The 72,089-nt window shown below is 37.7% G+C and overlaps 2 protein-coding genes and 4 pseudogenes across 2 annotated transcripts; 4 read left to right on the top strand and 2 right to left on the bottom strand.

Annotated features, from left to right (window-relative positions):
* Positions 1-6,832: 6,832 nt before the first annotated feature.
* Positions 6,833-7,437, top strand: LOC119517322 (annotated as a pseudogene).
* Positions 7,438-8,069: 632 nt separating this feature from the next.
* On the top strand, positions 8,070-9,041 carry LOC119517321 (olfactory receptor 9G4). Its single transcript, XM_037813836.1, has one exon. The coding sequence runs from the start codon at positions 8,103-8,105 to the stop codon at positions 9,039-9,041; it is 939 nt and encodes a 312-aa protein (XP_037669764.1). The 5' UTR covers positions 8,070-8,102.
* A 1,527-nt stretch (positions 9,042-10,568) lies between these two features.
* On the bottom strand, positions 10,569-11,504 carry LOC119517982 (olfactory receptor 1013-like). Its single transcript, XM_037815087.1, has one exon. It carries the CDS (start codon positions 11,502-11,504, stop codon positions 10,569-10,571), a length of 936 nt encoding a protein of 311 aa, XP_037671015.1.
* Positions 11,505-34,510: 23,006 nt separating this feature from the next.
* LOC119518260 lies at positions 34,511-35,446 on the top strand (annotated as a pseudogene).
* Positions 35,447-48,218: 12,772 nt separating this feature from the next.
* Positions 48,219-69,097, top strand: LOC119517320 (annotated as a pseudogene).
* Positions 69,098-70,259: 1,162 nt separating this feature from the next.
* LOC119517319 lies at positions 70,260-71,167 on the bottom strand (annotated as a pseudogene).
* Between the last annotated feature and the right edge of the window lie 922 nt (positions 71,168-72,089).

Genomic DNA, 72,089 nt, shown 5'->3' with positions numbered 1-72,089 from the left:
CTTGGGAAAGAGACAAAGGGAAAGATATCAGAGTACCTTTCAAATTATCTTTTTTTAGTAACATTTACAAGGTCCGCAATCAACCTAAGTGCAAGCAGATGAGAAGAGAAACAACTCACACTCCCCAGGAAATGAGGAAAAATTGCATAAAAAATATAAGGTGAGACACACTGTATAGTGGGCATCATAACTGAGAACTTAAAAGAGCAGAAAAGAAGTGGTTACCCAGTTATCCAAAAAGGAGTAACACCCAGTCCAGTATGGACACAACTCATATGGATTAATGCAGGTGTGTCACTTGGAATTTTTAATGAACTTAAATGGCAAGGATGGGGAGAGGGAGATGGTGGTATCTTAAGTCATGACATAGTTATTGGTCTTTTCCCAGAATGGGACTTTAGAAATTCAAAGTCAATGGAAGAGAAAAAGTTCAACAAAGTGAATGACTTCATTCTTTTAGGGCTCACAGGTGACTTGCAGTTACAGAAAGTACTCTTGTTGATCTTCCTCATCATTTACGTCTTCAGTCTCTTGTGAAATATCAACCTGATTCCTCTGATTTGTGCTGATTTCTGATTCCACACACCCATGTGTTTCTTCCCTGAGAACCTGTCATTTCTGGACATCTGGTATGCTTCTGTCTGTGCCCTGCAAATCCCCATCACCTGCATCTCTGAAGACAGAAGTACCTCCTTCTTGGCTTCTTAGCTCTGTTTTTCTTCTCTGCTGTGCTGGCTTTTAGTGAGAGTTATTTGTTGGTGGCCGTGGCTTATGGCCATTATGAGGCAATCACCAACCCCCTGCTTTATTCCCAGGCAATGTCTCTGAGGTTATGTGCCAGTCTTGTTGCAGCTTCATACTTGTTGGCCTTCTTAACTCAACCATCATCAAGAGGAAAACATTTACACTGAGCTTCTGTGGCAATAATTTCATTGATGATTTCTTCTGTGATCCACCCCCTCTTATGAAGCTCACACACAATATGAAGGAGAACCACCAGGCTGTGCTCTATTTCACCCTTGCCTCCAACATCGTTACTCCCACCCATACTTGTTCTTACCTTGCATTTCTTCATCATTGCTGCCATTTTGAATATCCGCTCTATCCAAGGCTGTCTGAAGGCCTTTTCCAATTCTGGTTCTCAACTGACAGCTGTCACCTCTTACTATTTTTCAGTTCTCTTCATTTACTCTAGACCAAGCACTAGCTATACCTTGCAATGGGATAAAGTGGTTTTCGGGTTCCACAGTGTGGTGATTCCAATATTGAACCCTTTGTTCTTTAGCTTAAGAAATAAAGATGTGAAAGATGCCCTGAAGAAAATGTTGACTAGAACCAAGATAATCTTAAATGAAAACACTTGGTAAACAACAATGCTATATTCTTAAAAATTACCTCCATATTATGGTAATCAACTGGAACTCTTAGAACTAAATAGAACAAGAAAACATGAAATCATTAGATACTATAGAAACATCTGTTTGCCTTTGTGTTTTTAAGCTGCTTCCAAATGTATTTGAGTGTGTTTTAAAAATATTGGTGGATAAATACGGCCTTGTCTTTTGGAAAAACTTCTGTCTGTTTGCTTTGAACATAGTCTAAAAAACTGCTCATGTTTTAAATTATTTAAAAGAAAAGCTGATTTATTTTTACTTTCATTTAACAGTTCATAAGTTGCCTATAGGTCTATTTCAATCTATAAACATGAAACGAGGGATATACCACTGGTTATGGAATAATTCTTTGAATTAGATGTTTTAAATGAATTGCTTTGAATCATGTCACTCAAAAGAGTGAATTAAGGAGGGAAAACTGAGAACTTTTGATTCCAAAGGTACTACATGAGTCATTGGGAAAGAATATGAGGTAGGAAGTTATAAGAAAATGATCCACTGTAAAGAGGAGCTAGAAACAATTTTATTATTTTTATTTCTGATTCTTGTTTCCTGGTTTGCTATTAAATAAAGATAACAGAGTTCCCTAGGTTCATGACAGAACAAACACCTTTAATTGGGTTCGCTCTGAGCTTCTAGCAATGTAATTTTCCCCCAAAATTAAAGAATCAAGGGCAAAAATGTAGCAGCTGTGTGAGACAGAAACAGATGATAGATTAGGTAGGTAGATAGATAGATTTCAAAAAGCTTTAAATCTTGTGGGCATAATCCAGAATAACAAACTGTATTCTGTGAAAAACTGATTTATAACAAGCAAGTTGTATGAATGTCTGTATTTCTTTGTTCAGTTTTATATATGATAAATTCATAAATAAAATAAAGAATAATTCAAAGTGATGCAAAATATTTCCTTAATGTATCAGCATTTTTAAATATAAAACAAAAGTTTGTGCCAACATAAAAGTTCCTGTTATTAGATAGATAGGAGTTTGCTGAAGAAAAGACTTAGAAGATAGTGTGGACAGAGTGAAAAGCATATGGCCAAGTACAATGTTATGGACCACCTGTTACATTCTAGAAAATCTAATTAGCACACTGGTCTAAATTTCTTTGGAACATTTAATATTTATATTCTGATACACAAATAATGGGTCAATTTTTATTAAAACACATCTTATTTCACCATACGCTAAATAATGTCTCATCCCCAAACTACTCATGAATTATAATTGAGTCTTTGGAGACTGAGGTAAAGTTTTCTGGGTTGTTGCATGGAAGGAGTCCCAAAGGCCTGTGCAAGAAATACATATATGCCTCGAGCAAAGGCAATCCAAAACATCAGAGTAGAGGGAAAAGTGTGACTTTTCCATGAAACTGCCTTTCTGACCAAGGGTAAGTACCTGGAATCAGGGGCAACAAAGCATTTTGGCCTCTCTGTACCCTTAGCTGACGTTAGGAATGGGGATGCACGAGTCTGGCCTGGCTCTCATGGATCACTGGTGTGCCAAACACCACCACCCCCCACACACAAAAACACAAGAACATACATATCCATGCTCATACACTCTCACATTCAAACTCTCATATGTCCCCTTCTAAAATAGGGTGCCATCCAATGTGGTATTTGGCCATCATCTCAAATTGGAAATACAGTCTTGTAGTTGCACAGGGTCCATCATACATTCCCTTCCATAGCAGAGAAATCTAAGGGACAAAAAATGTGGCATGCTTTTTGACTCTTAATTGTGTTTTCCAGGCTATCAGGATTGATATTTTCATTTGTTGATACCCATTTTCATGTCCCAGAGAGAAACAGTTTTTACACAGAATTTTGAGTGTCCCCAGTCAAGGAACCAGAGACAGGGCTGTTACAGGGGATGGAACATTTTGAGAAGCCATACAGGTCTGAATGTTTCTGTGCCTCTTATTTCACATTCAGATGTTATATAAATTTATTTCAAATTGAAGATGCTTTTGAGGTCTTGGGATGGGGACCCTTCTTTATTTCCTCTTCCTATTTGTCTTATGGTACATGGAGCTTTGAAAGGCCACTTCTGGGTAGAATTTTTTTTTTTTGAATATAAATGTAACAATCTACTTATTCTTTCCAGAAATATTTGTAGAGTTCCAATTATTTACTAGGAACTGTTTAATGTGCTGAAGATACAACACTAAAAGAAAATCAAACAACAAATAAATTGTTCTGCCCTTGTGGATGTTGAATTCTGGTGTGAGGAAAAGATAACAAACTTAATAAGCTGGAGTTATAAGAATACAATAAGTATGGGGAATATAAAGTTGAATCTGAGCATTGTAACAGGATAAAGTGTCTTGGTGGAAGTGTGCATGGAATTTTAAACAGAGTGATTAAGATGGGCCTGAGTGATAAAATTATATTTGAAAGGGACTGATAGGATGTGTGGGTGAGCCATGCAATTATCTGAGAAAAGAGTGTTCCAGGCAGAAGGAAAAGACAGTTCAAAATCTCTGATGCTGATGCATGGTTGGAATTTCTGAGGCACAGTGAGAAAGCCTGCAAGGATGGAACAGAGTGGTTACTGGGAAAATATTAGGAGATGAAAATACTTATTAATGGAGGGTCAGCTTATAGAGGACCCTGGGTGCATTGTATGGAATTTGACTATCGAGTAAAATGGGAGCATTTAAAGGGTAAATTTTAACAGCTATTAATTATTTGCACATAAAGTGGTCAATGGATCCAAAGTACAGAGAAAATACACAAGCTCACATGATAGACTTTTAGGTAAACAACCATAAGAATCTTAAAATTAAAGAATACTGTCTTTAAGTTCATTGTGTCCCTCCCTTCAAAAAAAAATCTTGAGAACTTCCCATATAGTCAAGGATATTAGCACATGAAAGACTGCCAATCTTTCTCCCACACTGTATTTTCACATTCGAGGTTATCTATTTTTTACTTTATAATGGATACACAGGAGATGTTACAACAAATTGGAATCATAGAAAATTTGTTTCTGTGATCAAGAAAATTTTTCAAATGGGTGCATTGTGTTCTAGAGAGGAAAGGTAAGTCTCTTAAAATAACACGGGATAAGTTTGAGATCACAGGCTGAGTGTTAATCTGAGAACTTCTCAATCCTAGGCCAATGAACTTCATTCTTCCTTGCCTGCCACTCCCTTTTCAAATCATGCAGAGTAGCTGACAAAAATATTAAACTAAAGTACTTTAGGGAGACTCTGACTGACAAGCCATTTGAGCTTATATTGTTGTTAGTAGAAACTTGCTCTTATTTTAACAACCTCAAGCTCAGTTATCATAACTAGGTGAGATATTTTTCCTCTCATTCAGATTAAAAATATCTCCCATTTGTTAAGTATAATTTTATATCACACTATGACCTATACATTTCACATATACTTTCTTTAATCCTCAGTGTATCTTACAGCATAAACATTTTTCTTACTTTTTTAAAGGTGAAGACACTTAGCTTGGGCTGTGTTTAGAGACTCTCATAAGATTACAGTTTCCAAGTGGTGGAATCAGGATTTGATGAGGTGTCATTTCAATTATGCATTCTGCCTGAGCCAGCCTTGTCTGCTCTCACCTGGGCTTGTTCAGTTGTCTGTGTGCAGCTTGTCACTCAGTTGGGATGGATGATCTAGAATGGCCCCACTTACATATCTGGGGGCCAGCTTTCTGTCACTTAGGGAAACTGAGAGAACATGGCCAGATGTCTAGAAAGTTGATACAGTTGTTTTTACATGGCAGTGGCAGGAATCAAAAATTGAAGAAGAGAAGCAACCCAAGCCTCTGAGACCCAGGCTGGCTGGGAATTCAATGACACAGAATATGACACAAATTATTGGCCAAAGGAAACCAAAAGTCCATCCCAGGATCAAGGGATGGAAAAAACAGACTCTGCTGTTAACATCAGAGCCTATAATGAAATGTAGCCATTTTTTTTTCACTATAACAAAATATTATTGGTTTGTGGTTTATCTATTTTAAACACAGCTTTGGTACTGAAATATAATGTGATGAATTTGCAGTAAAATTGTATTGCACAAAGAAGTAAAAATGATGACTATAATATTGGGTCTTCTAATGGAGCATCAAAACTTTCATCCAAATTGTTTAGCTATGACTGTTAATAATTTGTAATATCTTGTGTTAAAAACAGAGGCAGGAAGCTTTTGAGACTTTAAAAGTACTTTGTCTGAGGGACTTCCCCATTACCCTGAGGATAAATTGCTATGTAATTATAAATTCCTGCTTGGCAGAATGGTTGAGTCTGACTCTTTTGGGTCCTGTGTGCTAGGATGACTCAGTTTATAAAACAAGAGTCATTCTTTCTAAAACTTCATATTGCCTCCTTTTCCTGTCTTTATGAATGGATTGGTCTTATGTGACAGCAGAATGAGGGTTTCAGAGACTTTCTAGTTGGAATGGAAGCCTTGCTCCCCTTCAGCTCATTCCCTAGCCTGTAGCCAGAAGGAAAATTGAATGTACAAATCTGATCCAGTGACTTCCTCGTAATGACCATGGCTTCCATTTGTGATAGTTTAAAGACCAACATACTTAATAGAGCTCCAAACAGCTTGTGATCTGATGACCTTCCAGCTCCTCTGCTGGTGCCTGGCTCCACTCCACCTTTATGTACTTTTTCTTAGTTCCTGCACTCACTGGCTCTCTCCCATGTGAGGACTGTGATACTTACCCTTTCTGCTGATGGGGGTACTGTCCTTCTCTCCATAACCCTGCCCATAACCCTGCAGTCTGTTGCCATCTGGATCAATGCATCTCAGTTCCTGAGGTCTCATTTGAATATTTCTTCCTCTGGGAAAAATTATGGGGAAACAGATAAGAAAATTCATTTTATCAGTTGTTTGCTTCTTCAGAGGCAAAACAAGAATTATAGCAATTGTCTTTGTCCATATGTTCCCATGATTGCCCAAATTATATTATATTGAAATGGATGTCAATTGGATACTGAGATAATCAGCTCTAATTTGATAAAAATATTGTTTTACATAGAAGACTCCTCTTAGTCTTTCTCAAAAGCTTTGGAGCTACAGTGCACAAACTTTGAAGGTTTCATGGTTTTGGAATGACGTGACACCAAAAAGTGGGTTCTACCTAAGATTCCACATCCACAGCATCAAAAAATGTCCCAAGTACACTTTTAAATCTCAAATCAATACAGGACAGTGGGAAACAAAGTATTCTTAAGAAAATTATTTTTTGAGCAGTTTTTAGTTGAAAAGAAATTCAGATTGTCAGAAGGTAATGAGTATTGCTTTTGCCAGGAGAAAAAGAGAGGAAAACATTCTATTGGGAGAACCAAAGTGTAAAACAAAAGAGGAAAATGGCTTACCTGCTAAGAGCATGGACACTAGGTTAACAAATTCTCTGTTGACACATCAGCTCTTTGTTTATTAACTTCATAACATCGGACATGTCCCTCAAGGAGGAGATTTTGATAATCACATCTGTACAACAGCAGACCCATCCTGGCCAGCGGACCAGGTTCAAGGTCCTTGTGGCCATTGGGCAGTTCAGTGACCTGCCTTGCCAGCCTGGGAGTTGAGTGCTCCAAGGAGGTAGCCACCACCGTCCATGGGGCCATCATTCTGGCCAAGTGCTCCATCATCACTGTATGCCGGGACTAATGTGGGAACAAGGTCCGCAAGTCCCACACCTTCCCATGCAAGGTAACTAGAGATTGGGACTCCATGCTGGTGTGTCTCATGCGTGTCCCCAGGGACACTAGCATTGTCTTGACCTCCAAGGCCAAGAAACTGCTGCTGATGATGGTATTGACCACTGTTACATCTGGCCAGAACTGCACAACACCTTGGGCAAATTACCCAAGGCCACCTTGATGCCATCTCCAAGACCAGCAGCTATCTTTCCCCCAACCTCTGCAAAGAGACCTCGTTGCCCAAGTCTCCCTCTCAGGAGTTCACTGCCCATCTTGTAAAGACCCACACCAGAGTCTCCGTGCAGGTGACCCAGACCCCCTGTGGGCTCTACATACAATTTTACAGAAGAAAAAAGTGAATTACTTACATCAAAAATAACAAATAAATAAATAAAACAAAACACTCTCTGTGCTCCTTTTTAATCTAGTATAGCAAGAGAATCATTATCAAACCTAAAGTGGTTGTTGTGAGGATTAAATGGGTTAGGTGTAGGGCAGAATAATAACTGGTCCATAGTGATCAATAAATAATTTTTTTCTCGTTTTACTAACAAAATCAGAAGCATTAGCATTGTATTGGTATTTTATCAATATCAGCAAAATACATGGTACATAAAGAGTTCACCATAATATGTGGAAGGATACTGACACTTTGTGAGTGCCAACTATGTGCCAGTTAGTGAGCTGGTGCTTTCATCTATGTCTATTTCACTCAATAGGATGAACCAACAGGGAGCTATGAGTAAACATTTATGAGCTTCATTTTCCTCAATTGTCTGTTGAAAATAATGGATTGGACATGCATTTAACAGTTAATAAGTTAAAAGCCCTAATTTTAAATCTAGATTCTGACTCCAATTCTAGTGGTTCCCTTAAATCACAGACTTAAATTCTATAATTGTAGATACTACAGAATATAAACCTCTTGGTAATTGCTGACATAAAACCCTTGTTTACTTCATACAATAGAAGGATCACTGACTTTTTTCCTCATAATCTTAATCAGGTTTTCTGCTCCGTGGAAATGGAAGTGGGAAATCACACCATCCTGACTGAGTTCATCTTGGTGGGCTTCTCAGCAGACCCCAAGTTGCAGCTGATTCTATTTGGAATATTTCTGACTCTCTACTTAGTGACTTTATCAGGGAATATGACCCTGGTTATCTTAATCCGGATCGATTCCCGGCTGCACACACCCATGTACTTTTTCATTGGCAATCTGTCTTTCCTGGATTTCTGGTACACATCTGTGTATACCCCCAAGATCTTGGCCAATTGTGTCTCAACAGATAAACGTATGTCCTTGGCTGGATGTGGAACCCAGTTGTTTTTTTCCTGTGTTGTAGCCTACACCGAGTGCTATCTCCTAGCAGCCATGGCTTATGACCGCTACGTGGCAATCTGTAGCCCATTACTCTATTCAGGTACCATGACCAGGTCTCTCTGTACTGGCCTCGTTGCTGGGGCCTACATAGGAGGTTTCTTGAATGCTGTAGCCCACACTGCCAACACTTTCCGTCTGAAGTTCTGCGGTAAAAATATCATTGACCACTTCTTCTGTGATGCACCACCCCTGGTAAAAATGTCCTGCACAGACACCCGGGTCTATGAAAAAGTCCTCCTGGGTGTGGTGGGCTTCACAGTCCTCTCCAGCACACTTGCCATCCTCATTTCCTACTTCAACATCCTCCTGGCCATCCTGAGGATCCGCTCTGCCTCTGGGAGGCGCAAGGCCTTCTCCACCTGTGCTTCCCACCTGGTCTCAGTCACCCTCTTCTATGGGTCCTTGCTCTTCATGTATTCAAGGCCGAGCTCCACCTATTCGCTTGAGAGAGACAAAGTGGCTGCCCTGTTCTACACCGTGGTGAACCCATTACTCAACCCTCTCATCTATAGCGTGAGGAACAAAGATGTTAAAGCAGCTTTCAGGAAAGCAACACAGACTATAGGACTACAGAGATGAAAAAGCATCATGGTTCCTTTTGATGAATGAGCTAATTATTGATTTATATGTGGTTTTATACGTTGCTATATTTCAGTTAAATTCAGCAAATTATACACAAGACAATAGAATATCGAATAAATCACTCTTTGGTTTTTAATATTTTATTGTGATGTAAAATATTTTAAACCTATACCATTAGGCTGTTAATATTCTGCAGGCTGATATTTTGCCAATTTGCAGTGTTAGGTTTTCCTCCAAATTTATCCTCTTGTTTGCCTTTGAGAGTTCTCAGAAAGAGAAAAATGGATTTGGAAGTTTTTTTTCTGAATGTAGTTTTACTTTTTAGCTTGTGAAGGAAATTGTGTTGGATAGGGAGAATATATGGAATGGTTAGACTGTTGGAAGTTTGCTCATGATTTTACAGATTTTACTCTAAGTAAGGTGTCCTCTCAAAATTCCTTCCTACAGCATGAATTACATATACAGAATATTTCTCTCTGAACTTTCTGCCATCTAAATTAACATTATATTAGAGAAAATGTCTAAGACTCTAAAAATTTTGTTCTCAACCACAGAATGATGTCTTGCTTAGGATTGTGTATCAACCTAAAGAGTGATTTCTCCCTCATAGAAGGGGCACTGCACAGTACTCTCCCTTATGGCATGACACCATAACACCTACTAGGGGAAAATAAGAATAAGAGTTATAAAATGAAACAATCAAAGACCCAGTGTATCCTTGACCCAGTGATTGTTTTCTTCCACCAGAAGACAGTATGAAGAAAGCTAGCAGGTTAATATCTGGCTCCTAGAAGATTTTTATTAGTATTTTATTCAATACTCTCTACAACACTACAAGTAAAGGATTATTGGCTACATTTTACTATGAGAAGCTTGAAATTCAGAAGTTATAACTTCAATATTGAAGGATTATAGATCTTTATGAAATGAGCATGTTGACAAAATCAACCTAAATTGAAATTTTAGGACACATTTCAGGTATTTCAGCATTTGTATTAGCTCTGACATTTCTGATCTTTCCTATCAGCCTGCTTTATTTCTTAATTTCTCACTGCATTCCCATTTTTAATCACAAAATTCTTAAGATTCTTTCTTTTTCCATCCTCACTTGAGTAGAAGGATATGGGGTACATTCCCCACATGGCAAAAATCTATCAATTTTTCTTCACATTCACTTATTATCCTATCCATAGGTGGAAAAATAGTTGACTAATTTTAGAGGAGAGAGTTACTAACAAATTTAATTCTTTAAGATCCTAGATGTATTACATCCTATAATGTATTAAATCAAGATATTGCTTTTTAGAAATATATTGTTATATTAAACTTGACCCATTTTCTACAGTATATATTAGAGTCAGATCCCTGAAACAAAATATAGGCACTAAATCAAAGAAGCAAAATTGTTCCAGTGAAATTCCTTTAATAGACAAAAAGTCATGTTTTTTTCTAACCTATATCCTCCAACATTCTACAGAGTGTTGTCCATTATCTCTTAGCATTGACTAAAAATTTTATGGCAATTTAAACTTCAGATAGTGTTAACCTGAAGAGTTTTTTCAGAGCCTCTTTCACATCCTTATTCCTCAGACTGTAGATCATGGGGTTCAACATGGGGAAGACCACAGTGTAAAAGTTAGAAACCAATTTGTCCCTCTCAAGGGAATAGCTAGAACTTGGGCGAGAGTAGATGTAGAGAATTGAGCCATAGTACAAGGTGACAGAAATCAAGTGGGAGGAGCAGGTGGAGAAGGCTTTGAGGCGGCCCTGTGTGGAGTGGATCCTCAAGATGGCGGCAATGATGAAGAGGTAGGAGGCCAGTATGAGCACAGTGGGGGTGATGACATTAGAGGCCAGGAGGAAGAAGAGCACAGCCTGGTAGCTCTCTTTTACATTGCATGCCAACTTCACCAGGGGAGGGACATCACAGAAAAAGTCATCAATGACATGGTCACCACAAAAATCTAATGTTAATGTATTGATTGTCAGTATTATTGCATTGACAAAGCCTCCAGTATAGGAATATATAACTAAAGAAATGCACAATTTCCTTGACATGACTTGAGCATAAAGCAGCGAGTTGGAAATGGCAACAAAGTGGTCATAAGCCATTGCAGCCAACAGATAACACTCAGTATAGGCCAGTCCAGCAGAGAAGAAGAACTGAGCTACACAGCCAGCAAAGGAGATGCTCTTGTCTTTGGAGATGCAGGTCACTAGGATCTTTGGGGTGTAGACAGAGGAATACCAGAGATCCAGGAAAGAAAGATTCCCAATGAAAAAATACATGGGGGTGTGGAGTCGGGAGTCATTACAGATCAGTATAATGAGAGTGGTATTTCCCAGTATGGTCACTGAGTACACACACAGGAACACCCCAAATAATACCAATTGCAACAGGGGATCTGCGGTGAAGCCCAGCAGGATGAACTCATTCACAGTGTGATTGCCTCTCTTCATGGCTAAAGGAGACATCGCCTACAAATGGAGTAGAGTAGAGTTAATTTCTTCACTAGGTATCAAATGAAAGCTTTCTGTGAGCGGAACCATGAGTTATGGTCAAGACTACAGGTTTTAGAAGCAGGGAAATATGAGCAGGAATCCTTCCTATCTTGGACTGGTGAAGGGAGCTCTTTGAACCTCACTATATTCCTTTCTGTAAAATTATTTTAAAACAAGAATGTGGGCCCCTACTTTTATGGAGCTTTTAGTCTAAGAAGGGAGAGATGCTTAGTCAACAACTAAACAAAAATGGAAAGATTCAGACAATGTGAAATGTTTTAAGAAAAATATCTAGTTTCTTGGAGAAAACAAATTGGAACAATAAATTAAATTTAGACACAGGAAAAAGCCTTCCCCAATTCCTCTGCTCAAAATGTATAATTCATAAAGATCCCCTAAGACTTAGGAAGTCCCCTGTGGTTCATCAAGTTATGACATTTTCCCCTTCTGCATCAACATTGGCATTTCTCCTATCTGTTTTTCTAGAGTGGTTTTGGCACAGTCACCATAAATCCCAGAGTTGAGAACCAGATTGAAAATCAGGGTGAAATTGCAGAGTAGAAACAAATGACTGAACCCATCCCATTACCTGAAGTATACCCGAATGTGAGTCTTTTGAGGTATAATAGCCTGGAATATAGCATTATTCTACAGTCTGTCTTATTAGTCATGTACATAACTCCCATGTATGTAACAAAAATTACATATCCCAATTTACTATTTTTTGTAGCAACAATTTTCAGACCTAACACATTCAAATATACCCTTTATATTACAGACCTTTTTATTGCCTCCTTATACTTCTCAAACAAAATTTTTCAACTATGTAAACTACCTAACAATATAAAAAATATATACATCCATACATCCATACACCTATGTGAGTATACCATCTGTAAAAAAAGGTGATACAAAAGGAAATCCATTCATAACACAGTCATGTGATAACAAATATAAAATAGAATTCTAATAAAATAAGGGGTGTTCTAGACTCTAAATGCTAGAAATTTTAGTGAAATACACAGATACATATATGTAGAATCATAACTCAAATATCAGGAAGGGCATTTACATTGGTGATAAGATTTTCCTGGTAACTTGAACAGTTTTTCATTAAGTTCCAAATAAAACCTATGCAAGGTAGTATACATGAAAGCCTTCCAAAAATATACTTTGTGCATATTCAATTTTTTTCCTACAGTAGTGAGCAATTCTGGGTAAAATTTCAAACAAGTAAAATCTTTTAATTTTCATACTAGTTGCACTCCTAGAAAAAATGGGTATATATTAAAATACTTCAAAATGTACTTTCTGTTTATTTGTGAAGTGAATAGATTTCAAATTCATAATTATAAAAGACTTTTTCACAAGATTTTGGAGGTTGGGTTTGGGGAAGTTTTCTTTGAATGGGACTATCTATCCCAAGCATGTAGGACAACTATTATCCTTGTGTTCTACATATTCAATGTCCGGGATAGCCCCCAATCACTGTGATGATCAAATATCAAAACACTTATTTCAAAAATGTGCCTTTAGAGGTGAGCCATGGTGTAAACCATATGATGGAAAATTGTGGGATATAGGAATATTGTGGAATATAGGAAGGAATGACGTGATGCACACAATGACATGAATGAACATTAAGGATATTATGTTGAATGAAATAAGCCAAACACAAAAGGACAAATGTGAACTAACTATAATAAGCAAACTCAGAGAGTTAATTTTGAGAGCATTAGTTATCAGAAGAGGGAAAGAGGGCAATTGATGCTTAAGGAGTACAGAGTGTTTAATAAGGTTGATTGTAAAGTTTCAGAAATGGATTGCACGATACAGTGTGATGTTAACACAATATTGATAGTGTAGCTAACAAAGCTGAGTGTGAGTATGGCTGAAAGGGAAAGATTAGGATCGTGTATGTCACTGGAAGGAAAGCTAGGGGATAAAAACTGGGACTGTATAACTTGGATATTGATGGTGCTTAATTGTATAAATATAAGAAAGTTTTTACATGAATTAGAACAAATATATGTCACTAATGCAAGCTGTTAGTAATGGGGTGGTATATGGGAAAAATGCAATTCATGCAAACTAAGGTCTATAGTTAACAGTAACAATGTAATATTCTTTCATTAATTGTAAAAAAGGCACTATACCAAAGAAAAACGTCAATAATTGAGGGATATAAGGGAGGGGTATGGAATGTTCTTTCTTTCTATTCAGAAGAAATTGGAATGTTCTCATATAGATTGTGGTGGAGAATTCATAACTATGTGATTGCAGCAGGAGCTATTGATTGGGCACATAGGATGGATTGTATGGTGTGTGAAGAAAACTGTTTTTAAAAAATATGCCTTCCAGCTGTATGATGGTGCCGGAGGCAATTAGATGTACACTTTGGATCCTTGGATAATTGTATGTTGTATGGTACATGAAAAATCATGATAAAAAAAAAGTGCCTTCAGAGATTTTACCACTTCGTTTAGAGCTTTTCATTTTCCTTTGTAGCAAACACTTCCTAGGATTCTTCTAGGAATTTGGTGAAGAAACAGCAAACAACTGGAGCAAATCCATGCATGGTCACATTACCTGTTAAGAGATTGTGCTCCGGCCACCTTTTCATGTGTCCTTTTGGTCACTGCAGTCAAGAAGAGATATTTGGATGCAAACTAGTCTCAGCAAGCTCATTACTTTAGGATATAAACCCAATGACATATAAACTTCAGTGGGCAGAATATTGTGTCTTTTTCATTCATCACTATATCCCCCATGCCTAGAAAAGTACCTGGTGCAGAATATGGCAAAATAAATATTTGCTGAAGAAATTAATAAACGAATAGATGGATGGTCCTGATTCTGAGAGGAGAAAGCCCTCAGAATCTGTTTCTGGTTGACCTCTACTGATGTCACATTACCCTAAAATCTCCAGAATTGGGCACTTTGGCATGAGTAATCTCTGGCTATTTGTGTTATTTGCAGCCAGGTATAGAAAGGAATGAAGATACCTGCCCATAAAATAGTCAGTCTGACCAAATAACAGGTCATTTGTTTTCCCAATTGGAGTGAGTTTATAAAGAAGGTGGTATTCATATGGCAACAGCTAGTCTAGCTTGATAAATCTTGATGGATAGGAAATATGTGTCAGTAATCAGAGCTAACTGCTCCAAAAGCAGAGAGCTGGGGTAACAGAGATAAAGTGTCTGATATCCAGGCAAATAACATGGGTTCAAGTTCTGTCTACGTGTTACAGAATATGAGACCTTGAAGAAAGCTCTAGAGAGTTTCTTTATATGAAAAACAGGGTATAATCCTCCAAAGGGTTGTTTTAAAGATAGTGGAGAAAGTTGAGCCTGGTGCCTGGATGATGGTAAATACTCAATCTGAAAGTGGTCCTTAAAATCAGGGCACATTAGAATTTCCTTGGTCACAACCCATGGATGCTAAATCAGCATGTTGTGGGTGACAGCCAGGAAATTGCTTTCCTTCAGGCAACCCAAGTGCTTCTGATGCAGTTTGTCTGTGGATCATGTCTGTGAAATTCAAAAATAATTATTACTGTATTATTATATTCATATATATCTGATTATTATTGCAAAGCTGTGAATGGTCAAGGAGCTAACAAATGTAAAATGTGTTGCACAATGTATACATTTATAAAGATGAGAGCTTAAGCAGATAAATTGAAATCTGTTGCTAAAAATTTCTATTGCTGTGACCCTGGAAAACTTGTTAAAATTTCCCTAAGTCTCAGTTTTCTCATCTATTTATGGGGATAGTAATAATTTCCTTACATTCGTGTAGTAAAATTTAAAGCAAATATTGTATATAATGTGCTTAGTTCCTTTTTTGACATTTAAACTTATCTACCATGTGTAGTTAATGTTGTTACACAGTACTAAGGCAGTGGTATTGCTTTTTTATACAAAACAGTGCAATGAGCTAACTTTGTACCCAAACTGCTTCTCTGTCCCCTTGCTATGCATTCTCTTCTCCATTCCAGTCTCTCTACTCTCTACCCCATCACCACTGTCCTTCACTCAGAGTCTTTTCATTGCCCACATTATCCGTCATGGAGCCCAGAGTTCTGCTCCTCCTTCCCTTTCATTCCCTCTGCCCTTAAGTACTCTGTTCTGAGCTCCATTTCTGTAGAAAGGGTAATTAACTTTGATTGGGTTCCAAGTCCTTTTGAGTCTCTTAGGAAAGAAATATAATTCTGCTCAGTAGGGAGAATAACTTTCATAAGTAACTTAGGACAAAAAAGTTAAAATAGGACACACATTTCTTTGGTTCTTCACCTGAAATCCACCTATGTACATTAGTTGAGAGAAAGGTTGGAATATCTGAGTTCTTTATTCGTTAATCATAACCAGAAGACTATAGTAAACTGACAATGTATGTAAAGCAGATGAGAATATCCAATCTAATTCTTTTATCTTTATGTCTTAATCAGGTGTCTTCCTGCTTTCTCAAAAAATATCAAAGTGGAAATTTTAAACATTTCTTGATGTCTTTTGCCTCTTAGTCTCTGCTACTTCATTTGCTCTCCTTTTTCCTCTTGATATATTCATAAGGCTGGATTCCTTTAAGTGGCTCTTGATGCTTGTTTTGTTGTTTAATTTTTCTCCCTTTTTCTTCCAAATTATTAATTTTCCTTTTTTGCACAAACTTGAAAAATAATGCATCCCTTTTTGTCCTCTCAGGTGTCCGAGAAACTACTCTAGTATGATGATGAGATATTTGAAAAGAGTCCCTTTTTTGCACTTAGCAAAACTTAGCATGTAAGTATCTAATATAAGGTTGACAGCAAGAAATAAAATTTTTCATCTGTCTCTACCATCTGACATAGGCAACTTACCTAAAATGTTGAGTAACACCATCATCCTGAATAATGAAACCTTGTGGTCACAGAATCTTTTATATCAGTTTCTGGATCCCAAGTGTTATAGATTCCCATAGTCCCTCAGGATTTCAGAGGCTGGGGAATCACTGACAAGACAATTTAAATAATTAGGCATTGAAAGTTTGGTTCTCCTCTAACAAGCTGGAATAAACATTTTGTAGTTTGTGAACCTCTGGAAAATTGCAATCAGTCATTTTATTTGTTCTTATTCCATTTTGAATTGTTAAGAAATTAAACTAAAGATTTGTGTGAACTAAACCTATAAGGTATGTGCTACATTTGTAACTCTATTATATTATTTGCACATAATTTCTGATTGTATATCTTGTGCTTAATATCTTTCATTGGCCCCTTTAATTCCATTGTCCATCCTTTCTAGCCTCGTCCATGTTCTATGGAGCTAGGATGTATGTATCACCTTTTTAAATGGGCTAATTTGTTCAAGGTCTTCCAAATGGGTTTAGCCAATGGTTATCAGTGGCAGTGACAGAAGAGAGGTTGGGGTATTTATCCCCTGTTACATCCCTTCAAAGTTTCCAAAACCTTGTGGTTTCCTTGGACAAGACCATAGATCCTGTTAGACAACCCTTTACCAAAAACTCCCCCTTTGTGCCTTTAACCATTCACTCTTCTTCAGTGCTAGGTTTTGCAACTGTCCTCAGAAGTGACTAGCCGTGGGATTATTACACTATTCCATGGGATTCCCCAATAAAATATGCACTCACATGCAAACATTGTCTTCTTAAACCTTCTTAAAATTACATAATTTATGTGAAACATCGGTTAATTGTTATGTTGATAACTAACACTGATCATAGACATAGCACCAGGTGACAGATGTTCAAATGGATCAGAAGTGTTCACATATTTAATGAATGGACAGATGAGCCCCTTGCTGGAGTGGAAATGGAACTCTGGTAACCTATAGCATCAGGGGCCATAGTGGTTTCCTGCTATGAAGTACAGGTGATGAACAAGGCATTGAGAAATCAAATGCCCATAGCAAAGAGGCATGAAAACAGAAATTATAAATCTGCAAGGGCCATTGAGTCAGCTGATATTGGAACCACTATATATTCACCTTGAACACAAACAGGCAGACAGTAGCCTAATCATATCTTAGAAGGAATCTTTCATCTCCTAAGATTCTAGAGAAGACATTGTTCAGGTTAGATTGTTACTATGCCTGATTGTTAACATTGATGAATTGCAATCCAAATAAGTAGTTGATATTGGTAATAAAAATATAAGAGTACAAACTAGAAAGGAGTGAGATCAGAAGACTTAGGATGGGGGCATTTGGGCAGAGAAAGACAAGTCTGAGAACTTTAAAACTCAATTCTTCATGACCTTTCTTGCCATAAAGTGTAGTTCTTTCTCACTATCTGAGGCAATAAGGAACTGCCCTAGCTAACAGCTTTTTTTGACCACATCTAGGAGGTCCAAAGTGCGGGATGATTAAGATACTGTGAGAGTTGCATTATGTGTAATCTGCTTTGCCACTTCATCATCATAGCTATCAGACCCCACATCTTTTTCCTCTTCAGGATTCAGGGAAACCAATTTCACCCAGGGATTAAGAAATGCATTGTTGTTGGTGTCATCAGCATCTTTGTAAATCTCTCCCATGGCTACCACAACTGCATTAGAGATGATGAGAAGCTGTAGTGGAATTGAATTCATGGGAGGTTAAACCCAGGTGGTAGGGTGTAACTATCTGTGCCAAGATACCACAAGAAAAAAAACTATTTATGAATAGAGATGTAAAAATATTCAACAAAATATTAGCAAACTGCATCAAACAGTATATTAAAAGAATTATGCACCATGATAGAGTGGGATTTATCCCTGATATGCAACAATGGTACAACATAAAAAATCAGTTAATGGGATACATCACATTAACATAATGAAGGAAAAAATAATGCATGTTCATCTCAATTGCTGCAGAAAGGCATTTGAAAAAAAAAATACCACACCCTTTCATGATAAAAGCACTTAGGACACCAGGAATAAAATAAACTCCCCAACATGATAAAGGGTAGAGATGAAAATCCCATAGCCAGCATCCTACTTAATGGGGGAAAGACTAAAATCTTTCCCTCTGAGATCAGGAACAAGACAAGAATGCCCACTGAAACCACTATTATTCAACATTGTACTGAATGTCCTTGCTGAAGTAATTATCAAGAAAAAGAAATACAAAGCAGCCACATTGGAAAGGAAGAAGTAAAACATTTCTTATTTATACATGATATGATCCTACATGCAGAAAATCCTGAAGAATCCAAAACGAAGCTCCTAGAGCTAATAAACACATTTAGCAAAATGGAAGGGTACAAGATCCAAACCCAAATATCAGTATTGTTTCTATACACAAACAATGAACAATTGGAAGAAGAAATCAAGAAAGCATTCCATTCACAATAGCAACTAAAAGAATCATATATCTAGGAATAAATACAACCAAGTATGTAAAGGGCTTGCACACAGAAAACTAAAAAAAAGAAACATATATTTTTAAAAGAAATTAAAGGAGAACTAATTAAATGAAAGGATATTCTGTATTCATTGACTAGAAGACTAAATACTGTCAAGAGCCAATACTGCCCAAAGCAATTTATAGAGTCAATGCAATCCCAATAAAAATTCCAAAAAACTTTTTTGCTGAAATACAAAAGACAATAACCAAATTTATTTGGAAGGTGAGGGGCCTAGATACCTAAAACTGTCTTGGAAAAGAAGATTGAAGTTAGGGGACTCACACTTCCCAATTTTCAAACTTATTGCAAAGCTGCAGTAATCAAAACAGCAAGTTACAGGAACAAAAACAGACATATAGACAAATGAAATACAATTAAGAGCTCAGAAATCAACCCTCACATTTATGTCCAACAGATTTGACAAAAGGCAAAGAACACTCTATTTAGAAAAAATAGTGTTTTCACTAAATGGTGCTGGAAAACTGGATCTCCATTTGCATAAAAAAGGGAAGATAACCTATCTCACACTATATACAAAAGTCAACTCAAAATTGATAAAAGCCTTAATATAAGGAGTAGAACTGTCACATTCCTAGAAGAAAAATTAGGGAAGCACCATCATGACATTGTGTTAGGCAATGTTTTCTTAGAATTTATGCCCAAAGCACAGGCAGCCAAATAAAATAAATAAATAAATAAATAAATAAATAAATAAATAAATAAATGGATAAATAAATAAATAGGACCTTATCAAAATCAAACACATTTGTTACTCAAAAGACTTTATCATGATAGTAAAGCAGCAACCTACACAATGGAGAAAATATTTGGAAACATATTTCCAATAAAAGATTACTATCCAATATATGCAAAGAAATCCTTCAACTTAACAAGAAAGCAAATGACCCAATTAAAAATTGGCAAAGACTTGAACAGATGTCTCTGAAAAAAAGATATACAAATGACCAGAAAGCACATGAAAAGATGCCCATCATCATTAGCCAGCAGGGAAATGCAAATCAATACCTCAAATGAGATACTATTTCATATCCACTAGAATGACTGCTATTAAAAAAAAAAATAAAGAAAATAACAAGGTAGGAGAAGAAGCAGACAAATAGGGACACTTATTCATTTCTGGTGGGGATGTAAAATGGTGCAACCACTGTGGAAGACAGTTCAGCAGTTCCTCAGAAAGCTAAGTTGAGAACTACCCTATGACTTGGCAATCCCACTATTAATTATGTATCCCAAAGATTTGAATGCAGGGATTGAACAATCATTTGCACACTGATGTTCATAATGGTATCATTCACAATCACCAAAATATGGAAACAATCTTAGTGTCCATCAACTGACAAATGGATAAATTAAATATGATATATGCATGCAGTGGGATATTATTCAGTAAAAAGGAATGAAGTCCTGATATATGTGACAACATGGATGAACTTTGAAGACATTATGTTGAGTGAAATAAGCCAGACACAAAATGACAAATATTGTATGATCTCACTGATTTGAAACAATTAGAATAAGCAAATTTGTAGAGTCCCAATCTATGATATAGGTTACCAAGAACAAGGTGATAATAGAGAATGGAAAGTTAAGGCTTAAAATATACAGGGTTCCTACTTGGAACAACGGAAATGTTTTGTTAATGGATGGTGGTAATGATAGCACAGCATTTTGAATGCAAATAACTGCAATGAAATATACATCTGAATATGACTAAAGGGGAAATATTTATTAGATTGTATATATGTTAAGAGATTGTTCATTATCACTTTGCATGGATTTGAAAGAAAAATAAGAAACCTCAATTTATATTTCAAATTATGTTAATATGAAGTGTTTATTCTAAGCCTCCTCACATCTTTTCTCCTCAAACTGTTGGTTATGGGGTACAACATGGGGAAGACCAATGTATCAAATGAGTAAATCAATTTGCCTCTTTCAAGGGAAGAGCTGAAAATTGGGTGAGAGATGTAGAGAATAGGGCCATAATTCAATGTGACAAAAATCAAGAGAGAGGAGCAGGTGGAGAAGGCTTTGAGACAGCCCTGTGTAGAGTGAATCCTTAAGATGGTGGCAGTGATGAAGAGGTACAGGGCCAGTATGAACACAGTGAGGGCAATGACATTGGAGGACAGTAGGAAGAAGAGCACAGCCTAGTAGATCTCTTTCACGTCACATGCTAACTTCACCAGGGGAGGGACATCACAGAAGAAGTCATCAATAACATTATCACCACAAAAGTTGAATGTGAATGTGTTGTTGTTCTGTTATTGAGTTAATGAAGCCTCCAGTATAGGAATATATAACTTATACAGATGCACAATTCCCTTGACAAGGCTTGAGCATAAAGCAGCAGGTTGACAATTTTCATAAATCATGGCAGCTAAAAGATAACACTCATTATACACCAGCCCAGCATAGAAGAACAGAGCTGTGGTGTCAGCAAAGGAGATGCTCTTATCTTCAGAGATGAAGATCACTAGGGTCTTGGGATGTAGACAGAGGAATACCAAAGATCTAGGATAGACAGAATCTCAGTGGAAAAATTCATGGGTGTGTGGAACCTGGAGTCATTACATATCCACATTACAAAAGAGGAATCTCTTGTAGGTCCTCAGGAACACACCAAAGTACCACAACAAATTAGATCATGTTCAATAGAGGATCTGTTGTGAAGTCCACCAGGATACAGTCAGTCCCATTGTCATTGTTTAGCTTTCTACAGCTAAAAGAGTCATTACCTATGCATGGAATATAGGAATTATTAATTCCTTCAATTTTTACCAATTGATGGCTGCCAGGACTATATGATGTCACCAAGACTATCTGTATTATAGAGAGGGAAATCTGAGTAGGCATCCTGTCTGATCTGGGAGGCTGAAGGGGTTTATCTGGGCCTCAATATGTTCTTTGATTCAAGATGTTTTTAGTAACAGGAATGTCATAATGGTGATGGGGAGGTCAGTTCATTTTCTCAGACAATTTTTCAATCTCATGATTGGCTCTTAATCTCATGGATTTTATTACAAAATGGAAAGATACATAATAATCAAATAAACAAAAAATACAGAAACATTTTCAGATAATATTAAATGCTATTAATAAATCAAAATATGTTTTGTATGAACTATGAACTGGCAGAAACATTTATGCAAAATTATGGTTCCTGATGGTTGTAGATTCTTGCAGCTCCTCAGGATTTCCTGTCTTGGGAAATGACTAGCAAGGGAATTAAAAAAATATTGTACATTGAAAAATTGACTATTATGTAATACGACAGAAAGATTCTCTGGGCAAACTGTTTTCAGTTGTTATAATCACTTTTATTCATTTGTAATTATGAAGAGGTTAAACTAAATATATTTATAAACTAAACATATATCATATATACTATATAAGAATCTCTGAATATTAAATTACATATGCATGTAAATTCTGAATTTTTTGTCTTCCATTTGATACTCCAAATCTATTTTCCACCCTTTTCTGTTATCCTCTTTGCTCTAGGAGGTTAGGCTGTATCAATTGCTTTAACGGGCTCATTTGCTCACCATCTTCTTAATGAATTTAGTCAATGGTTGTCACTAGCAGTGAGGAAGGCAGGTCAAAGTGCTTTTTTTTTTTTTTTTGTGAATGGAATTTCTTTTTATTGTCTCTACAGTTAGGTCATTTATAGTGTATACAAACATTACTGACTTTTGTACATTAATCTTGTATCCAACCAGTTTGCTGAATTTTTTTATTAGATCAAATAGCTTTTTTGTCAATTTCTCAGGATTTTCCAAATATACATTCATATCTTCTGCTAATGACAGTTTTGCTTTTTCCTTCTGAATTTGAATGCCTTTTATTTCTTTGTCTTGCAAGATTGCTCTGGCTAGAGCTTTTAATAATAGTGTTGAATAATAGTGGAGACAGTGGGCATCCTTGTTATTCCCAAGTCAGGTGGAAGGCTTTCAGTCTCTCACCATTGAGTATTATGCTGGCTTTGGGTTTTACATGTATGCCCTTTATCATACTGAAGAAGTTTCCTTCAATTACTACTTTTGAATTGACTTTATCAAAAATGGATGCTAAATTTTGTCAAATGCTTTTTCAGCATCTATTGAGATGAACATCTGATTTTCCCCTTTCAATTTGTTCATGTGGTTTATTACATTGATTTTCTTATATGGAACCACCCTTGCATGCCTGGAATGAACCCCACTTTGTCATTGTGTATGACTCTTTCAGTGTGTTTTGGGATTTTATTTTCAAGTATTTTGTTGAGAATTTTTGCATCTATATTCATTAGGGAGAATGACCTGTAATATTTTTATCTGGTTTTGGTATTACAGTGATATTAGCTCCATAAAACAAGTTACATAGTGTTCTTTTTTCTTCAATTTTTTGAAAGAATTTGACAGGCATGGTGTCACTTATTTTTCAAAAGTCTGGTAAAATTACCCTTTGAAGCCATATGGCCCTGGGCTTTGATTTGTAGGGGGCCTTTTCATGACTGATTGGAACTCTACTTGTGATTGGTTTGTTGAGGTCTGCCATTTCTTTGCATGTCAGTCTAGGATGTTTAAGTATTTCCAGGAAACCATCCATTTGCTCTAAATTGCCTAGTTTGTTGGCATACAGTTGTTCATAGTATCCTCTTACAATTTTTAAAATTTCTTTCAGAACCACAATAATGTCCCCCCCTCTCATTTCTGGTTTTATTTGGATCTTCTCTCTTTTTTTACTTTGTCAAAGGATTTGTCAATCTTGTTGATATTCTCAACCAACTTTTGGTTTCATTTATTCTAATGTTTTTTGGTTCTCCAGGTCATTTTTCCTGGCGTTAATCCTTTTTGTTTCTTTTCTTCTACTTGCTTTAGGGTTAATTTGCTGATCATTCTTTGGCTGCCTCAGTTGTTTCATTAGGTCATCAATTTTAGCCCTTTCTTCCTTTGTAATGTATGCATTTATAGCTACAAATTTCTCCCTCAGCACCATGTTCACTGCATCACATAGGTTTTGATATGATGCATTCTCTATTTCATTGGTCTCTAGATATTTACCAAATTCTCTTGCAACTTCTTGTTTGACCCACTGATTGTTCAGGAGTGTGTTAAACCTCCAAATATTTGTGAATGTTCTGGTTCCTTGGTGGTTATTGACTTCTAGTTGCATTCCATTATGGTCAGGGAATGTGCTCTGAATAATTTTATTTTAAGTTTCTCAAGGCTTGTCTTATGCCCCAGCATATGATAAATCCTGGAGAATGTTCTATGAGCACTAGAGAAAAATATAAATCCTGGTAATTTGGGATGTAACACTCTTTAGAAGTGTTCTAAGTCTAATTCATTTATGACATAGTTTAGGTTCTCAGTTTCCTTATTGGTCCTGTGGTTATTCTATCCATGGAACAGAGTGGTGTATCGAGATCTCCCACTATAATTGTGAAAATATCTATTGCTCCTTTCAGTTTTGCCAATGTTTTTCTCAGGTACTTTGGAATTCCTTGATTGGATGCATAAACATTTGATTATTTCTTCTTGGTGAATTGTCCCTTTTATTAACATAGTGTGTCCTTTTTTGTCTCTTATGAGTTCCTTGTAGTTAAAGTCTCTTTTGACTGATATTAGTATTGCTATCTCTGCTTTCTTTTGGCAGCAGCTTCTGTGGAATACTTTTTCCATCTCTTTGTGTCTACCTCTTTGTGTCTCTAGGTCCAAGATGAGTCTCTGGTAAACATCATATTGATGGATCATACTTTTTAATACATTCTGCCAATCAGTATCTTTTAATTGAGGGGTTTATTCCATTCATGTTCAATGTTATTAATGTGAAGGTAGCTCTTGAATCAAACACCTTATCCTTTGTTTTTTATTTCTCAGAACCATTCCCTCTCTTATTCCCTTTAAGTTATCCTTACTAATACTCTTCAGTTCTGTGCCCTCCTCCAGACCTCTCTCTCCTTTATTTCTCAGCCTGTACAGCTCCCTTTCATATTTCTGGCAGGGAAGTCTCTCTATAACAAAGTCTCTCAATACTCCTCTGTGAAAATTTTAAACTCTCCCTCAATTTTGAAGGAGAGCTTTGCTGGATAAAGAATTCTTGGCTGGCAATTTTTCTTTTTCAGAATCTTAAATATGTCATACCACTGCCTTCTTGCCTCCATGGTGCCAACTGAATAGTCAGGACATAGCCTTATGTTGTTTCCCTTGTATGTGGTGAATTGCTTCTCTCTTGCTGCTTTCAGAACTTTCTCCTTCTCATCAGAATTTAACAATCTTAACAATATATGTCTCAGAGTGGGTTTATTTGGGTTTTATTTGGAGTTTGTTGGGCAACTATAATTTGCATATTTATATCATTTAGCTAGGTTGGGAAATTTTCCCTATGTCTTGAAACACTCTTCCTAGCCCTTTACTGTTCTCTTCACCTTTGGGGACACCAATGATTCTTATGTTTGTCCACTTCATGTTGTCCATCATAACCCTGAGATCTACTTCAAATTTTTCAATTTTGTTAACCATTTGGTCTTTTGGGTGTTTGCTTTCAATTGTGCTGTCCTCTAGTTCAACCATTCTTTCTTCTACATCTTCAAATTTGCTAATGTGCATCTTTACTATAGTTTTAATTTGATCAACTGTTTCTTTTTTTTCTGTAACATTGTCTAACTTTTTATTTATTCTTTTAAACTCTTCTTTTTGCTCTTTTAGAATCTTCTTGATGTCCTTTATGTCTTTAGCTATCTCGCTGACATTTCTGTGTAATTCTTTAATTAATTGCACCAAATTTTGTGTCCCCTCTGGCTTTTTAATTCGTTCATTTGAATTCTCCATATCTTTTACATTTCTTGGGAACTTCATGATTTTCTGTTGGCTTCAGTGCATTTGCTTGTCTTGACAAGTATATTATGGAAAATGCAGGATTATCTGAGCATTCATATATAATTTGGCAGAGCTGCAGACAGACTGGCAAGGGAGTAAACTACTTCCATGTCAAGAATTCAGATAGCATCCCCTATCCAGCTGCATGCAATTACTTCAAGAAATAAAGTCCTCAGGTGTGTACTGAAACTTCTAAAGCACTTGAGATAGTTCAGGCAGAAGGTGACATCCGGTCCCGGTCCACGGTGATCCCGGAGCTCACAAAAGGGCCTACGCTCTCCTCAGGTGAGGCCCGCAGCAAAGACGCCTCCTTGACCGCAGGCCCCCAAAGTGCTTTTTCCTGGTATTTCCTTTCAGGGTTGCCACCATTTGGCCATATCCTTGTACAGACTAAAGCTTCTGCAATAAAAACTTCTGTCAAAACTCCATGCTTTAATCATTTTTTCTTGTTTCTCAGTGACAGGTGTGATAACAAATTCATCAGAAATGACTTGACCAAATATTATTATGTTATTCCATGGGATTACCCCATCCCACTCGCATTCCTTTGTAATAGTAGCAGAGGCATATAATTGATTCACTCCAACATTCTTAACTCCCTGAGCTTTTGGACTCTTTCCTTTATAGTAAATAAAATGGTCTTGCATCTCAATCATATTGCTTATAAGTCGCTGTTGATGTTACTTCATCGTACATCAACATTTGTTCAACACCCGTAGAATCCATTCCCAGGCATGCTCCCAAACCCTGCTTATGACAATTAGCAATATCCCAACTCTCTTCTGGTATACTTACAATGTCCTTCCAGAGCAGTGATTCTGATCCACATCAGGGTTATATTTGGAGATAACTCTCCTTTGGACCTCAGGCAAAGCGGTGTGTTGAGGGTTAGGAGTGAGAAGACACTGGCATCTCTTGCAAGTCAGCTGTCCTTGATGGCAAATGGAACATTTTGTTCATTTTTTTTCTGTGTAAAACTATTTCCTGATGATGGGGGAGAAGGGACTACTTTAAAAGACACAGAAATTTCAGGGGTGTATGGATGTTCAAAATTCTCATCACTAGCTCCTATAAATGGTATTTCTCAAATATCTCTCAGCTCCATCTCTCACCAACCATTTATTCTCCACCTAGTCTGAGTGCCAGCAGCTCTCATTTTGTCTGACTGTAAGTCATCTTTCTTGGCCCTCTCTGCCTTCAGACTTCTATTTTGCACACTGAGAGGAGATTTTTGCTTTATATTTTGTTTGACTACATCATGCAACTGATTAAAACTCTTCATTGTTCCCCCATTGGAGACATTCTCCAAAATCTTTAACAGGGGCTAGTCAGTCCATATTTTATCTGATCCTGCCCACTCCACTGCCTAATTTAGTGCTGCTTTATTTAAATTTCAAGGTAATAAAGACTTTTTTTGTTAGAGAAGTTGTAGGCTTACAGAAAAATCATGCATAAAATAGGGGATTCCTGGATTTTCATACACCACCCTATGATAAACACATTGCATTGGTGTGATACCTCTGTTACAATTGATGAAAACATATTTATAACTTTACTATTAACTATATTGCCTGGTTTGACTTAGGGTTCACTGTTTGTTTACTGCAATTCCATGGATTTTTTTAATGTATTCTTCTACCATGTATAATTTCTTTGCTTCTTCTTTGATTACACAGTGCCCTTTCTCACCTTGAAACTTGGCACTTGGTGTAGCCTCTGCAGAAATATTCTATCTATCTTCCCTGCAGCCTGCTATCCCACCCTCTTCACCTTCTCTTCTTAGTGAGCTCTATTATCATCACTCAATCCTCAGGTTCAATATTACCTAAGATAAATCTTCCTTAGGGTCCTTGACTATGCCAGCCCTTCTAACACAATCTCATGACATCTTATAATGTTCTTTGCAGCACCTGTCATAATGTATAACTACATATATATGTAATTATTTGATTATCTCCCTCATGAGGCTGTAAGCTACACAAGGATAAACTTTATCTTTTTCTCAATTTTCTTTGCATTATTTTTATTTTGCTTGTCCTTTGATATTTTTAGTTGATACTGAAAGCTGAGGGATGAGTGAGTTTGAATATATTTCTCGTTGTCAAAAACTAGTGAATTGTAGACCTGGGATTCTTTCTTAGACAAATTTGTCCTGATCTTGCATCTCAACCCTTACCAAGCTGATCTAGGCCCTTCCTTTGCCTCATTGTTTTATCTCCTTCAACATGCTACTCAGTGCTGGGCACATAGAGTTGCTCCATAAATACTGCATGTTTTGAATGAATAAATGCACTCATGCTCTGATGTGTAGACAGAGTTTGCAGTAACCATATGACTTTCTGGTAATCATTAAATTCACTGTCTCTTAATTTCATTGTTTGTAAATTGAAATAATTTTTTCAAGTGACAGTCAACATATCTCAGGACTAAAGTACTATAGTCTTTGCTTTTTCATTATTATTAACATAGTCATTATGACCTACAAATAATTCTTGACCATCTGCTATATGTGCACTATCCTGTTACTGTTTTCTGCCAGTTTCTCTTTTATAAATGCAAAATGACACTCACAAATTTTTTAGATTAATTTGACCAATTATATTTCTGATTAATGATCTCTCCCTACTTCATTCAAGAATGATAAGTGTGCCCTATAATTGGTCACTAGACACCAGAACAGCACTTGAAGATCCTTTTTACATTAGCAGCATATCCCAAAGGGATGCTCAAACTTATATGTTTTCTCAGGATGGTTAACAACGGAAACAGGATGCTTTGGGTGAGTAGAAGGTTTATGTGGAGAAAACTTGAATGGAGTCAGACTTCCAAACATTAAAATATTTCTTTTTAAAATCAGGCCATGCAAGGGACTGGAGCTCCCTAAAAGAGTGAATGAAATTATATGCTACTTAGGATAGTATTAAATAGCTATAATAAATATATAATTCAAAGAGATTCTGAATAAAATCCCAAAGGGAATGTCATAAACAACAAGTGCATTAATGCTTGAAAGGGCTGAGAAATCACACTGAGATCAATTTCCTTCTGTGTGGCTTTTTTGCAAGCCTTCTGGTGAAGAAAGATGTTTGATAGATGGGAAGGAGAGAGGCTTTTTGTGGAAAGAGCTTTCTAGCATCCCTTGAATCCAACAAGGCATGTGAGCACCTTTAAATTTATTAACTAAATGGAAAGTAATTGTACCTCAAGAAAACTCCCCTTTGTGTCCCTACAGATAAGAATATATATTTAAAAAACTATTAAATAATAGCTTTATTAAATTAAATAATAATGGATAATATTTCACTCTTTCTCTGTATAAGGAATCTCTGGAGAATAATTCTTAAATTTAGTACCAATAAAGGCAATATGTTGCCTGACTTTGTGTTTGTTTGTCTAACAGACACCCGTAATTATATAAACTGAGCTGCAGGAAATTTCAAATTGTTTGGAGTTGACCCACAGTTGTAAATTGAACTTCTTGGTGTGGGATGGCTTTTATCTCTGTTTTGCTTTATGTTTATTCCTATCCACATATTCTTTTTTTTCTTTTTCTTTTTCTTTTTTTTTTTTAAATTCATGCTATTTACTTGTATTTTTTGTCTTCACAATAGCCACATTAAAGCCATTTTAAGTGTATAAAAGTCTTGATATACATATTCAGATATGTATATATTTGTACATAACTCATTTTATATGTTAACAACTACAGCAGAAAACTATATATGTTAGGAAAGAATTGTCTCTTACAATTTTCATTACTAATTTGGACTTTTAAAATGAGCTCAACAATTGACGAGGATTTGTAAAAGGCCAATGAAACAGAATGGGCAGTTTCTGCATGATACACCATAAAGTCTGGAGTCATACATGGGTATAAATAGAAATTTTGGGGAGTTAATGCTAATATAGCTGAATAAGGATTTTCTGAGAAGTTATGAAATTATAGAGAACAAAACACCCACTTTTAAATCTCTGTTTTTTCAATGTGCACTCTCACATCAATGATCTCATTTGAATTCATACAGTTCCATTGAACCAAGAAAGAAGAGTGAGACCCTAGAGTTCTAGGGGGGATGATTTCCTTTAAATGTGGCAGTAGCTGAGTGAGATCAGAACCCAGGTCTCCTGATTCTGGGCTATCAGCTGCTTCCAGGAATGTGCTTAGGTAAAAATAAATTAGCATTCAATAGCGCTAAAATACGAAGAGAACTAAAATGACATTTATTCAAATCCTGTCTCAGTTATTAGGAAGAATTTTTACTTTAACAAAATTATGATATAAAACTTTGTTTTAAAAATCACATAATAGAGATTCTTACCATTCTATTTGGAAGAAATTTTCTCTCATCAAATAGGAGTGTTTCCAAGACAGCACTTTTTATTTTTCTAGCACAATTTTAAGTCCACTGCCAGGCATAATGGCCAAAAATAACTTTTTTTTCTACTTTAAGAGATTTTAAAGCATGTTCCTACAGTATATTTTAGGTGCCCTGTGAATGGAGAACCTGGTGATCACAATTCTGTTCTTCTATGATTTGCTCATTATTTGTAGGGATTCTCTGGGTTGTCACACAGATGAGCAGAGATAGCCCTTCCCCCATTGCTGGCAACATTCCAGTTCCCTGTTTTAAACTCAAAGTGTTCCACCTCTAACATCAACCATTCATTGAGCCGCTGTTCTTTAGCTTTTAATTCTTTTGAATATTCAACCAGTAACATGAACACAAATATCCATCAATTAATATTTCCTATTTTTCCTCAGGGTGTATTTGAGGTTCATACATTAATATGAGCTATGATATAGCTAAGGGAATCTAGTTTTTTATACAACAATATCAACTTTTCTACTACATTCTAACCTTTGTGTTTGGTCATGGGGAAAAAAGTTGAATTAAATATAGTTGTTGCCTTCATGGAAATTAAAGTCTAGTGACTATGCAGATTATTCCAAAATTCAGTTAGTAGAATAAATTTAGATTCTCCATATAAATCTTTGGAGGAAGACAAAGAGAAAAGATATCAGAGCACCCTACCAAATTATCTTTTTTATATTATTTAGATGGTCCCAAATCACCCTATGTACAAGCAGAGGAGAAGATAAACATCTCACACTACTCTTGACATTAGACAAACTAAATTTAAAATTTAGGGTGTTATACACTGCATAGTGGGCACCGTAACTGAGATCTTAAGACGGTAGCACAGAACTGGTTCTCCGGTTTTCCAAAAAGAAGTAGCAACCAGTTCAGCATGGACACATCTCAAAATGGGTCATGTAGGTATGTCACTTGGGATTTTTAATGATTTAAAATGGCAATGATGGGAGACTCGGGCAAGATGGCAGCATAGAGAGGAGTGGAAGCTAAGTAGTCCCCCTGGAACAATTACAAAAAACCAGAAACAACTAGTAAATAATCCAGAATAACTGTGGGGGGACAAACGAGACCATCCACTCATCATACACCAACCTGAATTGGGAGGAATGCCCGAGAACACAGCATAAAATCTGTAAGTAAAACCTGCAGATCCAAGTCATGAGACCCTCTCCCCCATAGCCCGAGCTGCAAAGCCTCATGGTGCCAGAGAGAAGCTCTCTCCCAGCAAGCAAATATAGCTCAGCTAAGCTCCAACTGGGGTTTTAAGTAGCGAGTGTGAACTGCTCACTACAGGTACAAATCCCCAAAAAACAGACAGAGGCTTTGGGTGACGACTGACCTGGGAGAGCCAGAGGGTCACCTTGAACTGGGTCTGAAGGGGACTGTTTCTTTTTTGGCTCAGTGGAGAAAGCCCCAGTCATTTTCAGTCTCCAGGGCTGTGACTCAGGGAAGGGCGGAGACAGCACAAGCAGAGAGGGAGACCATTGAAATGCTAATGACCTCCACCTGGGGGCTCTATCTTCTCTAGGAGGAAAGGGGTGGGACCCTTTCCATTCAGAACCAGACCCCAGAGCCTGGGGGAACATGGCCATACCTCCTCACACCAGTCAAGAATTATAGGCTGACAGGCGCCACCTGCTGGGCAGAAAAGCACAGTGACCCGAGGCATCAAAGGGTGGAGCAATTTTCTAAGACACACCCACAGGGAAACCAGATACTGAATATTTCCTCCCTCTGGGACCTGAGCCTGTTCTGGTCTGGGAAAACCTGATTTGGATAACCAAGGAAACCATACCTAGACAACAGAAAATTAAAATCTACACTAAGAAAAACAAAGTTATGGCCCAGTCAAAGGAACAAGCGTACACTTCAACTGAGATACACGAATTTAAACAACTAATGCTAAATCAGTTCAAAAAGTTTAGAGAAGATATTGCAAAAGAGATAGAGGCTGTAAAGGAAGCACAGGACATGTATACGGCAGAAATCAAAAGTTCAAAAAAACAACTAGTAGAATCTATGGAAATGAAAGGCACAACACAAGAGATGAAAGACACAATGGAAACATACAACAGCAGATCTCAAGAGGCAGAAGAAGACACTCAGGAACTGGAGAACAAAACACCTGAAAGCCTAAACGCAAAGGAGCAGATGGAGAAAAGAATGAAAAAATATGAGCAACATCTCCGGGAACTCAAGGATGAAACAAAGTACAATAGTGTACGTATCATTGGTGTCCCAGAAGGAGTAGAGAAGGGAAAGGGGGCAGAAGCAATAATAGAGGAAATAATTAATGAAAATTTCCCATCTCTTATGAAAGACATAAAATTACAGATCCAAGAAGCGCAGTGTACTCCAAACAGAAGAGATATGAATAGGCCTCCGCCAAGACACTTAATAATCAGATTATCAAATGTCAAAGACAAAGAGAGAATCCTGAAAGCAGCAAGAGAAAAGCGATCCATTACATACAAAGGAAGCTTAATAAGATTATGTGCAGATCTCTCAGCAGAAACCATGGAGGCAAGAAGGAAGTGGTGTGATATATTTAAGATACTGAAAGAGAAAAACCGCCAACCAAGAATCCTGTATCCAGCAAAGCTGTCCTTCAAATATGAGGGAGAGCTCAAAATATTTTCTGACAAACAGACAATGAGAAACTTTGTGAACAAGACACCTGCCCTACAGGAAATACTAAAGGGAGCACTACACGGTGATAGAAGACAGGAGTGTGTGGTTTGGAACACAATTTTGGGAGATGGTAGCACAACAATGTAAGTACACTGAACAAAGGTAACTATGAATATGGTTGAGAAAGGAAGGTGGGGAGCATGTGAGACACCACAAAAAAGGAGGAAAGGTAAAGACTGGGACTGTGTAACTTGGTGAAATCTAGAGTATTCAACAATTGTGATAAAATGTACAAATATGTTCTTTTACGATGGAGAACAAGCAAATGTCAACCTTGCAAGGTGTTAAAAATGGGGAGGCATTGGGGGAGGGATGCAATCAGCATGAACTAGAGACTGTAGCTAATAGAATCATTGTATTATGCTTCCTTTAATGTAACAAAGGTGATATACCAAGGTAAATGCAGATAAGAGGGGGGGATAGGGGAGGCATGTTAGACACTTGACATTGGTGGTATTGTCTGATTCTTTATTTTACTTTGATTTAAGGTTATTTTTCCTTTTGCTGCTTCCTAGCTGTCATTTTTTTTTTCCTCTTTCTTTTGCCTCTCTACCTTCCTTGACTCTCCCTCCTGCCTTGTGGAAAAATGTAGATGCTCTTATATAGATATTGGTGAAGGTGGTGAACACATAAATGTATGGCCATGCAGAAAACCATTGATTATTTATTTGGGATGGAATGTATGGTGAGTGAACAAAACCATATTAAAAAAAAAAAATGGGTTGATGACAAAACCTCGAGGGCAATATACTGAGTGAAATAAGCCAGACACATTAGGACAATTATTACAGGGTCTCACTGACAGGAACTAATTATAATATGTAAACTCATAGACATGAAATATAAGGTACCAAGATATAGGACGAGGCTTAAGAATGGGGAGTGGTTGCTTAATATGAGGAGAATGTTCAATTAGGATGAACTCAAATGTTTGGAAATGAACAGGGGTGTTGGTAGCAAGATGTGAGAATAACTAACAGCGCCGAATGGTGTGTGAGTGAGGTGGAAAGGGGAAGCTCAGAGTCATATATGTCACCAGAAGGAAAGTTGGAGGTCAAAAGATGGGAATGTATAAAACTGAATCCTATGGTGGGCAATGTCCATGATCAACTGTACAAATACTAGAAATCGCTTCCATGAACCAGAACAAATGTATGACAACACAATTAGAAGTTAATAATAGAGGGGCATATAGGGAAGAACTATATACCTAGTACAAACTATATACTACAGTTAGTAGTATTTCAAAATTTTTTCATAAACAGTAACAAATGTACTATATCAATACTACGAGTCAACAACTGAGGGGGGTTGGATAGGGATAGTGGAGGATTAGAGTTTCCTTTTCTTTTTTTCTTTTTTCATCTTTCACTTTATTTCTTGTCTGGAGTAATGAAAAGTTTCTAAAAATTGAACAAAAATTAATTGTGCTGGATGCACAGCTGTATGAGGGTACCCAGGGGCAAGTGATTTTACACTTTGGATCTTTGGATAATTGTATGGCATCTGAACAATCTCAATAAAAATGAAAAAAAGATGGCAATGATGGGAAGAGGGAGTTGCTGATATCTTAAATCATGACATACTTATTGGTCTTTTCCCACAATGGGACTTCAAAGAGCCAAAGTCAATGGAAGAGAGAAATTTCACCAAAGTTAAGGAGTTAATTCTTGCAGAGTTCACAGCTGACTTGCAGTTACAGAGAATACTCTTTTTGATCTTCCTCATAATTTACATCTTCAGTCTCTTGTGGAATATCACCTTGATTTCTCTGATTTTTGCTGATTCTTGACTCCACACAGCCATGTATTTCCTCATTGGGAACCTGTCATCACTGGATGTCTGGTATTCTTCTGTCTATGCCCCACAAATTCTAATGACCAGCATCTCTGAAGACAAAGGCATCTCCTTTGCTGACTGCTTGGCTCAGTTTTTCTTCTCTGCTGGACTGGCTTTTGGTAAGAGTTATTTGTTGGGTGCCATGGCTTATGACCACTATGTGGCCATCGCCAACCCCTTGCTTTATTCCCAGGCAATGTCCCCGAAGTTATGTGCCAGTCTTGTTGCCGCTTCATATTTTGGTGGCTTTCTTAACTCTACTATCATCACTAGCAAAACATTTACCCTGAGCTTCTGTGGCAGTAATGTCATTGATGATTTCTTCTGTGGTCTGCCCCCTCTAGTGAAGCTGGCATGTGATGTGAAGGAGAGCTACCAGGCTATGCTCTATTTCATACTGGCCTCCAACATCATCATTCCCACTGTGCTTATCCTTGCCTCCTATCTCTTCATCATTGCTGCCATTTTAAATATCCACTCTACCCAAGGCCGTCTAAAGGCTTTTTCCACTTGTGGCTCTCATCTGACAGCTGTCATCTTGTACTATGGTTCAATTCTTTTCATTTACTTTAGACCAAGCACTGGCTATGCCCTGGAATGGGATAAAGTGGTGTCTGTGTTCTATACTGTGGTGATTCCAATTTTGAACCCTTTGATCTATAGTTTAAGAAATAAAGATGGGAAAGATGCACTGAAGAAAATATTGGATAGATTCAAGGTAACTTAAATGAAACTACTTGGTAAAAAAAGGTATCATTTTTCTTTACAAATTATCTCCATGTCATGGTAATCATCTGGAACTCTCAGAAATAAATAAATAAGAAATTATTAGATAATGTGGAAACATCAGTTTGCTTTTGTGTTTTTAAACTGTTTTCTAATGTTTATTTTTTGTGAGTTTTAAATATATTGTAACATAAATAGGCTCTGTCTTTTGGAAAACTGTTGTCTGTTTCCTTGGAACATAGTCTATAAAACTGCTCATATTTTGATATTCTTCAGAGAAAAGCTGATTTATTTTTACTTCCACTTGTCAGTTCGTAAATTGCCTATATGTATTTTTTAATCTGTTGTAAAATGTGTATAGTACACCTGGTTATGGAATCATTGTTAGGATTAGATGCTTTTGATGACTTCATTTGAATCATGTCATTCATCGGAGAGAAATCATGAGGTTAAAATAAGAAATTCTGCTTTCACAGGTACTACAATACTTGTTGGGAAAGAGAATGATTTAGGAAATTTTATGAAAGTGACTTACTATAAATGAACTAAAAACAAGTTCTATTTTAATTTTTTTTCTGATTCTTGTTTGCTGGCTTGTCATGACATAAAGATAACATACTTTCTTAGGTACCTGAGAAAACCAGTATCTTTACTGGGACACTATGAGTTTCCAGCAATGTAACTTTTCCATGAAAATTAAATTAAGTCAAACCTATAGTACCTGTATGAGAAATGCAGAAACAGATGATAGATAGATAGATAAAGAGAGAAAGAGATGGTCGATAGATGGATAGATTTAAAAATAGATTTAAAAAAATTTAACCTAAGGCATGATTCAGAGTGACTCTCTACTTGGTAATTTTAAGAAACTAAATTCCATGAATGGTTGTTTTTCCTGCTTGTTCAGTTTTATTTATGATCAATTGATAATTAAAATGCAGAATATTGCATTGCAATGAATCATAGTTCATAACTGTAGTATCATTTTAAAATATAAAACATGAGATTGTACCAACATAAAATGTTGCTGTTATTGATTTCCAAGGACAGATGGGAGTTTGCTGAGGGATAAGACAAGGAAGGATAGCATGGTTAGAGCAAAGAACATATGGCAAAGAACAAAATTATGAAATATGTAATATATTCTACAAAATCTACTTAGAAAAATTTCAAAAATTTCTATGATCAAAAACATTTAATATTTATTTTCTGATTAATACATAAAGTCAATTTTTATTAAAACTTTCCTTATTCATCATATCTTAACTAATGTATCACCCCAGACTACTAATGAATTATATTTGAGTCTTTGGAGACAGGTAAATTTTTCTGAGTCATTGAATAGAAGGAGTCTCAAAGGTCTGTGGAAAAAGTACATATATCACATCCAGAAAAGGCAATCCAAAACATCAGAGGAAGTGGAAAGCAGTGACATTTCCAGGAAATTGCCTTTCTGACTAAGGGTAAGGACTTGGGAGAAATCAAGGGAACCAAACATGTGGCATGCTTTTTGGCACTTAGTGGTGCTCCCCAGGCCATCATGGGATGACCTTTTATGTGCTGATATGAATTTTATGTGAAAGAGGAACACGATACTTGTGCAGTGTTTTGAGAAAGTATTCATGTCTGATATTTTCTGTGCCTTTTGTTTCACATTCACACACTAATTGAATTATTTCAAATTCAGGATGGATTTGAGATTATTTGGGAATGAGTAACCTCTTTTCTTTAACTCCTCTTTCTAATTAATCTTATGGTACACGTAGCTGAGAAAGCCAACTTGAGGATACCATTTTTCTTGAATATAAACATAACCACCCATTTATTCTTCCAATAAAAATGTGTAGAATGCCAGTTAATAAGAACTGCTCAATGCGATGGAGGCACAATAGTAAAAAAAAAAAAAAAAAAAAAGAAAAAAAAGTTCTGCCCTTCTTGATGTTGCATTCTGGTGTGAGAAAAAGGTAATAAACTTAATAAGCAGTAGTTAGAAGAATACAATAGGTATGAGGAACATGGAATCTGAGGATTGTACCATGGAAGTTGGCATGGAATTTTAAACAGAGTGTTTAGGTTGGGCCTTAGTGAGAAAATGACATTTGAAATGGACTTAATGGACAGATGGGTAAGGCATGCAATTATTTGGGAGTAGAATGTTCCAGACAGAGGAAAGAGATAATACAGATTTTCTGCTGTTGGGGCATGTGTGGAATTTTTGAGAAACAGAGGGAAAGCCAGCAAGGTTGGAGCAGAGTGAATATTGGGGCAAATATCACGATATGAAAATATTTATTAATGGAGAAGTTTATAGACTAACCTGGGTGCATTGTATGGAATTTGATTTTAGAGTAAAATGTGAGCACATATCAGGTACAGGAGTGACATGACATGACAGCTTTGTTAAAGGGCTGTATGGTATAGACAGTAGGGGGTGAGGGATGTAGACATGTATGAAATAATTGCAATGTGCTTGATAAAATTATTGCTTAGACTCAGGCGGTAGTAGTGGAGGTGGGGAGAAGTGGTCAGATTCAGGACATGTCATCAGGATAAGGGCCCCTGGATCATGGAAGTTTGAACGTAAGTGAGGAGATGCAAAAGCTTAGAGATTGGAATATTAGAGTGGATTTATCATGGAAGACCTACTCACACACCCCAGTAGTGTCCAGAGTACACACCTTTTACCAGGACAGTGAGGAACGAATTTGTAAGACTAGCTCCATAATCCCTGAAGAGCTCTGTAGCCACCTTTCTCTGTAGGTCAGATATCACTATAGCAAATGCTATTACTGAGCTGGGATCCTTAAACACAGTGGGGATGATCAGATACTGAATTGGCAGAAGTCAGGTGGCAGCAGGTAGTCACCAAAGACAAGGAGGGCATGGCTACAATAATAAACAGCAGACTCAAAGCAATAGTGAAAATAATCCAACTTGAAGAGACCTATGGCATTGACTACTGGATCACAGTGTACATAAAGTTAAATAGATGGGCAAACTACTTAATTCTTGTTTGCTCTCTTTAAGCCGAAGAGTTCTAGGTCAAGTGAACAAATGTCTAATTTGAATTACAAAAACAGTAGTCACACACCCTTAATCAACTCCCAGACTTGAAATAGTTTATAGACCCATAGCCCCTTGAATGAGGGGAAGGCCAGGTCCCCTTAAGGAAGGACCCTGTTACACCACCAAAATTTACACTGATGACCTTCCTGCCAGCATTCCCCAAAGACACCTACACAATTTTACCAGGGTAACTGTGCATTGGGGCAAAGGAAATAATCAGATATAATGGGGATTATTAGACACTGGCTCAGACATTACATTAATTCCAGGAGACCTGGAACATCACTCTGGTCTACCAGTCAGGGCAGGGGCTCATGGAGGTCAGGTAATTGATGGAGTTTTGGTTCAGTTCTATCTCACAGTGTGTTCAGTGCATCCCTGCACACATTTTGTGGTTATTTTCCCAGTTCCAGAATGCATAATTAGAATAGACATACTCAGCAACTGTCAGAATTCCCACATTGGTTCCCAGACTTGTGGAGTGAGGCTTATTATGGTAAGAAAGGCCAAGTGGAAGCCACTGGAACTGCCCCTTCTATTGATTGGACCAAATGAGCAAGAGGTAGTAACTGCTCTAGACTTATTGGTAAGGCATTTGCTTATCAGATGATGAGAGATAAATTGAACAAAAATACTGGGTCTTTCAACCCTAGTGAAATTTCTAGGTATTCATGATGAAGGGCATGTTGAGATATCCCTTCTAAGGTGAAGGATAAGCTGTTTCTTCTGGCCCATCCAATGACCAAAAAAGAGGCATAACCCTAGTTGGCTTCTTTGGATTTTGAAGACAACATAGTTCTCATTTTGGTAAGCTATTCTGGCCCATCTAGTGAGTGACCAGAAAATCTGTTAGAGGAGAAAATCTAGAATAATAGGAGGCTCTATGACAGGTCCAGGGTTCTATGCCAGTCATTCTACCACTTGAACAATATGATCCAGTAGATCCAATGGTGCTGGAAGTGTCAGTGGCAAATAGAGATGCTGTCTGGAGTCTTTGACAGGCTCCTGTTAGAGAATCACAAGACAGGCCCTTAGGATTTTGGAGTAAAGCACTTCCATCCTCTGCAGATAACTACTCTCCGTTTAAGAAAAAGTGTTTGGCCTTCTATTGCGCCCTAGTAGAGACAGAACACTTAACCATGAGCCACCAAGTTATCATGAGACCTGAGTTACCTGTCATGAGCTGGGTTTTGTCTGACATGAAGCTATAAAGTTGGGCTTGCACAGCAGCACTCCATCATAAAATGGGAATGGTATATATGAGATAGGGCTCTAATGGTTCCTGAAGGCACAAGTAAGTTACATGAGGAAGTGGACAAAATGCCCATGGCCCCTGCTCCTGCCACAATACCTTCTCTTTCCCAGCACAGAGCTATGCCTTATTGGGGAGTCCCTTAAATTCACTTGACTGAGGAAGAGAAAACAAAGGCCTGGTTTATAGATGGTTCTTCACAGTGTGCAGGCACCACCTGAAAGTGGACAGCTGCAGCACAGCAGCCCCTTTCTGGATTGTCCCTGAAGGACAGCGGTGAGGGTAAATCCTTCAAGTGGGTGGAACTTCAAGCAGTGCACCTGGTTATTCACTTGAGTTGAAGAAGAATTGGTCAGAGATGTTTTTTTATAGTGATTCATGGGCTGTTGCTAATGGGTTGGCTGGATGGTCAGGGACTTGGAAGGAACAAGATTGGAAAATTAGTGACAAAGAGGTCTGCAGAAGTGGTATGTGGATAGACCTTTCTGAGTGTGCATAAACCATGAAGATATTTGTGTCCCATGTGAATGCTACAAGAGGATGATGTCAGCAGAGGAAGGCTTTAATAATCAAGTGAATAAGATGACCTGCTCTGTGGATACCAGTCAGCCTAGCCACTCCTGTTATTGCTTAATGGGTTCATAAACAAAGTGGCCATGGTGGTAGGGATGGAAGTTATGCATGGGTTCAGTAACATGGATTTCCACTCACCAAGGCTGACCTGGTTATGGCTACTACTGAGTGTCCAATCTGCCAGCAGCAGAGACCCACACTCAGTCTCCAACATGGTACCATTTCCTGGGGTGTTTGGCCTGCTACTTGGTGGCAGGTTGATTACATTGGACCACTTCCATCATGGAAGGGGCAGTGATTTGTTCTAACTGGAATAGACACATACTCCAGATATGGGCTTGCCTTCCCTGCATGCAATGCTTCACCAAAACTACCATCCATTACAGAATGCCTTATCCGGCTTCATGGTATTCCACACAGCATTGCCTCTGATCAAGGAAACTATTTCACAGCAAATGAAATGATGGAATGGGCAAATGCTCATGTAATTCTCTGGTCTTACCAAGTTCCCCATCATCCCAAGGCAGCTGGGTTGATAGAACAGTGGAATGGTCTTTTGAAGACACAATTACAGCACCAACTAGGTGGCAATACCTTGCAGGGCTGGGACAGTGATCTTCAGGAAGCCATGAATGCTATAAATCAGCATCCACTCTATGGTGCCTTTTCTCCCATGGCCAGGATTCATGGGTCCAGGAATCAAAGGGTGGAATTGGGAGTGACACCGATCACAATCATCCCTAATGATCCACTAGGAAAAAAAATTGCTTTGTGACTCTGTAACCTTAAGCTCTGCTGGTCATGTCTTAGTTCCAAAAGGTGGAGTACTCCCACCAGGAGACACAACAAAGATTCCTTAGAACTGGAAGTTAAGACTGCCTCCTGGCTACTTTGGTCCTCTCATGCCTCTGAACCAACAAGAAGGGAAGGGGATTACTGTACTGGCTAGGGTGATTGATCCTGACTGTCAAGTGGAAATGGGATGGCAGCTACACAATGGAGGTAAAGAAGAGTTTTCATGGAATACAGGAGATCTGTAGGGCATCTCTTAGTACTACCATGGCCTGAGATTAAAGTCAATTGAAAACTGTAATAACCCAATCTGGGCAGGATGACCAATGACCCAGAAACTTTAGGAATGAAGGCTTGGGTCACCCCACCAGGCAAAGAACCATGACCCTCTAAGGTGCTTGCTGAGGGCAAAGGGAACATGGAATAGATAGTGGAAGAAGATAGTCATAAATATGAACTATGATCATGTGACCAGTTACAGAAACAAGAATGGTAATCATATGAATATTTCTCCCTTGTTTTCTTATGTGCATGTTTGTATTTGTACATAAAGCAACTATCTTTGTTTTCAACTCTATCTTATCCACTTATCATATGATGTAAGTTTTAATGTTCATGTTACATTAGTTATGTTATAGGATATCAAGTTTAATAGTGAATATTACTCAAGGTCTTGCACCCTATTCTGGAGAGATTTAATGTGTGTCTCATTATATGTAGGGCAGTTGAGTATTGTTAGGCAAAAATATGCCAGTTATTGTTTTCTATTTCGAGATTAAAGATTAAAGTTTAAGGTGATGTGTATAGCTGCCACATTGACAAGATGTGGACTATGGTGGTTAGGTTAGTGTGTCAACTTGCCCAGGAGATGGTGCCCAGCTGTTAGGTCAAGCAAGCACTGGACTATCTGTTGCTTTGAGGAAATTTTGTGGACTTAAATCATCAGTACATTGATATCATCTGTGGCTAATTACATCTGTAGTCAGCCAAGGGGAGTGTCTGCCACAGTGAGAGACTAATCAGTGGAAGGTTTTTAAGGGGGAGATGATAGCTTCAGCAGACCAAAGAAAGAACTTCTGTCTCTAGCTCAGCCAGCCAAACTCCTGGGGAATTCACCTTGATCAGAGTGCCCATTCACAGCCTGCCATACAGAATTTGGACATGGGCATCCCTACAGGTGCTTGAGACACCCTTGTAAAATTGCATACTACTTACAGATATCTCTTGTTTATTCTGTTTCCATAAAGAATCCTGACTAATACATCCCTTATCCCCCCTATTATTTATTCATTTTTTGTCTGTTTTTATTTTATTGCTCATCTTCCCATACATGGGATCCAGGGAGTGTCAGTCAAAAGCTTTTCACAATCACACAGTCACATGATAAAAGCTATCTAGTTATATAGTCATCATCAAGAATGAAGACTACTGGATTTCAGTTCAACAGGTTCAGATATTTCCTTTCAGCTATTCTAATACTGATATCTACAGTGTGAAAAAAAATGTTCCAACTACTCCTGTAAATCTCAAAACAACAGGATGGCACTGGAAAACAAATTATTCTTAACAAAACTATTTGTGTAGCTGTTTTTAATAGAAAGAGAAATTCATGTTAGAATGTTGCCAGCATTGCCTTTACCAAGAGAACATGAAAGAAAAACATTCATCTATAAGAAGGAAGAATGACTTATTTGTTAAGAGCATGTACCCTCATTTACTAGCTCCATCACCTTGGACACATCCCTCAAGCACGAGGTTTTGAAAATTACTTCTGTGCAAAAGCAGGTTCATTCTAGCCAGGTTACTAGGTTCAAGTCCTTTATTTCTATCTTGGTCTACAATGTCCTTCCTGGACTGGGAGTTAAGAGCAGCAAGGAGGTAGCCATGGCCATCTGCAGCACCATCTTTTTGGAGGTTCGCTCCTTCATCTGTGGGGAGAACAAGATCAGAAAGTGACCAATGCTCTGTGCTTCTGTGCCTCATCCCTGCCTCCAGAGGCACTGACCTTATCTCAGCCCCATGCCCAAGAAGCTGCTGCCTTTGGTTAGTTTTTATAACTGCTACCCCTCAGCCATCCCCTAGATGGCCACCCTGGGCAACTTCACCCAGGCCACCTCCACGTGATATCCAAGGCTCATGGTTTTCTCACCCCTGAGCTCTGAGGAGAGACCTTGTTCTACAAGGATCCCTCTCAGGAATCCATCAGCCATCTTGAAGAGACCCACATCAGAGTCTCATTGCAGAGGACCCAGGCCCCACTCTGGGTACCACTAGGGTTTTTATACAAGAAAGATAAAATGCTCTCCACCTGATAAAGGCCTCACTCCATATATTCACTGGTGAGAGATAAAGTGGCTGACTATTCTACACCTTGTTAAGCATACTGCTCAACCCTTTCATCTATAGTGCTAGGAACAAACAAGTCAAGGAGGGTTTTAGGAAATAAACACAGACTACGACCACAAAAATGAAATGATATCATTGTTCTTTTTGCTAAACATTCTCATTGTTCTTTCCAAATTATTAACATATATGTTTGTATGAATTGCCATATTTCACTTAAATTCAAGAAAATATACATAAAACAATGAAATTATGAGTAAACCATTCTTCAATTTTTATTTTTTGTTGTGAGGTAAAATATTTTAAACCTATAATAATAGGTTGTTGATATTGTGCAGGATTATATTTTGCAACTTTGCAGGATTAGGTTTTCCTCAATATTTATCCATTCCTGCCTTTCAGAGTCCTTGGAAATAGAGACATTGATTGGGATTTTCTTTCTTTCTTTCTTTCTTTCTTTCTTTCTTTCTTTCTTTCTTTCTTTCTTTCTTTGGAGTATGTGTTTTGACTTTCAAGTTTGGGAAGCAAACTGTATTGGATAAGGAGAAGATATGGCATGGTTAGCCTTTTGAAAATTTCCTCCAGATTTTATAATTCTTAAATAAGGTGACTGTTTTGCTTTGCTGAAGCTGCTGGAATGCAATGTATCAGAATTATGTTGGCTTTTTTAAGTGGGGATTTAATAGTGTTCTATTTTGCTAATGCTGCCATTTTGCAAAACACCAGAAATGGATTGGCTTTTATAAAGAGGGTTTATTTGGTTACAAAGATATAGTCTTAAAGCTATAAAGTGTCCAAGGCAAGTGTGGTGGTTGGGTTCATGTGTCGACTTGGCTAGGTGGCCCAGCTGTTTGGTCAAGCGGGCACCAGCCTGACGACTGCTGTGAGGATATTTGAGGCTGGTTAATAAACCAACGGGCTGGTTTGTTGGATCATCAGTCAGTTGACTGCAGCTGACTGATGACTCATCAAGGGGGCATGCATTCCACAATGAGAGAATGCAATTGGCTGGATTTGGTCCGGGTGATCAGTTGGACGCTTATAAGCTGGAAGGTTAGAGAACCTTCACTTCTTCTTCGGCTGCTCAGTGAACCATTTCCTGCGGAGCTCGTCGAAGTTGCCGGTTCGTTTCCTGAGGAGTTCGTCAAAGTTGTCTGTTCGTTTCCTGAGGAGTTCGTCGGACGTCTTCCTGGGAGTTGACAGTTTGTTGACGGCTCTGCAGAATTTGGACTCATGTGTGCCCGCAGTTGTGTGAGTCACTTTTACAATTCGATAATCAGAGACATCTCTCATTGATTCTGTTACCCAGGAGAACCCTAACTAATACAGTAAGGCATCAATATTAGGGTACCTTTACTGGAGAAAGGCCATTGCCATCCAGAAAACCTCTGTTAGCTGGGAAGGCACATGGCTGGTGTCTACTTGCTCCCAGGTTGTGTTTCAAAATGGCATTCTCAAAGATGTCAGTGTCAGCTTTCAAGAGCCATCTTTAAAATGTCTCTCTAATTTGCAGCACTGAGTTCCTTCTGCTTGTCAGTTCTTTTATATGACTTCAGTGATTTAATGAAGACCCACACTTAATTGGTGGGGCCCAACCAATGTTTCACTCACAGTTGATTGAGTCACATTTCCATGGAAACACTCAAAGGATTCCAACCTAATCAATATGAATATGTCTGCCCCCACAAGATTGCATTAAAGAACATGGTGTTTGGGGGGCATAATATATCCAAACAGGCACATTTCACCCCCTGGACCCCAAAATGACATTATCTTTCCATATGCAAAATACATTCATCCTATCACAATATCACAAAAACTTAAATCATTTCAGTAACAATAGGTAAGTACAAGATCCCATCAAAATCAGTCACATGTGTGGTCTTGTCCTAAAGCAAAATTCCCCTCTGGCTGTGGACCTGCAAAACTTAGAACAAGTTATTTGCTACCAATATACAAAGGAGGAACAGTCATAGGATAAACATTCCTATTGCCATAGGAGAAACAGTAAGGAAAACAGGGTTTAAGGGACCAAAACAATTCCTAAAACCTGCATGTCAAACTCCATTAGATTTCAAAGTCTGAGAGTCAAATTATGGAATGATGCTTTATCCTTGGGGCTGGAGAGAGCGGGAGTCCAACCCTTTCCAAAGGCCTTCACAGTAACCCTTTTCTCTCCAAATGCTGGGGTGAGTGCTCCAACATATCCACATGTTGGGGAGACTATCTTCTTCTCAGCCCTACCTTATTCAAACTTCAGGGTGCCATCCAGTCTCTGCATCTCTGGAGCAAAAGTTCTTCCATCTCTGAGCATAAGGTGGTGGCCAGGCTCTCCCCAATCCCTGGGGAATGTGCTCCACCTTTTCTGGGGCCGTGTGGCAGCACTCTTCCTGAGCATTGAGGTGGAAGGCTCATCCTCTGTCTCCAGGAAAAACTCACCCTTTCCATGTCCATGGGCCACTCTCCTCTCCCTGCTTGAGACTTTTTGACTCAAGGCTTCAATCTCCATGGCTCTGTCTTTAAAGAAACTTTTCCTTCAATTTATTTCTTCTGTGACCCCCCCAGTCCAGACTAGCAGTTGCTCTATCTATACAGATCTTGCAAAAATCTTGTTGGCTCAGCATGAAATACACAGGGGTCAAAACCATCAGGCAATAGGACTTTCCACAAATCCTTTCTGGAAACTCCATCTATAATCCTGGCTTGTACTGAAATGGCAATCAAGTTCCATGTTTGGTTAAATCCTCATGTGGAGTTATAGCTTCCAGGGTCTCACTTTTTGGAAGCCCATAATTTTCCAAACTATTGTTTCTGGTTTCTTTGTGCCCAAGAGTTCAATTGTCAGCTTATCTCAGCCCTGCTACATTTTCTGTAAGCTGCAAAGAGAAGGCTAAATCCTCCACATGTAGTCTGGAGAACTCATCAGCTAAGTATCCCAGCTCATCACTTTCAAATTCTGCCTTCCATCAGACACCAGAACATAATTTTGCCAAATTCTCTGCCACTTTAAAATAAGGATTTCCTTTCTTCCAGTTGGCAATGTCATATTCGTCATTTATGCTCGAAGCCTCATCAGAAGTATCTTTAGAGTCCATATCCCCACAGTTTCTTCCAAGAAATTGAGGCCTTTTCTATCAAGCTTCTCACAATTCTTCCAGCAACTTCCCCTTATCCATTTAAAAAGCTGTTCCAACATGTTTGGTATTTGCAAGCTCAGCAGCAACCCCCCTTCTCTGGTACCAAAATCTGTTCTGGTTTGCTAATGCTGCATTTTGCAAAACACCAGAAATGGATTAGCTTTTGTAAAGGGTGTTTATTTGGTTAAACAGTTACAGTCTTAAGGCCATAAAGTGTCCAAGGTAAGGCAACAACAATAGAGTACCTTCACTGGAGAAAGGCCATTGGCACCTGGAAAACCTCTGTTAGCTGGGAATGCATGTGACTGGCATCTGTTGATCCAAGGTGTGTTTCAGCTCCACTCTTAGCTGCTGTGCATTCTTCAAAGTTTCTCTCTTGGCCACAGCACCTCCATCTGTGAACTCTTTTTATATGGCTCCAGTGATTTAATCAAGACCCACCCTGAATGGGTTCAGCCCAAATCTCAGTGGAAATTATCCAATCAAACCTTGCACTCACAGTTGATTGAGTCTCATTTCCATGGAAACACACAATCAAAGGATCCCAACCTGATCAACACTAATACATCTTCCCCTACAAGAGTGCATTAAAGAACATGTCTTTTGTGGGGACATAATACACCCAAACTGGCATGAATAGGTTACAAATTTACAGTTCCAAGGCCATAAAAATGTCCAAATTAAGGCATCAAGAGGAAGATACCATCTCTGAGGAAAGGCTGCTGGCATCTGGAGTTCCTTTGTCTCATGGTAGGTAAATGGTGATGTCTGCTGGTCCTTCTCACATGAGTTCTGGTTTCAGTGGCTCTCTCTCTCAGCTGCTCTTAGCATCTCTGTAGCATTTGTCTGGATTTCATCTCTTAGCTTCTCTGAGGTCTCTGAGTTTCATCTTTTTATTCTCTCATAAAGGACTTCAGCAAGGGGATTAAGGCCCACATTGAAGGTGCTGAGTCACATCAACATGGAAATAACCCAATCCAAATGCCCCACCCACAATATTTCTGATCCTGAGAATCCTGCACAAGAAGAATTGGGGTTATATTCCACAAATCTCAACAATCCTTTAAGTGTTCTTCACATTCATTTGTTACCCAGAGAGGACAAAACAAAAAAATGGCTAATCATAGAGGACATAGTCAAATAAAATTTAATTCATTTAGTTCCCAGATAAATTACATACTTTTATATTTTATATTGCATCAAAATATTATTTTTTAAAAATCTGTTGTATTAAATCAAAATAGTTTTTTTAAAACTATAGTAATATTAAACTGGATCTATATTGTACAGTCAATATTAGAGTTAGATCAGTAAAAGAAAACAAAGAATCCAAAACAAAGATGTAATATCTTTCTCAATGAACTTCTTTTAATACAAAAAATGATGTTTTATAACCTGAGTTCTCCAACCTTCCACTGAGTGTTGTCCATTATATCTTAGCACTGGTATAAAAAGTACATCAATTTAGACTTCAGATTGTGTCAACCTGAAGAGTTTTTTCAGTGACTCACATCCTTATTCCTCAGACTGTAGATCATGGGGTTCAACATGGGAAAGAATAAAGTGTAAAATGTAGAAACCCATTTATCCCTCTCAAGGGGATAGCTACAATGTGGGTGATAGCAATTGTGGACATAATACATGGTGACAGAAATCAACTGGGAGGAGCAGGTGGAGAAGGCTTTGAGGTGGCCCTGGGTGGAGTAGATCCTCAAAATGGTGGCAGTGATGAAGGGGGAGGAGGCCAGTATGAGCAGAGTGGGGCAATGACATTGGAGGACAGGAGAAAGAAGAGCACAGCCTGGTAGCTCTCTTTCACATCACATGCTTCACTAGTGATGTGACCATTACAGAAAATGTCATCAATGACATTGTCACCACAAAAATCTAATGTGAGGAGGCAGAAGCTGGCAGCCTAGAGAGGAGTATAAGTTAGTCCCCGCAGAGTAACTAATAAAAAAACAAAACAAAACAGGAACAACTAGTAAAAGATCTGGAATAACTGCCGGGAGATGATGGCTATTGTCCACATATTGTACAACAATCTTAATTGTAAGAAATGCCTGAGATCACAGCATAAAATCTGTAAGTAAAAACTGGGACCTGAGCTGAAAGCCCACTTCTTCATGGCAGCCTGAACTGCAAAACCCTGCAGTGCTACAGAGCAACACTCTCTGAACAAGTGAATATACCTCAGCCCAGCTCCAATTGGGGTTTTAATGTTAACTGCTCAGTACAAACTATGGATCCCCAACAAGCAGACAGAGGCTTTTGGTGATTACTGGCCTTGGAAAATCGGGGTAGGTATCTGTCTTACAATAGGGAGCCCAAAGGATTGGGTGCTATCTCTGGCCAACTGGTGAATCTGGGGGCCATAGACTGACCCTGAAAGGGGATTTTCTGTCCCTTTCTCTCTCTCTCTCAACCTGAGTGACTCAGTGGAGAAAGCCTCAGCCATTTTCAGCTCATGTTGCTCTATAGTAGAGAAAGCCTCAGCCATTTTAAACTCATGGCACTCTGACACAGACAAGGGTGAAGATAGCAGAGTCAGAGAAACAAGGAATCTATTTATATGCAAATGACCTCTCTCTAGGGGGCATATCTTCACAAGAGGAAAGAGGTGGAGCCCAGCTTTTCTGACTTCCATTCAGAACCATACCCCAGAGCTTGGGGGAAAACAGCCATGGGCCATACCTCCTTACACCAATCTGGAATGACAGGCTGACAGGCACCACCTGCTGGGCAGAAAGGCACAAGGTGTGTCAATCCTGGATACTGAATATTTCTCCCTTCTGGGACCTGAGTATGTTCTTGTCTAGGAAAACCTGATTGTGGTGGCCAAGGAAGTCAGATGCCTAGACAACAGAAAACTACAGCCAACACTAAGAAAAAGGAAGTTATGGCGCAGTCAAAGGAATAAACTTACACTTCAACTGAGATACGGGAATTTAAACAATGAATGCTAAATCAATTAAAAAAGTTTAGAGAAGATATGGCAAAAGAGATAAAGGCTATAAAGAAAACATTGGGCATCCATAAAGCACAAACCGAAAGTTCAAAAAAAACAACTGACAGAATCTAAGGAAATGAAAGGCACAACACAAGAGATGAAAGGCACAATGGAAACATACAATAACAGATGTCAAGAGGCAGAGGAAAACACTCAGGAACTGGAGAACAAGGCACCTGAAAGCCTACACATGAAAGAACAGATAGATAAAAGAATGGAAAAATATGAGCAAAATCTCAAGGTACTTAAGGACAAAATGAAATAAAAGAATGTACAGATCATTGGTGTCCCAGAAGGAGAAGAGAAGGGAAAAGGGGCAGAATCAATAAGAGAGGAAATAATCAATGAAAATTTCCCATCTCTTAGGAAAGATATAAAATTACAGAACTAAGAAGCTAAGCATACTGCAAACAGAATAGACCTGAATAGGCCTACACCAAGACACTTAATAATCAGATTATCATATGTCAAAGACAAAGAGAGAATCCTGAAAGCAGCAAGAGAAAAGCTATCCATCGCATACAAAGGAAGCTTAATAAGACTATGTGAGGATTTCTCAATAGAAACCATGGAGGCAAGAAGGAAGTGGTGTGATATATTTAAGATACTGAGAGAGAAAAACCACCAACCAAGAATCCTATATCCAGCAAAACTGTCCTTCAAATATGAGGGAGAGTTCAAAATATTCTCTGACAAATAGACAATGACAGAGTTTGTGAATAAGATACCTGCTTTACAGGAAATACTAAAGGGATCACTACAGACTGATGGGAAAAAACTGGAGTGATGGGTTTGGAACACAATTTTGGGTGATGGCAACACAGCAATGTAAGTATGCTGAACAAAGATGACTGTGAGTGTGGTTGAAAGAGGAAGGTTAGGGGCATATGGGGCCACAGAAGAAAAGAGGAAAGACAAATACTGGGACTGTATAACTCAGTGAAACCTAGAGTGTTCAACAACTGTGATAAAATGTACAAATATGTTTTTTCATGAGGGAGAAAAAATGAATGTCAAACTTGCAAGGTGGTAAAAATAGGGAGATATTGAAGGGAAAGTATAATCAATGTAAACTAAAGACTATAATTAACAGAATCATTGTATTATGCTTCCTTTAATGTAACAAAGGCAATATACCAAGGTAAATGCAGATAAAAGGGGGGCATAGGGGAGCGGTGTGAGACTCTTGGCATGGGTGGTGTTGTCTGACTCTATTCTACTTTGATCTGTTATCTTTCCTTTTGCTGCTTCCTAGCTGTCATGTTTTTGTCTTTGTTTTTTTTCCTCTTTCATTTTTTTCTTTTTCCTCTCTGCCTTCTTTCATTCTTCCTCCTGCTTTGTGGAAGAAATGTAGGCATATTTATATAGATAGTGATGTGGGTGGTGAACACATAAATATTTGACTATACAGGGAACCATCAATTGCTTACTTAGGATGGAATGTATGGGGTGTGAACAAAGCTGTCTTAAAAAAAAATGGGCTGATAACAAAACCTTCAGGGCAATATATTGGGTGAAATAAGCCAGATGTCTAAAGACAAATATTGCAGGGTCTTACTGATAGGAACTAATTATGATATGCAAACTCATAGACATGAAATGTAAGTTACCAAGATAAAGCATGAGGCTAAAGAATGGGGAACAGTTGCTTGTTATGAGCAGAACATTCAACTAGGTTGAACTTAAATGTTTGGAAATGAACAGAGGTGATGGTAGCACATTGTGAGAATAACTAACAATGCTGAATGGTGCCTGAATGTGGTGGAAAGGGGAAACTCAGAGTCATATATGTCACCAGAAGGAAATTTGGAGGTTGTTCTGGTTTGCTAATGTTGCCAGAATGCAAAACACCAGAACTGGATTGGCTTTTATAAAAGGGGGTTTATTTGGTTACACAGTTACAGTCTTAAGGCCAAAAAGTGTCCAAGGTAATGCATCCACAATCAGGTACCTTCACTGGAAGATGGCCAATGGTGTCTGGAAAGCCTCTGTTAGCTGGGAAGGCAAGTGGCTGGCATCTGTACCAGAGTTCTGGTTTTAAAATGGCTTTCTCCCAGGACATTCCTCTCTAGGCTTCAGCTTCTCTCCAAAATGTCACTCTCAGTTGCTCTTGGGGCATTTATCCTCTCTTAGCTTCTCTGGAGCAAAAGTCTGCTTTCAAAGGCCATCTCCAAAATGTCTCTGTAAACTGCAGTTCGTCTCTCAGCTCCTGTACATTCTTCAAAGTGTCCCTCTTGGCTATAGCAAGCTTGCTCCTTCTGTCTGAGCTTATATAGTGCTCTAGTAAACTAATCACGGCCCATGATGACAGAGTGGGGCCACACCTCCATGGAAACTATCCAATCAGAGTCATCACCCACAGTTGGGTGGGTCACATCTCCATGGAAACACTCAAAGAATTACAATCTAATCAACACTAATGTCTGCCCACACAAGATTACATCAAAGATAATGGTATTTTGGGAGATAGAATACATTCAAACTGGCAGAGAGTTTAAAAGATGGGAATGTATAAAACAGTGAACTTTGTGGTGGGCAATGTCCAAGATTAACTGTACAAATATTAGTATTCTCTTCCATGAAGCAGAATAAATGTAAGACACTATAACTAGAAGTTAATAATAGAGAGGCATATAGGAAAAATATATATACCTATTGCAAACTGTATACTACAGTTAGTAGTATTTCAACATTATTTCATAAACAGTAACAAATGTACTATACCAATACTATGAGTCAACCATGGGGGGTGGGGTTAGGGATAAAGAAGGAATTGATTTTCCCTTTTTTTTTGTCTTTGTTTCTTTTCTGAAGTAATGAAAGTGTTCTAAAAATTGAGCAGAAATTAACTGTGGTGATGGATGCATAGCTGTATGATGGTACCGGGGCAATTGATTGTACACTTGGGATCTTTGGATAATTGTATGGTATGTGAACCATCTCAATTAAAAAAAAAATCTAATGTGAATATATTGGTGGTCACTATTATTGCATTGACAAAGCCTCCACTAGAGGAATATACAATTAAACAGATGCACAATTTTCTTGACATGGCTTGAGAATTAACAGTGGGTTGGTCATGGCTACATAATGGTCATAAGCCATTGAAGTCAACGAGTAACATGCAGTATTAGCCTAGCTCAGCAAAGAAGAACTGAGCTATGCAGCCAGGAAAAGATATGCTCTTGTCTTCAGGGATGCAGTTTACTAGGATGTTTGGGGTGTAGATAGAGGAATACCAGAGATCCAGGAAAGATAGATTCCCAGTGGAAAAATACACAGGCATGCGGGATACTGATTACGTGCTTCGACTTGGCGGGCCTGGGCTGGGGGACCTGATCAGCCCCTGGGGAGGGTGGTGGGCACGGGCGACAGCGCCCTCCACAGCCCCCCAGGCCTGGGAAAGTGAGGACAGAGGCAGGCCCCATTTCCTCACCCAAAATACAACCGTTAGGGGAGGCTTGCCGCAGGGAACCGCCTTTCCCCCACCCCCTTATCTTGCCCGCACACTCCCCGTTGCCAGTGCAACTCCCACCACCACCAGTGCGCATGCACCGTTGCCAGAGCAACTCCCGCCCGCTGCAACAGCTTCCGTGTCCTTTCAGAACCAATCCTAGCCTTTCTCCCCTCAGCATTACCATTTAAGGCTCTTACACCCCTACTCCAACCCAGCCCTTCTTGCCAGCCTATATAACCTGTGCTCACCCCTGAATAAAGCTTTTTTTGTTCTACCCCCACTGGAGGAAGAGTGTCTTTCCTTTCCCTTCTCGCCGCCCTCCACACCTTGCATGCCACCGCCGGGGACCTGGCCAAGTCCCCCGCCTCGCCTTTGCCTCCGGGAAAGAGCCCCCGCCGCCGGTACCCTCAGAGCAGCGCCGAGAGCTGAGGGTTCAGCAACCGGCCGCCATCCCCCCAGACGATTTAACTGCGACCGCACAGGCATGTACATTCTGGGGTAATTACAGATTCACACTATGAGAGAGGTATATCCCATAGGTCCCTGGGAGCACACCAAGGAATACAATGAATTAGATGAACTGCAACATAGAGTTTCTGGTGAATTCTACCAGGATATAGTCAGTCCCATAGTGATTCTTTTGCTCTCCATGGCTAAAAGAGATCTCACCTACAAATGGTTTTGAAGAATGTTTAACTCCTTCAATAGTTAATAATTGATGGCTGGGCCAGGGCCAAGTGAACTGCCAAGACTACAAATATTAGAGGAGAGAAATCTGAGCAGGCACCCTTCCTGATTTCAGAGGTGAAGGGAGTTCTCTGAGCCTCAATACATTCATTTTTGCAAGATGATTTTAATACCAGGAATGTCATAATGATGCTATAGGTCAATTCATTATTACAGAAAATTTTTTCTTGAATTCAGGTACTGTTATAGGTCCTGGGATATAGCAATGAAATATGATTGGATCTTAATCTCATGGACTTATAGTGTAAAAAGGAGAGATGCATAGTAATCAAATAAGAAAAACAATACAAAAACACTTCCAAATAATAATAAATGCTTTCAAAAATAAAAAGTGGATTTGCTAATTTTATGTAAAATTATGACTCATAATGCTTGTAGATTCCTACATCATCTCAGGACTTCCTTTCTTGGGAAATGACTAGCAAGGCAAGTAAAAAATATTGTGCGTTGAAAAATCGAATATTATTTGATAAAAGGGAGAGAAGTTCTTTGGGGTCTTTGATTCTCTGGGGCAATTGTTTTCCAGTCATTATTTTTACTCTTTATACCCTTTGGGATTGTGAAGACGTTAAACTAAAGATATTTGTAAACTCAATGTGTGTGTGTGTAGGTGTGTGTGTACCTCTGTGAATTAAGTTATATGTGCATATAAATTCTGAAACTTTTGTCTTGTGCTGGGTAACTTCCATTTGTCCTTCATAATCCATTCTCCACCCTTTTATAGCCTCCACTTTGCTCTAGGAGGTTCGACTGTATCATTCACTATAATGGGCTCATTTGCTCACCATCTTCTTAATGGGTTTAGCCAATGGTTGTCACTTGGTGTGAGGAACATAGTTCAGAGTATTTCCTTTAACAGTTTCCATAATCTGGCTGCATCCTTGGACAGAACATAACTCTGGACATAGAATGCTTTATCAAAACTGTCCACTCATGCCTTTAAACACTTGAACTCTTGTTTTGTCAGTGCTAGGTGTGTTAACAGTCATAAGAAGTGATTATACCAAATTACATTATTCCATTGGATTCTTCCATTTCATGCACCATCCACTGTAATGGTAGCTGAAGCATATAATTGATTCACTCCAACATCCTTATGTCCCTGACTTTTTAGACTCTTTACAGTAAATAAGATTAGTCTTGTATCTCAATATTATACTTCTTGGTACCTCCAACTTTGGTCAACAACCTTCAAATCCATTCCCAGGCATGCTCCCAGACCCTGCCTATGACAATTAGCAATATCCCACCTCTCCACAGGTGTACTTACAATGTCCTTCCAGAGCAGTGCTTCTATTTCACATCAGGGGTATATTTGGAAATACATTTCCTTGGTGCCTAGAAGCAGAGTTCTATCATGGGTAGGAAATGAGAAGACACTGGCATCTCTTGCAAGTTAACTGCCTTAGATGACATGATGGAAAGGTTTTGTTTTTTTTTTCTGGATAAAACTGTTTCCCTATGATAGGGGAGAAGGGGCTGCTTTCACAGGCAAAGAAATTTTGGGGATATTGGGAATTCAAAATTCCTATCACCAGCTCCAATACATGTTACTTCTAAAGTATCCTTAGATCCATCTCCCATCAAATCCATTATTGTCTACCTAGTCCATGTGCCCTCAGCTCTCATTTGGGTTTCTGTAAGTCACCTGACCTGGTTCTTTCTGCCTTCATACACTTACCCTTTGCACACTGAAAAAAATATATATATGTTATATATATATATATATATTTATATATATATATATATAATTTTGCTAGCCCAAACCATGCAGCTGATAAAACTCTTCAGTTTCCCTATTGAAGACATACTCCAAAACTTTTAATAAGGGCTAGTCAGTCCATATTTTGTCTGATGTCTGATCCTGCACACTCCAACTGCCTAATTTAGTGCTGCTTTATTTACATCTCTGGGATGCAGACTCTAGTTCTGTTTTTTTTTTTTCCAAAGAGTTTGTTGGTTTATAGAACAATCATGCATAATATAAAGGATACCTGGGTTCCCATACACTGCTTTAATTTACACCTTGCATTAGTCATATACATTTGTTACAATTGATGAAACAATATTTTATAACTGTGCTTTTAACTGTATTCCATGGTTTAACTTAGGATACATTGTTTATTGATGCTCCACTGATTTTTAAAAAACGTTTATTCTATTATCTTATATACTTCCTATGCTTCTCAATTACAGAATGCCTTTTCTCCCCTTGGAGCTTGGCACTTGATGTAGCCTTTGCAGGACTGCTTTTTCTATCCTCCTTGCAGCCTGCCATCCCATCCACATCACCTTCTCTGATTAGTGAGCTCCTAGTATCATCCTTCAGTTCTCAGGCCAAATAGTATCTCAGACAAATCTTCCCAAAGATTCTTCACTATGTCAACCCTTCTAATACAAACTCATATCATCTTATAATTGTCTTTTCAGCACTTGTCATAATGTGTAATTATAAATTGTATAATGATTTTATTATCACCCTCTTGAGGTTGTAAGCTACACAAAGAAAAACTTTATCTCGTTCTCAATTTTCTTTTCATTATTTCTGTTTTGTTTGTCTTCCAATGTTTTAAGTTGATATTGAAAGCTGGGCCCTTCCTGAGTTTAAATATATTTCACTTCATTACACAACTAGTGAAATGTAGACCTGGGATTCATACTTAGATAAAATTTGGTGTGACATACATCTAACCCTTACTAACTAAAGTCCTTACTTTGCCTCATCGTTTTATCTCCTTCAACAGCTTGCTCAGTTCTGGGTACACAGGAGTTGCTCCATATAAATCCTGCAAGTTTTGAATGAATAAATGTATTCATGGTTTCATGTGTAGATGGTGGTTGCACCAATCATATGACTGCAGTAATTAGTAAATTCACCTTCTCTTAATATCATCATTTGAAAAATGGTACAGTTTTTTCAAGTGATAGTCAACATGTCTCAGGAATGAAATTCAAGGGTCTTCGCTTTTTCACTAATATTATCATAATCAGTACGAACTACAGTTTATTCTTGAGCATCTGCACTATCCTGTTAGGTTACTCTTTTCTGTCAGTTTTTTTTTTTCTTTTTTAATATAAATGCATTAATGACACCTACAAATCAAACAGGCTCTTTTAGGTTAATTTGACCAATTATATTCCTGATGAATGATCTCTCCCTATTTCATTCCAAAATGATGATTAAGCCCTATAATTGGTCACTTGGTATGAAAACAGCACTTGATAATCCTCTTTAGATTTGGCAGCATATCCCAAAGGGATGCGCAAATGTATATGTTCTCCCAGGAGTGTTACCACTGGAAAGAGGACGCTTGGAGGGAGTAGAAGTCACTTTCTATTCTAAGGTAAGGTGAGATATTTTGGAGTTCAGTCAAATTCAAATGAAGTAACCATTCTTATTCACAACATTAAGCATTGCATTTAATAAACCAGAGGGAAAAGTGCATTTAAATCACAATATGAAAAAGACAAAAACGGTTCTTAATGTAATCAGATCATAATATGATTCTACTTTTTGAAATAAAACAAGATTTTTTCTCAAATAATATTTAATGAAGAAGTTAAAGATTCTTAATATCTTATTTCCCAAGTCAGTGAAACAGGGAATTTCATATGAGTTGACCTGCTTGATGTGTGTTTTCATTCTCATAAGCCCTCTGTAACCATCCCCCACTGTTGTCTCTGCTGTTATCTTTCAGACAGCATTTTAGTCTTTTGAATAGGTGTATTTGTAGAGAACTTCAATGGGTTCAAATTTTCAAACGTTAAAATATATCTTTTTCCACATTAGATAGTGCATGGGATAGAAGTTCCTTAAAAGAGGGAGTGAAATTACATGACATTAGGTTATACTGAACTACTATAATAAATATATAATTCAAAGACTATCTGGTTAATGTACCAAATGGTATGTCACAGACAGCAGGTTCATTAAAGTTTGAAAGTTCTGAGAAATCATGTTGAGATCAGCTCATATCTGTGTGACAACTCCTAGAGGAACTACTTCTTAGGAAGCCTTCTGGTGAAGAAAGATGTTTGATAGATGGGAAGGAGAAAGGTTTTATGTGGAGAGGGCTTTCCAGCATCCCTTGACTCCAACAAGGCCTGCAGCCAAATTTAAATCTATGATCTAATTGAAAATAAATGTAGCTTAATAAAACTCCCCTTTGAGTGTCTACAGATAAGAATATATAAGAAAACAATAAATTAATTGTGGGTTGTATTTCAATCTTTCTCAGTATAAGGAATCTATGGAGAAATGATATTGGAGTTAATATCAAGAGAGGCAATATGTTGCCTGGCTTTGTGGTTGATTGCTTGTGTTAGGGACTCTCCTAATTTTATATACTGGGGTGTGGGAAGTCTCATATCATTTGGGGGCCAGCCAGAGCTATGGATTGGACTTCTAGGGGTGTGACAGGTTTTACCTGTGTTTACAATTTATGTCTTATTCTTGTAATTCCTGTTCACAAATTATTAGATCATGCTATGTACTTGAAATCTTTGTCTTCATAGCCACCTTAAAGAGATTTTTATGTGCAAAAGTCTTTATATACATATTCATATATATATATATATTTGTACATATATATATTTGTACATATTAATTTTATATTTTAATAACTGAAGAAGGAAACAGAAAAGGATATGGAAGAACTGTCTTTTGCAATTTTCATTCCCAGTTTTGTCTTTGCAAACAAGCTCAGCAATTGCCCAGTATGTGTAAAAGGCCAAAAAATGAATGGGCAGTTTCTGAAAGAAAAAACTTGTAAGTCTGGGAGTCACAGAAGTCATACATAAATCTCTGGGAGTTAATGCTAATATATCTGAGTTAAGAACTTCTGAGATTAAGTTATGAAATTAGAGAGAACACAATATTCACTTTTAAATTTCTAGTTTTTCAATGGGTATTCTTACTTCTGTGATCTCATTTGAATTCATAAAGTCCTAAGAGAAGATGATTTCACTGAAGAATGGCAGCAGGCATTGCAGATCAGACAGAACCCAGGTCTCCTGATTCTGGCCTTTGGCTGCTTCCATGAATACACTTTGTTAAAAATGAAATTGGTATTCAACAGCCCTAAACTATGAAAGGAACTAAAATGACACTTATTCCAATCTTGCAGTTATTAGAAAGAACACTTACTTTAACATAATTATGATATAAAACTTTTTAAAAAATCAGTAATATAGATTCTTACCATTCCACTGGAAAGAAATTGACTCCCATCAAATAGAAGCTTTACCTAGAGAGCAGTCTTTATTTTTCTAGTATAATTGTAGGACAACTGACTGACATGATGGCCAAATTAAGAATTATTTTCCTAGTTTAAGGAAGTTTGAGCCATGCTCCTATAACATGTTTAGATGTTAGGCACCCTCCCATTAGAGAACAATTTTGCTTTTCTTTCACTGTCGATAGAGGCATAGGGTCTTCTTGGTTGTCACAGAGACAAGCAGAGATAGACAAACCAAGACATTCCAGTCTTTTTCCCTCTAAGGGAAAAGGATTTTCAGTATTCTATTGTTCTCTAAAACTATTCTTTGAGCAAGTATTTACTAACAATTCTTTAGAATATTCAACCATCAATATGAGCACAAATATCCATCAATTAATATTTCTCTGCTTTTCTACAGGGTGTATTTGAGGATCACACATTAATTTGAGCTATGATATAAAAGTTAAAATATCAAACAGAATCTAATCTTTTATACAACAATTTCACATTTTCTATTCCATTCCAACCTTTGTGCTGGGTTATGAGGAAAACAGCTGAACTAAATATAGTTACTGCCTTCAAGAAAATTAAAGTCTAGTGATCTTCCAAATTATTCCTACATGCAGTTAGTGGAATAAATTTAGCTTCTCCATGTAAATTTCTTCAAAAAAAAGAAAGGGAAAAGATATCAGAACACCCTTTGAAAATCCCCCTCTTTTTTTTTAAATGTCATTTATGTGGTCCCCAGTCACCCTATGTACAGGCAGAAGAGAATATAAACAACTCCTCATTCCCTGAAATGAGGACAAATTAAATAAACAAAAATATATGGTGAAACATACTGTATAGTGGGCATTGAAACTGAGATCTTAACAAAGAAGCGCAGAACTTGTTCACCAGTTATCCAGAAAGGAGTCACGCCTAGTTCAGCATGAACCAACTCAACATGAATCAGGATGCTGGGTCAGTAAGGATTTTTAATGATGTAAAATGACAATGATGGGAAGGGGGGATGTTGATATCTAAAGTAATGAAATACTTATTTGTCTTTTCCCAGAAAGGGATTTCAGAAATCCGAAGTCAGTGGAAGAGAGAAATTTCACCAAAATTAAGGAGTTCATTCTTTTAGGGTTTACAGCTGATTTTCAGTTACAGAGAGTACTCTTTTTTATTTTCCTCATAATTTATGTATTCAGTCTCTTGGGGAATATCACCCTGATTTTTCTGATTCTTGACTCCACACACCTATGTATTTCTTCTTGGGAACTTGTCATTCATGGATCTCTGGTATTCTTCTGTCAATGCCCCCAAAATCCTGATGACATGCATCTCTGAGGAAAAAAGCATCTCCTTTGCTGGCTGCTTGGCTCAGTTTTTCTTCTCTACTGTGCTGGCTTTTGGTGAGAGTTATTTGTTGGCTGCCATGGCTTATGACTGCTATGTAGCCATCGCTAATCCCCTGCTTTATTCCCAGGCAATGTCCCCAAGATTATGTGCCAGTCTTGTTGCAGCTTCATACTTTGGTGGCTTTCTTAACTCTACTATCATCACCAGCAAAACGTTTACCCTGAGTTTCTCTGGCAATAATGTCATTGATGATTTCTTCTGTGATGTTCCCCCTCTAGTGAAGCTGGCATATGATGTGAAGGAGAGCTACCAGGCTGTGCTCTATTTCATACTGGCCTCCAACATCATCACTCCCACTGTACTTATTCTTGCCTCCTATCTCTTCATCATTGATGCCATTTTGAATATCCTCTCTACCCAAGGCCATCTAAAGGCTTTTTCCACTTGTGGCTCTCATCTGACAGCTGTCATCTTGTGCTATAGTTCAGTTCTCTTCATTTACTCCAGACCAAGCACTAGCTATGCCCTGGAATGGGATAAAGTGGTGTCTGCCTTTTATACTGTGGTGATTCCAATGTTGAACCCTTTGATCTATAGTTTAAGAAACAAAGATGTGAAAGTTGCCCTGAAGAAAATGGTGGATGGAAACAAAGTATTTTAAATAAAAATACATAGTAAAAACCAGTGCTATTTTTAAAAATAAGTTATTTCCAGGTCATGGTAATCATCTGTAATTCTCAAAAATAAAAAAAAGAACACAGGAAAACATTAAATATTCTAGAAATGCTAATTTGCTTTTTTATTTTTAAGCTGTGTATTTATGTATTTGAGTGTGTTTTCAAAATATTGTATGATAAATATTGCTATGTGTTTTGGAAAATCTGCTGTTTATTTGGAACGTATTCCATAAAAGTGCCCATTTTTTTGTCAATTAAAAGAAAAGCTGTTTTATTTTACTTCCTCCTGACTATTCATAAATTGCCTGTATGCATTTTTTAGTCTTCTGTCAAATGGAAATATTATAACTGTTTATGGAATCATTGTTAGGATAAAATGTGTTTTTTTTAATGACTTGCTTTGACTTGTGTCATTCATAGGGGAGAAATAAGGAAGGCAAACTGAGAAATTCTGATTGGAAAAGTACTACTTGACTTGTTGGAAGAGGCAATAAGTTATGAAAGTTTAAGAAAATGACCTACTATACAATGAACTAGAGAAAAGTTTTATTTTTTAATTTCTGACTCTTTCTTGATGACTTGCCATACTATAAACAAAGCTTTTCTTGGGGCATGAGAGAACAGCATTTTTACTGGGGTCACTATGAGTTTCCAGTGAAATATTTTTTTCTCCCAAAATTAAGGAATCAGGGGCAAATCTAGAGCAGCTGTATGAGAGAGATAGAAATAGATGATAGATGATAATAGATAGTTGATAGATAGTGTACCAGTTTGCATGTATTATGTCCCCCAAAATTCCATTATCTTTGATGCAGTCTTGTGTGGACAGACATATTAGCTTTGATTAGATTGTAATTCTTTCAGAGTTTCCATGCAGATACAACCTACCCAACTGTAGGTGATAACTCTGATTAGATAATTTCCATTGAGGTATGGCCCTGCCCATTCAGCATGGGCCTTGATTAGTTTTTGAGAGCACTAAATAAGCTCAGACAGAAGGAGCAAGCTTGCTACAGCAAGAGAGACACTCTGAAGAATGCACAGAAGCTGAGAGAGGAGCTGCAGCTTATAGCAACATTTTGGAGATGGCCTTTGAAAGCAGTCTTTTTGCTCCTCAGAAGCTAAGAGAGGACAAAAGCCCCAAGAACAATTAAGAGTGATGTTTTTAAGGAACTACAGCCTAGAGAGGAGTGTCCTGGGAGAAAGCCATTTTGAAACCAGAACTCTGGAGCAGACTCCAGCCACTTGCCTTCCCAGCTAACAGAGGTTTTCTGGAAACCATTGGCCATCCTCCAGCAAAGGTAACCTATTGTTGATGACTTATTGGACACTTTATGGCCTTAAGACTCTAACTTTGTAACCAAATAAACCCCCCTTATAAAAGCCAATCCATTTCTGGTGTTTTGCGAAAGGGCAGCATTAGCAAACCAGGAGAGATAGATAGATAGATAGATAAATAGATAGATAGATAGATAGATAGATAGATAGATAGATAGATAGATAGATAGACAGACTGATTTCAAAAGAAAATTTCAACCTAAGAGCAAGATTCAGAGTAACAATCTCTACTGGGTGAAGCAGTGTTTTATAACAACTAAGAATCTATAAATGTTTCATTTCTTTGTTTCTTCAATTGTATTTATGATAAATTTATAATTAAAAATGCAGAATATTTTATTGTCTTAGATCATATTTCATAAGTGTATAGCATTTTAAAATATGAAACTTGGGGTTGTACCAACATAAAACATTCCTGTGATTGGTTTCCAAGGATAGACAGGAGTTTGCTGAAGGAAAAGACAAGGAAGGATAGCGTGGTCAAAGCAAAAACATATGGCAAAGGACAAAATTGTTGTACATGATATATTCTGGAAAATCTGATTAGCATGATATCAAAAATTTCTTTAATCAGAATATTTAATTTTTATGTTCTGACATACCATACAGTCAAATTTTAATAAAACACTCCTTATTTCATCAAATAATAAATAATATATCTTCCCTAAACTAATAATGAATTATACTTGGGTCATTGGAGACTGAAGTAAATTTTTCTGGGTCATTGCATAGGGCTGTAGAAGAAACACATATAACCCATCAAGCAAGGCACAAAACATCAGAAGAAAGTGAAAGGAGTGACATTTCCAGGTAACTGCCCTTCTGACCAAGGATAAGTACCTGGGATGAGGAGCAGCAAAGCATTTTGAACTCCCTGTGCCCTCAGCTGACAATAGGAATGGGGCCACAGAGCTTGGCCTGACTCTTAAAGGATCACTGCTGTCCCAAACACACACCCACACACAAATACAGAAACAAACACATCCACATGCACCCTCACACACTCACACACAATCAATCATATGCTACTTTCTAAGATAAGGTGTCATCCAAAGAAGTATCTGGCCATTATCTCAAATTGGAAATTCAGTCTGGTAGTTGCACTGGGGCCATCATATATTCACTCCCATAGTGCAGAAATCAAACAAAACTGTGGCATGCTTTTTGATGCTTAATGGTGCTTTCCAGACTATGAAGGGATGACATTTTCATTTGCTGATATGATTTTTATGTGTAAGAGTGACATAATGCTTCCACAGAATTTTGAGTGGTTTCAGTGAAGGGAACAGGAAGCAGGACTACTAATGGGGAAGACACATGATGAGAAGCCATTCATATCTGGTACTTTCTGTGCCTTTTATTTCACATTAACATATTAATTCAATTTATTTCAAATTCAAGGCGGATTTGAGGTCTTGGGAATTGCCTCCCCCCCTTTTCTTTACTCGTCTTTCTTATTAGTCTTATGGAGCTATGAAAGACTATTTGAGGGAATAATTTTTCCTGAAAATAAATGTAACTAACCATTTATCCTTCCTAGAAATATTTATAGAGTGCCAGTTATTTAGTAGGAACTGTTCAGTGTGCAGGAGACACAACATGCAAAAAATTATTCTTCCCTTGGGTATGTTCCATTTTGGTGTGAGAAAAAGATAGTAAACTTAATAAGCTGGAGTTAGAGAATTCAATAGGTACCAGGGAACATACAGTAGAGTGTAAGCATTGTAACAAGGGTGAAGATTCTTGGTGGAGGTGGACATGAATTTTAAACAGAGTGATTAGGTTGGGCCCTAGTGAGAAAATGACATTTGTAAGGGGCATAAAGACATGTGGGTGAGTCTTAGAATTATTTGGGAGAAGATTGTTCCAGGCAGAGGAAAGAGACAATTGAACATCTCTGATTTTGGTGCCTGGTTGGAATTTTTGAGAAAAAGAGAAAAAAGCCAGCAAGGCTGGAGCAGAGTGAATGTTGGATCAATATTAGGAGATGAAAATACTTATCAAAGGAGGCCAGCTTGTAGAGGAAATTGGGTGAGTTACATGGAGTACACAGAGTAAAATGGTAGCATGAACAGGGTACAGGAGTGAAATAATGTGATATTTTTATTAAAGGACTGTAGACTATAGATGGTAGGTAGGGGGTGAGGGGTGAAGACCAGTTATGAGATAATTGCAATATGCTTGACAAAAATATTGTTTGCACTCAGGTGGTTGTAGTGGATGTGGTGAGAAATGGCCAGATTTAGGACAGGTCATGAAGGTAAGGATCCCAGCATCCTGAAAGTTTGAAGAGACTGTAAGAGGAAAGTGAGTAGGATAATGCCACATTTTTGCCTTGTGAATTTGGAATGGTGGAATTTTATTTTCTGATCTAGAGAATAAGCAGATAGATACACTTTTGGAAGTGAAATGTAGGAAATCCATTTTACACCTGCTAAGTTTGATATGTCTATTACTCATCTCTTTTAATTATAGAATGTTAACATTGGAAAGAAATTTAGGCATCATCTAAGTACAGAGTTTTGATATGATTATCATATCTAGAAATTCCATGTGTAGATTCCCGGTAATTTGTAATTTCTCTAAAATTTTACATGTATATAGATGTGCATTTGATGAGACTATGTTTGCTTTTATCAAGTTCATAAAGTGGTCCTGATTACAAAAAGTTAAGAGCCATTAATTATTTGCAGATAAAGCAGTCAAGGAATATAGGAATTAGAGAATACATACAAACCTGTATTATTGATTTTTAGGGAAACAACTATATGAAATCATATATTGAGGTAAAACAATGCTGTTTTCTTCAGTACGTTGTATCTTTCACTTCAGACATGATGTTGATGATAACTTCCCACGTATTCAAAGATATATGCATGTGAAAAGATTGTCAATCCCTTCTCCCACACCATATTGACACAGCTGAGATTTTCTATTCTTAACATGGATTCTACAAGGGATGTTATCAAAATGGAATCATAGAAAGTTGGTTTCTGTGATCATCCCAATTTTTCATATGGGTGAATTGCGTTCTAGAGAGGAATGGAGAGGCTCATAAATAACACAGATAATTAGGGTTATGCTGATGCACAATCAAAGTATTTCTCATTCCTAGGACAGTGAACATCATACTTTTAAGTCTGATAGTCCTCTCTCAAATCACAGAGAGTAGGTAACAAAAATACTAAACTAAATTATTTTAAGGAGATTCTGAATGACAACACCATTTGGGCTTCTACTATTATTAGTAGAGACTTCCTCTTATTTTTCTTCCTCAAGCTCAGGTATTATACGTAGGTGAGGAAGTATTCCTCTCACTCAGAATAAAAATAGCTCCCATTTGTTACGTATCATTTCATATCAGACACTGGGATATACATTTCACCCATATTTTCCTTTATCCTCACTATATCTTATTACATAAATATTTTTGTTACCTTTCAAGATAAAGAAATCTAGATGGGGGTTTGTTAAAAGATTCTCCCAAGATTACAGAGTTTCCCAGTGGTGAAATCAGGATTTGATCAGATGCCATTTCAATTATGCATTTTGCCTTTGCCAGACCTGCCTACTTTCATCTGGGATTGGACAATTGTCAGTGCTCGGCTGTTCATTCAGTTGGGTTGGATGATCTGGAATGGCCCCACTTACCTGTGTGCCATCTTGCTGTCAGTTGGGGAAATAGAATCTGGCCAGATGCCTAGAAAGCTAATCCTGTGTTTTTTTTTTTTTCACATGGTGGAGGCAGGATTCCAAAGTGAAAAACATTGCAAGCCTCTGAGACCTAGGCTGGCTGGGATTTTACAAGGCACAGACTTTGATACACACTATTGAACAAAGCAAATCAAAAGTACATCCAGGTTCAATGAGTGGAAACAGACTTCACTCTTGACATCGGGACTTGTAAAGGAATGTGTCCATGTTTTGCAATATACAAACAGATCACTAGGTTTTGGTTCAGTTTGTTTTTCTTTTTCTATGTTAAACAGAGCTTTAGTGTTGAAATATGTGATGAAACTGCTGTGCAAATTTGACAGCAGTCAAAATGATGATTTTAATATCAGGTTTCCTAACCAAACATTAAATGTTTTCATCAAATTTATCTACCTATAAATTCTAAGAATTTGTACTTCCTCTGTTAGAAATAGAGAGATGAAGATTTTGTGACCAACACCTACTTTGAAAGGACCTTGTCTTAGGGACCTTCCCATTACCCTGAGGATAAATTCCTATGTAATTATAAACTCTTGTTTGACAGAGAGGTTGAGACTGTCAATACTTGGGTCATTTCTGCCAGGTGGGGTCAGAGTTTACACAACCCCTAGTCAGTCTTTCTAGAACTGCATAACACCTCCTTCTCCTGCCTTTATGAAAGGATCAAACTTAATAGGTAACAGGAATGAGGATTTCAGAGAGTTTTCTAGTTAGGAGGGAAGCATTGCTCCACTTCAATTATTTCCTAGCCTGTAGCCAGAATGAACTTGAGTGTATAAAACTGATCCAGTGACTTCTTCATAATGACCATGGCTTCCATTTGTGATGGTTCAAAGGCCAAAATACTTAGTAAGGCTCCACAGAGCTTGTGATCTGGGGACATTCCAGCATCTCTGCTAGTACCTGGCTCCACTCCACCTTTATATACTCTCTCTTAGTTCTTGAACTCACTGAGTCTCTCTCATGTGAGGATTGTGATAGTCTTTTTTCTGATGGTGGTGCTCCCTCTTCTCTCCATACTCTTACAATGAGCTGCCATCTGAATTAGTTCATCTTATTGTTCGAGGTCTCTTTAAAATATTTCTCCATCAGGGATGAATTTTTGAGGAATACACCAGAAATTTATTTTAGCAGTACTTTGCTTCTTTAGAGTCAAAACAAAAGTATATTAATTGACTTTGTCCAGACATTTCCATTTTTGCCTTAATTATATTTTTGAAAAATGAGCTTAGTAAATACATCCCACATGTAAGTTTCCCTGTATGTACAAATGACAGTGTGACAGAGAAATTTAAGAGTAATCATTGAGATGGTGTCTTCATAACCTAAGATTTGTATATTATGTGTATAATAATCATAAATGTCTGTTGAGATAATATGATTGTAAGCTTGAGGAAATTCAGAAAAAGATTTTAACATACAAATGGTGATAGATCAGTGCATATATCCAACTGCGAAGCTCCTAAGTTGGGAAATATTATTATGGGGAACCTAATCATATGTGTAATCTAGTTTGGTTGGAATCTTGAGTGAATGAAGACAAGTAGTGAGACAGAAGTTTGTAAATGGAATTTGAATCCAGATAATAAAAATCTGGGCTGTAGAGCTAAAGCATTTTATGTGCTAATCAGGCGAGATTCCTTAAATATTAATAATTGGAGGAATGGAATGTCTATCACGATTTCAGGCTGCTTTTACCCATGTCAGCACTCAAGTCACAGCCTCTGGAAACATTACCATTATATTAGAAAAAAAATGAGGATACCCATATCTCACTTCCTGACAAGCCGGAACACTAGACCTCTAGTTAGAGGACTTGGGTTTACATTTTACATGCATCACCCTCTCCAGCTGAGTTCACAGGTAAATATTTTAAACATTGAAATGAATCACAATCCCTTCTCAGTTTCAGCTTTCTGTCACTGTTATTATAGACAGGTAAGATGCCAGCTGGCTACTGAGACCATCAGCTCTAATTTGAAAAAGATACTGTTTTTACATAGATGCCTCCTCTTAGTTTTTCTCAAAAGCTTTGAAGCTACAGGGTATGAACTTTGAAAGTTTCATGGTTTCTCAATGCCTTGATATCAAAAAGTGTGTTCTTAATGACTGACATGTACAATATGAAAAAATTCCCCAAGCATTCCTTTAACTCTCAGTGGAAAACAAAGCATTCTTAACAAAAATATTTGCATACCTATTTTTTAAATGCAATTTTATTGAGATATATACACATAACAAACAATCTCTCAAAGTGAGCAATCAGTTGTTCACAGCACCACCACACAGCTGTGCATCCATCACCACAGTCAATCCCCATTTTCATTACTCCAAAAGATAAAATAAAAATTAAAATAAAAAAGAACATACAAAACATTCCATTTCCCTCTTCCCCCCATTGTTGATTTACTTTTTTTAAATTAAATTCAGTTTTACTGAGATATATTCACACACCACACAACCATCCATGGTGCACAATCAACCATTCACAGCACCATCACACAGCTATGCCCCCATCACCCCAATCCATCCCCAACTTTCCTTACACCAGTGCATACCTATTTTTAACAGAAAAAGAAATTCAACTTGTCAGAATGTTACCAGCATTGCCTTTGCCAAGAGAACAAGAGAAAACACATTGATCTAAAAGAAGGGAAAATCACTTATTTGCTAAGAGCTTGGTCCCTGGATTTAAAAAAGAAAAAAAAAAAATCTGTGTTGAAGCATCAGCTCTGTGTAGCTTACTAACTCTGTGACTTTGGACATGTCCCTCAAGGCTGAGAATTTGAAAATTATGCCTCTGCAACAACAGATCCGTGCTAACCAGAGGACAATGTTCAAGACCACTGTTGCCATCTTGGATTACAAAGACCTCACCACTGCCATCCACAGGATCATCTTTCTGGCCCTACTGTTCATCATTCCTCTGTGCCAGGTCTACTGGGGGAACAAAATCAAAAACCCTGTTGTGTCCCATTGAAGGTGATGGGGCCCTGAGTCTCCATGCTGCTTGATTAATCTCTGCACTCAGAGACACTGGCATTGTCTCAGCCTGTGCCCAAGAAGCTGCACCTCAGCCAGGGAGTACATGGCCGGCCTGGGCAACTTTGCCAAGGCCACCTTGATGCCATCTCCAAGACCTACAGTCTTCTCATCCCCCAAACTCTGGGAGGATAAAATATTGTTTTAAATCCACAAAATAATGCATTGTTTAGGATTGTTTATCAATGTAAAGAGTGATTTCTCCCTCATATAAGTATTCTCCCATATGGCAAAACACTCTTTAGAACCCCACTAGGGAAAAATAAGAACAAGTGTTATAAAGTGAAACAAACAGACAAACAAAGACCCACTGTTTTCTAGACTCTTAGATTATTTTCTTTAAGCAAATTACCTTACAAAGAAAACTGGCAGCTCATTATCTGGCTACTAGCAGATTTTTAGTAGTATTTTACTCAGTACTCTCTACAACACTACCAGGTAAGGATTATCAGTTACATTTTATGAATGGGAAGCTTAAAAATCATAGAATTTGGATTATGAAAGATTGTGGCTCTTTCTAAAATGAACACCTTTACATAATGAATCTAAATCAAAATTTTAGTCAATTTGTAGCTATTCCACTATGTGTTTTAACTCTTATATTTCTGATCTTTCCTTTCACCTACATTTATTTTCTATTTCCTTACTGCCCTCTATTTTTGTCATTGCAAAATTCTTGACATTTCTCATTCTTCTATCATCACAGAAGACTTGAGAGCCCTTGACTAGAAGGATTTGGGGGTATATGTCACAAATCTCAATAAACCTTTAAAATGTTCTAAAATTTGCTTATTACCAATAGAAGAAAAAATAAAATACTGGGTCAATTTTTGAGGACATCCTAAAATAACATTTAATTCATTGGGATCCCAGGTATATTACATATTTTTGTATTTTGCATTAAATAAAAAATCTATGGTCCATATTAGAATAAGATCAGTGCAACAAAACAAAGAATCTAAAACAAAGAAGTAATATCTTTCTCATTTCTTTTAAGAGAAAAAACCGATGCTGTTTAACACTCGTTCTGCAACCTTCCACAGAGCATTGTCCATTATAGCTCACACTGATAAAAAAATTACATCAATTTAGATTTCAGATTATGTTAATATGAAGAGTTTTTTCAGAGACTATTTCATATCTTTATTCCTCAGACTGTAGATCATGTGGTTCAACATGGGGAAGACCATAGCGTAAAAGGTAGAAACCAGTTTGCCCCTCTCAAGGGAATAGCCAGAACTTGGGCAAGAGTAGATGCAGAGAATAGAGCCATAGTACAAGGTGATGGAAGTAAAGTGGGAGGAGCAAGTGGAGAAGGCTTTGAGGCGGCCCTGGGTGGAAGAGATCAAGATGGCAGCAATGATGAAGAGGTAGGAGGCCAGAATGAACACAGTGGGGGCAATGACATTGGAGGACAGGAGGAAGAAGAGCACAGCCTGGTAGCTCTCTTTCACATCACATGCTAACTTCAACAAGGGTGGGACATCACAGAAAAAGTAATCAACGACATTGTCATCACAAAAATCTAATGTGAATGTGTTGCTGGTCAGTGTTATTATATTGAAAAAGCCTCCATTATAGGAATATATAAGTAAAAGATTAGCAATTTCCTTTATATGGCTTAAGCATACAGGAGCAGGTTGGAATCGGCAACATAATGATCATAAGCCATGGCAGCCAACAGGTAACACTCAGTATAGGCCAGCCCACCTGAGAAGAAGAACCGAGCTAGGCATCCAGCAAAGGAGATGCTCTTGTCTTCAGAGATGCAGGTCACTAGGACCTTTGGGGTGTAGACAGAGGAATACCAGACATCCAGGAAAGAAAGATTCCCAATGAAAAAATACATGGTGGTGTGGAGCCAGGAATCATTACAGATTGGTGTTATGGGAGTGGTATTTTCCCAGTACACGTCTAGGAAAACCACAGATAAGATCAATTGCAACACAGGGTCTTTGGTGAAGCCTACCAGCATTAGTTCATTCACAGTGTTACTGTCTCTCTCCATGGCATAAGGAGACCTCACCTACAAACAAAGTAGAGGAGAGTTAATTGTCTCAATAGAAAATAAATGAGGGTTTTCTCTTATTTAGGACCATGTGATATGGTCAAGACTACTGCTGTTAGGAGTAGGGTAATCTGAGCAGGAATAATTCCTGACTTGGACAGTTGAAGGGAGTTCTCTGATTCTCAGTACATTCCTTTCTGTAATATGCATTTAATAACCAGAATGCCATATTGTTGCTGGGGTTTATTCATTTTTTTTAGAAAATTTTCTTGAGCCCCGTGTTTTGTTCCAGGCCCTCTATACAGTACTGAGGGTAATCATGTGAGCCCTTACCCTTAAAGAGTTTTAATCTAAAAGGAAGAGATGCTTAGTTAACAAATTAATATGCAAAAATTTTCAGAAAATGCAAAATGTTTTCTAAGGAAACAAACTGGTTTATGGGAGAAAACAACTGCTAGAGGAGCTAAGTAAGTTTAGACACAGGAATAAATGCTTCCCTACTTTATCAGCTAGGAATGAACACGTTTCACAGATTCACTGATAGTTAAGAAAGTCCCCATGGTTTGCAAGATGATGACGTTCTCCCCTTCTGCAACCAGAAAGGAAGCTCTCCTTAGGTTTTGTAGAGGGGCTTTTGGTGCAGTCACCGTAAATCCCAGAGTAGAGAACCAGATTGAAAATCAGGGTGAAAGTACAGAGTGGAGATTAAAAAATAAATCCATCCCCCATTACCATAAGTAAACCAAATGAGAGTCTTTTGAATTTGAATTGCCTGGAATTTAGCATTATTCTACAACATAGCTAATTATCCATGTAACAAACTAGAAAAAAGGTAATATATCCAAACTTGATACTCTCTGTAGCAATAATTCTCAGTCCTATCACATTTAAAAACATCCTTTATATAACAGACATTTTAATG

The sequence above is a fragment of the Choloepus didactylus genome, chromosome 21 (genome assembly GCF_015220235.1).
Source record: "Choloepus didactylus isolate mChoDid1 chromosome 21, mChoDid1.pri, whole genome shotgun sequence".
Classification (NCBI taxonomy): Eukaryota; Metazoa; Chordata; class Mammalia; order Pilosa; family Megalonychidae; genus Choloepus; species Choloepus didactylus.
The sequence above is the reverse complement of the archived record's forward strand: the minus strand, read 5'-3'. Positions and strand labels throughout refer to the sequence as shown.

Bases quoted from the DNA above. Each gene is read 5' to 3' on its own strand.
- LOC119517321 (XM_037813836.1), top strand. From the start codon at position 8,103: ATGGAAGTGGGAAATCACACCATCCTGACTGAGTTCATCTTGGTGGGC.
- LOC119517982 (XM_037815087.1), bottom strand. From the start codon at position 11,504: ATGAAGAGAGGCAATCACACTGTGAATGAGTTCATCCTGCTGGGCTTC.